Source organism: Harpia harpyja, chromosome 15 (genome assembly GCF_026419915.1).
Source record: "Harpia harpyja isolate bHarHar1 chromosome 15, bHarHar1 primary haplotype, whole genome shotgun sequence".
Taxonomy (NCBI): domain Eukaryota; kingdom Metazoa; phylum Chordata; class Aves; order Accipitriformes; family Accipitridae; genus Harpia; species Harpia harpyja.
Genome location: NC_068954.1, coordinates 30,119,807 through 30,186,993, shown reverse-complemented (window position 1 = coordinate 30,186,993; position 67,187 = coordinate 30,119,807). Strand labels below are relative to the sequence as shown.

The window sequence follows — 67,187 nt, the reverse complement described above, 5'->3', positions numbered from 1 at the left end:
CCCATAGTGCCAGCCCCACCGGGATTGCAGCTTTCCCCCCTCTGTGATCGCAGCCCCAGGATGTGGAGCATCTGAGAAGGATGCTGCTTTCAAGGGAGATTTCCTTGCACAGTGCCAGGGAAGGGCCACAGGGTGAGGGACATCTTGCGTGTGACCAACAGATGGGGGTAACGTGGACAAGCTCAGGACCTGCCACCTCTTCTCTAGGTGTCACGGGGACAGTGCGGTCTGTTCCTCATGGTCTGCACTGCTCGGAGCCCCACAGCAGAGAGGGAAACTGAGGCTCAGGACGAGCAGGCACGGGTGGGAATATGCAGGGTGATGGGGACCCAAGCCATGCCCCTGAGCTGAGACGGGTGTGGGGTGATGAGCTGGTGTCCGGATCCACCAGTGCCTGGGGAATGGAGAGCTGGGGAGGGATATGGAGCGGTGGGAAGGTGATGGGGGGGTGGGATGAGATGTGGGGGACCTGCAGGGGATGGGAGACCTGAGGGGATGACCCTTGAGAGGTGGGAGGGTTAAATGAGGGATGGAGGATGTCTGGGAGGGATGGAAAGACATGGAGGGGGATGAAAGGGCTACGCAGGGGGGCATTGGGGGGGGGACGGACACAAGGAAAGGACACATGGGGGTGGGAGGCTCGTGGGGTGGGCACAGCTTGGGGTTTGGGGATCATCAGCGCGGCCCTGGTTTGCGGGGGGCTGGATGTGGGGCTGAGCCCAGCCGGTAAACGGTAACGCCTGGCTGCGCTTCCCTCCCGTCCACCTCAGAGACCCCCAGCACCCACCTGGGATGACACCTCCACCCCAGCCACAGCCCCCCCATCCTCTGCCCACCCAGGTCCCCATCCCGGCTTTGCGGTGCCCACCCCAGAGCTGGCGACGGAGGCGGGAACGGGAAGGTTGAACATCTTGCGAGAGCGGTCCCGGGGGGCCAGAACCGCCCGTAACCCCAACAGATGCAAAACCCCCCGCACAATGGGATTAGCGAGCGGCACGTGGCCGGGCGCTGAAAAGCGGCGAGGCCGGCAGACAATACACCCGCCATCGCCCCGCTCGCTCCCGGGGGTCATTCCTGCTCCCGGCATCTGAGGGCCACCGCCAACCCCGGGGGAGGCTTCGTCGTGTCTTCCCCCCCCCTCCTTCGGGCACCCACTGGCCTCTTTGTGCGGGTGCCCGGACCTGTTGGAGCCATCTGTCAGGGAGGGGACGAAGCCGTCGCCGAGCCGGGCAGTGTGGCAACAGGCAGATTTATTGGCCGCAATCTGTTCCTGCCTGCCCTGCCCGTCCCAGCCTGGCGGTGGGAAGTAAGCCATGAATCCACTAATGAATTAATTAGTATTCCCTGTAATCCCAGGCTGCCAAAGACATGATTGCAAGCGCTCTAAATTAATGTGAAGGGTCCTGCGGGCTGGCGCGTGCGGGGAGGCTCCCACGCAGCGATGCTGAGCTCTGGGATCAGAGTCCGGGCAGGGATGGAGTGCGGGGGGGGGGATATGACTTTTGGGGTGCCACCGCTGTCCCCCGCTTCCAGCCCCGCTGCTGCAGAGGGTCCCAGCCCAGCCCCTTCCCCAGGCCGGGGGGCAGAGCATGGCAACCCGTAACGCCCGTCCATTAATTAACGGGGGGGTCTTTTTCCGTCGCCCCCTCTCATCGGCCGGGGGCTGTGGAGCCTGGGGCCCCTTCTCTTGTCTGAGCGGCAGAGAGCTCAGCTGGGCCCCTTCTGGCCCTACCAGCCACTAATTACTCCCCCTCGCACTCTCATTACAGCTGGGAGGGAGCTGCGGCCCCCGCACCCACCCCCAGCACCTGGGCCGGAGCCAGCATCGCCCAGGGCCTGGCCCCCCCCGGCTCTCCCCGGCACCGGCATCGCCACGGCAGTGCGTGGCCAAGGGGGGTGGTGGGTGATGACACCCGAGTCTGAGACCCCAGCAGCCCTGTCTCACTGTCACATCATGCTTGGCTGTGCCCTGTCGGATGGGGACCCCCTGGGGGACTCCCCCCGTGGAGGGAGCTGTGTTGGCAGGGTCTGTCCTGGTGCTGGGCAAGCTGGGGTGCTCAGCCAGGGGTGCCCATCCATGGGTGCTCATCTAGAGATGCCCATCTTAAGGTGTTCATCCCAGGGTGCTCATCCAAGGGTGCTGGTCCAGGGATGCTGATCCACGGATGCTCACCCAAGGGTGCCCATCTAGGGGTGCCCATCAAGGGGCATCCATCCAGAGGCACCCATCTAGGAGTGTCCATCCAGGGGTGCCCATTGGGGGGTGCTCACTGAGGGTGGTCATCTAGGGATGCCCATCCTAGGGTGCTCATGCAAGGGTGCTGATCCAGGGAGACTCACCCAGGGGTGCTCATCTAGGGATGCCCATCCTAGGGTGTTCATCCAAGGGTGCTCATCCAAGGGTGCTGGTCCAGGGATGCTGATCCAGGGATGCTGATCCAGGGATGCTCACCCAAGGGTGCCCAGCCAGGGGTGCCCATCTAGGAGTGTCCATCCAGGGGTGCTCATCTAGAGATGCCCATCCTAGGGTGTTCATCCCAGGGTGCTCATCCAAGGGTGCTGGTCCAGGGATGCTCGTCCAGGGATGCTGATCCAGGGATTCTCACCCAAGGGTGCTGATCCAGGGGACCCTGGCCAGCATACCCACTCAAGGATGCTTGTCTAGGGACACCCATCCAAGGGTGCCCAGGGACCGGGGGTGCCCACCGGGGGGGGGGGGGGACGGACACCCATCCAGGGGTGCCCGGGGTTGCCGTCGGGGCCCCGGTGGGGTGGCGGGAGGAGCCGGGCTCGGCCACCTCCCCCCCGTGGGAGGAGCCACGCGTGGTCCGTGACCGGGCAGGAGCCGCCGGCAGAGCGGAGCTCTCAAAACCGGCCGACAGCGGAGCTGCCCGCTCCCGGTGCCGCTCCCGGTGCCGCTCCCGGTGCCGCTCCCGGTACCGCCGCCGCGGGAGCTGCCCGCGTCCCCGGGGCTGGGGCACCATGCGTCCGGGCAAGTGACAACGGGGACTCGCTCCGGTACCCAGGTAAGGGCGAACGGGGACCCCCAGGGGTGCTGGGGACCCGAAGGGACGTGTCGACGCCTTCGACGGGGCTCCCGGTTCCCCCGGCCACCCTCCGGGACGGTGGAGGGGAGGGGGTCTGTCCCGACAGCGGAGCAGTGGGACCCCGTCCCGGGGGGACTCTGCGCCTTTTGAGGGGTGCAGGGCGAAGGGTGGGATGGAGCCGGTGGTCCTGAGCTCCAGCCGCCCTCCCCGCCCCGGTTCCCCGCAGCCGTCGGGGATGGAGCCGTAGCCCCCGGGCCGGGGGGGGACGGGACACCCCGGTGCTGTGGGGGGGTCTTCCCTGCCTCGGAACTGGGCACTGGCTGGCAGCGGGGCCGGCCACCCTTGGCCACGTCGGGGCTAGGTTTTTGCTGGGGCTGGAGGTGATGAAGGTGAAGGGGGTGATGAAGGAGCTGCCCCAACCGCCGGCTTTTGTTAATCTGCTCCTGGGGGGGGGCAGCCCGGGGAGGGGAGCCCGGTCAGGGTACCCGGTGGTCTGCAAGCGCAGCCCCTTCCCCAGCTAGTCCTGCCCGGGGCTGGGACCCCAGCAGGGAGGAAAGCAGCATCCCTCACCTTCCTCCTCCTTTTCCAGGTCTGTGTGGTTGCTGCAGGACTGCCCTTCAGCAGATTCCCCCCATCCGAAAAAATGTCAGCCCATCCTCTCTCCCCTGCCCCAGTTGGCTGAGGGTGGGACTGGGACCATTAGTGGGACTGGGAGCTCTGGGCAGCCCCTGGTTCGGGACTCAGCCGACACCGGTGTCCCCAAAGCCACCTCGTTGGCCGTGCTGGAGCTGATGGAGCAGCTGTAGGGTTTTAATCCGCCCTGCAGCCAGAGCCCACCGGGTCCATGTACAGCTGGGCCACATCCTGCTGCGTTCCCAGGCAGGATACGGTGCAGAGGTCTCAAGTAAATCCTAATTTTCATGGTCTGCTTGGGGGTGTCTTGATCCGCTTGCCCCTCTCCATGATGAATTCCCAGCCCCAGCTGCCCATTTTGACCCTGGCTCTCATGCCAGCACCTTTTCTGCATCCCCATCCCCAGCCCTCTGTGTTTCTTTGGCTTTGGGTGGCCCTGTCTGGGGTCAGGGTCTACGTGCCAGGGGCTGTGCAGGGCTGGAGTTGATGAGTCTTTGTCCTGAACCAACTGTCCTACTCTGGGGGATCGAGTCCACTGGAAGGAAACCAGTGGAGGGCTGAAACCAAGTTCCTGGTCCTACAGGAAAGGAGAGGGAATTGAACCCACTTGTTTCGGGATGGGAGCTCGGTGCCTGGTGACACAAAGGGAGAGAGAGCATCTCCCTCTGCTCTGAGCTGAGCCATCCCTACTTGAAAATTAAATTTTCAAGCCTGCTACAGCAAGTTTTTTCCTGCAATGGGGTTTTTGTGGTTCTTTTAGACAATGTGGGCTGGAGATGTTTGAAAATGAAAGGTATCCAAAATAATGGGCTGGACAAACTTCCCATTCCACAGTGGGTTCCCACTGTCTCCTTACTTGGGAAACTGGGAAACTACCAGAGTGACTTCATCAGGCAATTCCCCCTCTGTCTACTTCCCCCCCCCCCCGCCCCTTTTAAAATATCAGTATTCTGGAGAAAGAGAGCAAAATCCCTAAAAATTCAAACTGGATTTTCAAAAAGACAACCTCCGGAAACATTTCCATGGGAATACTGTGCCACGAAGTGCAGGGAAGGGGGGAAGACGCTGGGCTTGCTTCTTGAGCAGAGCCCCAAACCTGGTGATTTTCTTCTGGGATGGATTCTGGTGGACAGGACCAGCGAGGGACGGGAGCTGCAGGCAGGGATGCTGCATTTGGGACAGGTCCCCAAGGGTGGAGTGAAAGTAACCCTCAGACTGCAGCCTGGAGGGGTTTTGGAGCAGATCTGAAGCCGTTTCTGGGCTGCTCTCAGCACACAAGGTGGGTGCAGCCCTGTGGTCCCACCAGAATGCTGGCAGAAAGTATTTGGACCCGCTCCATCCTCGCTTAGCCAAACCCATCCATTCGTCCCAAAGATGGTCCTTCACCACCTTCGCCCACCAGATTTCCCAGCATCTGACAGACCCCTATTACTCTGCCGAAGAGCTAATTGGGGCCACATGGTCCTCTGGGGATACAATGGCTGTGCGCAGCAATTAACACCCTAATCCAGCCCTCAAGCCCCATCACGCATATTAAAAGTGGGATTTTCCAATGGGGTGGACAGGGGCAGTGGAGCCAGGGCTTGGGCAGCACACTTTCAGCAAAGCTGCTTAGATGCTAAGCTTTATTAAATGAGTCAGGCACGATGACAGGATTTGGGGAGCTGATTAACATGAAACCTAGGCTGGTTTGTGCGGTGTGACTGCATTCGTTATGGCAGAGGGAAACGAAGGTTCAAGCCAATGTGCTCGGGTTAGAAGAGCTCAGGCAGGAAAATCTCCAGAGGCAGCTCAGCAGAGGACCTTTACTTTCAGGCTCCCTTTTGCAACCCACAACGTGACAATCAAGGTTGAAGCCATGAGGGGAGGGACTCATGAGTGGGAATAACCCTAAAATTGAATTGCTGGAAGCCTTGAAAAGGAATTGCTGGAAGCCCTGGAAAAGAGCTGATGGACCCCAGGGAGAGGCTTCAGTGGCTCCCCCCAAAATTCAGCAGAAATTATTGTAGATAGCTAAATAGATAGATGATGGATAAATAGATTCTGTAGGTACCACTGGTGGACAGAAAGCAGTTGATGCTTCTGGAAGATGATTTTGACCTCAGTTCTTAATGCCCTCAACATGTTGAGCAACTTTCCTGCTGGAATTCGTTAACGTCTCCTTGTCCCTTTGTTGCAGAGATCAGAGATGACCAAGACGTATGCCAAGCCCAAAGAGATGGCGGAGCTTGTGAGCACCCAAGCCTGGATGGACGAAACGTTGAGCTCCAAAGATGAGCCGAAGGAAGAGGACAGCAGGCAAGGTCCTTTTGGATTGATGTCTGGCTTGAATGAAGAGCATGACAGCATCGAGGAAGAAGAGGAGGAAGAGGATGATGGGGAAAAGCCGAAGAGAAGAGGACCAAAGAAGAAGAAAATGACCAAGGCGAGGCTGGAGCGGTTCAGGGCCCGGCGGGTGAAAGCCAATGCCCGGGAGCGCACGCGAATGCACGGTCTGAATGATGCTCTTGACAACCTGAGGAGGGTGATGCCCTGCTACTCCAAGACTCAGAAATTGTCCAAGATTGAGACACTGAGGCTTGCAAGGAACTACATCTGGGCTCTGTCTGAGGTGCTCGAAACGGGGCAGACTCCTGAAGGGAAGAGCTTTGTGGAGATGCTCTGCAAGGGCTTGTCCCAGCCCACCAGCAACCTGGTGGCTGGCTGTCTGCAGCTGGGACCGCAGACCTTGTTCCTGGAGAAGCATGAAGAAAAGTCCCCGGTGTGTGAAACGGCCATATCCAGCCACTCCTTCACCTACCAGTCCCCGGGGCTCCCAAGCCCACCCTATGGGACCATGGAAACGCATCTGCTGCATTTAAAGCCTCCCACCTTCAAGAGCTTGGTGGATGCTTCCTTTGGAAACCATCCCTCTGACTGCACCACTCCCCCCTATGAGGGTCCCCTGACGCCGCCCCTGAGCATCAGCGGGAACTTCTCCTTGAAGCAAGATGGGTCTCCAGACCTGGATAAATCCTACACCTTCATGGCCCACTATCCCTCAGTCAGCCTGGCTGGAGCACATGGACATGCCTCTCACTTCCAAAACACAGTGCCCCGCTACGAGATCCCCATAGACATGAGCTATGAGTCCTACCCACACCACGTGGCCGGGCCTCAGCTCAACGCCATCTTCAACGAATAGCAAAGCAGAGTTAGACCCAAATTCTTGATGCAGAGAGAAGTTCAGCTGCATTGTGGAACTGTTTCTAGAACGGACACAACTGGAGTGAGGATATCGCCACTACGGGGTAAGAGACTTCTGAGCATCTCTGCAGGACATCGCTGTGGAAGGTTCAGCTGGCCCTCCTGTCCTCTCCCAACAAGTCTGCACTGGTGCCACCTTGCTGATTTCCGAGCTGTCCCCAGGAGCCACGTGAACCCTTCCCGACAGCTGAACTCTGAGCAGCCACCGCTGAAAGCTGAGCCGTTGCCTCCCGCTCGCTCTCCCCCAGAGATGCTCATGAAGGTGGCTTCACCCTGCAGGACTTTCTGCCCGAACGCACTCCAGCACTTGGGATCCGCCGTTGCCAAGACGTTACGGCTTCTTTTCCTCCCTCCTTGGGGTGGTGGGGCACGGGCACACCACTGTCTCGCATCAGGTGGAGACAAGTCCCTCCTGCCCCTCGGGATGACCGGTTCTCCTTCCACACGCTCTGGTGGGGTCATGGTTTTCCCAGTCCAGCCATGCCCAGGCAGGCTGACAGAGGTGGGAATGATCGCTCGCAGAAGACCAACACGGTTGCTCCTCCTTGAAGCTTCCCACCCAACGGAGAACCTTATCCTTGCTGCCACCGTATCATCCAGGGATGGCATGGTCCAGCCAGGCTCAGAGCTTCTCCGTGATGATCCCTCCACCGCTCTGCTCCTGTGCTGAGCCCTGCTGCCCGTCCTCTCCTGAGCCTCACACCTTGCCTGTGCCCTACAGCCAGCACGAGATTATCAGCACACGGATCTTGAAACCTCGTTAAGGGACTGTTGATCTTTCAGAGCGCAAATATCCCGGCTGGAAGAGGAGCTCTCAGCTGAACCCTTGCCCCCAACTAGGGCCACATCTTCTTACGGTTTGTAGTGTTATTTATCATGATCTGTGTCCTGAAGACATCCTGCCAAAGGAAGTGTGTCTTAATTTCCTGTTTTATTTATTATTTACTGTGTGTGGGGGGGGTCTAATTTATTTCCTTCCATTTTACATGAAATGTGGAATGTGCTAAATAACCTCCTCATTTTCCAATTGACTTCCAAGTGCTTAGTTGGAGTTAGCTTTGTGGAGACGTGTGGTTTTTGCAGTGCTGTTGCTCCAGGATTATTTATTAGCCATTATTTATTTAATTTATTTTCTTCCTGCCCTTATGATCTATTTTCTGGTGATGAAACCAAGTATTTAACCAAGGGGTTACATATTTAATGTTGAGCTACATATTTAACATGGCGATTTCTTGGATTTCGGAGGCTGATTGTGCCCAGCAGCTCCCAACTCATCCCTTGTATTTCTATATAAGCAATAACTTTTAAAGGCTATGCAACTATTTTTGTTTTCAAGAAAATCCAGGCAACTATTTTTGATGTCCCACTGGCCTTGCGAGCCCGGCTGGCCAAACCTCCCTGTTTTGCAGAGGTGTTTTGTATAGAGTTGGGAATTTGGAGATGACTTGAGCTCCGGGGGTCCCTCCCAGCCCCTGGGTCCTGGGGCTTCTTCCCTTTTGTACTGAGAGCAAATGTTTATCCTTTTGTAAAGAAAGCAGAATTGGGTTTTTAGCTCAAATAAAGTTGTGGTCTTGTTTCAAGCAGCATCACCCCAGGGCTGTTGTCTCCTTTTCTGTGGTCTTGAGCATGGTGGTGGTGGTGAGGGGTTGCTTGGGGGGAAGCAGATGACCCGTGCTGGGATCCCTGACCCCAGGGCTTGGCTGCTGGTGGCTAGTGCTGGCCATGGGACCAGCACTGGCCAATGGGACTCCCTGGGAAGGGACCCCCTGGGAAGGGACCCATCTCCAGAGGCATGGGGGGTGATGGGTGGTGGTGGGCTCAGCTGCGGGGCGAGGGTGGGTGCGTTTTAACATGGAGCTACTGCTGGCTCTGCCCCGGGGCTCTGCCTGTCTGGCCCCGGCGTTCATGGGATGCACGTCAAGAACATATGCTCACACAGGCATAGACACACACGCAAACACGCGCCGTCACACACACGTGCTGCCCCAGCCACGCACACACATGTGCACCTGCATGGATGTGCCCATACGGGCACGCACGAACGTGACACACACACGCGTGCAGGCAACCGTTTGCACGTGCGCGCGCTGACGCACCGCGCACGTACGTGCCGATGCGTTGTCCTGTGCAGGTCTGCGTGTGCGCACGCTCTTGTGAGCAATCCCTAAATGCGCACGTGGAGACGTGCGTGTGCAAGCACACGCGCACGTGGGTCGGCTCCGCACCGGGACGTGTCCCGCCTGCTCCGTGAGGGTGAGGCACAGGGGACGTGGGCGTCCTGACTTCACCCCCCTCTACGCCATCGCCCCGACCGAGAGCGGGGTGTGCGTGCCCCTGCCCCAACAGCCCCCACGAGTCCTCATTTCCCAGCTGCGCTAAAAACCCAAAACAGCTTCTGGCTGCCACCGAAGCCTCTCCTCCCCGCGGCCCCTCGCACGGGGACCCCCACGCTCCACGTGTCCTCGCACAGCTCAGTGCCTCTCCGTCCCCCCAGCCTCGCACGCCGGCTGCTGCCGGGAGTCCGGTGGGAACTGCCGAGTGCCTCGTCCCCGCAAGCTGTGCCCGGCACGTGGCTGGCCCGTGCGGGGCGAGGGGCTCTCTGGGGGGGCCCGCAGCTGCAGCCGTGCTGCAAAGGGCTGGGGGAGATGCTGCGGCTCCGAGCTGGGACAGGGTTGAGCCGCACGGGAGGTGTGAGCCGGGCAGGGGGCTGGCGAGGAAAGGAGATCTCGTATATTTTGGATATTAGGAAAAATTTGGGGATATTAGGAAAAATTTCTTTACAGAGAGGGTTGTCAGGCATTGGAACAGGCTGCCCAGGGAAGTGGTTGAGTCACCGTCCCTGGAGGTATTCAAAAAGCGCATAGACGGGGTACTCCAGAACACGGTTTAGTGGGCATGGATGATGGTTGGACTCGATGATCTTGAAGGTCTTTTCCAACCTAAATGATTCTATGATTCTATGTGTGTGTCCCCCAGCAAGCGGGGAGTGGGCTGGAGATGCACCTAGCCGGGGATGGGTCTTATCCTGCCCTGGTCTGTGCCGTGGGCTGGGGGTTATTGCAGCCTGTGGAAGCGGGGAGACCCTTGCCAGCATGTACGCACAACATATATATGCACACGCACATTCAAAACACTCCAACGCTTACACACGTATGCGCGCAGGGACGGCTGCACGCACAAATAAATGAGTACAACATCTGTGCGGGCACACACGGCCTCACGACCCTCCTGCACGGCGCTGTGCTGGATACCTACGGCCGTGCACAAACGCGCGCGCGTGTGCAAACCCACACCCCGGACACCTCCGGCCACGCACGTGTGTGCGCGCACCCACAGACACATCCCCGATGGCAGCGTGACCCTTACACCGATGCTCTGGGAGCAGCGGGATAAGGACAGCGGCTGGCTGCCCGCTGGTGCCAGGGTCCAGCTGTGCCCCCGGCCCCCCCCTTCCCAGTCCCCCCGCCCTGGCCCTTTGCTTGCTGGCCAGTGGCCAAGCCCTGCTCTGTGCCAGGTCCCCCAGGCGCGTGTGTGCCCGACAGCAGGGGAATCGCCCCTTCCAGCAGCCCCAGCCTGTGCCAAGAGGGCAGGGAATCGTGCCAGGCTGGGGCAAACGCTGCCCCGCTCCTGCTCTGCCCCCCCCCGGGGGGGTTGCGTGTGTGCACGGGCGTGCGAAAGCACAGCTGGCCCCCCCGGTACGTGTGCGGGGGGCGAGGGAATACCCCAGTGTGTGTGCACGCAGGGTGAGCAGTCCATGAGGAGCCCCGGGGTTGTGGCTCCGCTGGCTGGCACTTGGGCTTGTTTAAATCCCCCGTGTCTCTGCAGGACGGGGGGGGCTTGGCACTGGTGAGGCTGCTGGGATGGTGTGGAGCTGAGAACTGACGTGCTCGCTGCACCACACGCTCCCCACCACTGGCATAGCCTGGGAGCCGATGGAGCAGGTCCCTCTTGTCCCTTGGGTGGCCCAGGTGAGGTCCCTCTCCACCCCATGCCTTGGTGGGTCCCTGCAGCTCCCACCACCCCCGCCATCCTCCCAGTGTGGGGGGGAGGCTGGGAGAGGTCCCACAGCTGGGGCAGGATTAGAGGATGCTCTTTCTCCTGGAAGAAGGACCGGGGAGGCTGGAGCAGCTATCGGGAACCTCTGATGGTCCATCGTCTTCTCATGCTCCAGCTCCTGCATCTCCAATAGCTGGGTGAGCATTGGTTTTGGATGCAGAGCAGACAGCTCCGGACACCTCTTGGACTTCTAAAGCTTTGCTTTAACTCCACCAAGGTCTCCATCTGGGTCCATGTGGAGGTTGGCTTGGATGGCAGAGCCAGACCCTCTCTGGCACCCCAGCAGCCAGTCCCATCTTTGGGGGACCTGGCCGAAAACCAGGACTCTTTTTTTTTAAGGATACTGGAAGGAGAAAGCCATCTGGGGAACGTGCAAGGTGAAGGATGACCATCAGATCTGAAAAGGCCAGCTGGGAACAACCTCCTACACCGTCCTTCCCTTGGCAGGTGGAGAAGACCCCAAGGGAGGGATGCTTCATCCCCCGACCCACATGAGCTATTGCCATGGCAGCGGTTGGGGCATCCAGCACCAGTTGGACACGTGGCTTGGTCAACAGTGGTGGTGTCCATGGAATGGGTCTCCCCACCTCTGGGCAAACCACAGTTGGGAGCAACACTTTGCTCCGAGGGTCCTGACTCCAAGTCGCCCTGGTTTCCACAGTGGGGTGGGAGTGCCCAGAGCTCTATAATTGCTAAGTCTTTTTAAACCCCAGATTTAAAAGCTGTAATTCTGATATTGTTTGTAATCTGATAACACTGTGAGCCACTGAGCTCCTAATGTGCCCAGCTTGGGAAACCACAAGGATTTTCCCACTAAGCCGAAATATCAGACTGTTGATTCTTGAGTTAATCATCTTTTCCCCCTTGGGGACATCAGATTTTGGCAACTAACTTTCTTGCTGATTAGTGTGGGACGGTGGGAGAGAAGCCGTGCGTGGCCCCAAGAGGATCAACGTGGTGGCACCACGCTTGACCCTGGGGAAAATGGGATGTGCCAGGACACAGCTTGTCTGCACCCAGCAGGCATCGAGGGTTAAATTGGGCTTGTGCAAAGCCGTGACCCTCAGGCTCACGCTGTGTGTTGGAAACCAACCCGTCATTTACACGTTTGCAGCCTTCAGGACCAGTCTCTTCTTTCCATGAGTCCAAGCTGTTGCTCCTGGACATGGTTGCGCAGGTGGGTAACTCCTGTGCATGGGCTGTCCCCATCCCTGCAGCATCCAGCATCCTCCAGTCCATCCTCCCAGCATCCCACCAAGCCCTGGAGCGGTATGCTTGCAGCTCCGGCCACCCTGGTCCTTGGAGCATGGGACCAGGCAATGCCACAGCACAGGAGATTGATCCCCTTGGATGTGCTGTGGGGATGGATGCCTGGGAGAAGAGCCTGGCCAGCCTTAGCTGCAGTGCAGCACATCCCAGGCTGTGGTGTCCTGTGAGCTTTCCAAGGTTGCACCTCACCCATCTAACAGGGGATCCGTGGCTGCTCCACCACCCTGCTACACCCCCCGCACCCTACCCGGGCCAGGGGACCCAGGGGAGGGCAAGGTCCCCTTCCCACATCCAGCCTGGTGGAGATGGGACCAGTCTCCCCATCCTGCCGGCTCCTCCGGAGCCTCCCACCAGTGCGGGGCGGGTAATTCGCACAAATCCTGGCGCTGGCTCCGCCGAGCCCCTAAGCTCTTTGCTGCGCTCCAGATCAGCCGCGGTTCAATCTGTTTGCAAAGCTGTACAGAGTGTTTACGCAGCGGGGACCGGTCCAGGGGATTAGGGGAAACGCTCCCCGGCATCTGCTCGGTCCAGCCGCGGCCAGTGCCGGAGCATCCCTTGCCTGGGGGAGCCATCCCGGCTCTCCCAGCCTTCCCCATCCCCACCCTGCCATGGGATCCAGGGAGCGTGCTGGCTCCAAAGGTGCTGCGTGTCCTCCTGGCACCCAAAGGGATTTTGCTGCTGGCAAAGGGTCCTGCTCGTAGTGGAGGACATCGTGGTCTTACCCCAGGGCTGGCATAGGTCCTGGTGGGCTGGCTGACCCCGAGGGAAGCTCAGGGTGATAAAGAGGGATTGTCATGCAGCTGGGAGAGGTGTCACCCCTTCCTCTGGACTCTGGGGAGTCTCAGGACATCCCTGACTGATGAACCCATGGGTACCTGGGCAATACTAACCCTGTGCCAGCTTCCAGCAGCAGAAGGACCCTCTCGCAGAGTCCTCTCCTTCCTGAGCCCCTCTTCGGTGTCCAGAGCAGAACCAGAGTGCCGTGACCATGCAGAGAGAAGGGGATGCAGATGTCACCATGAACTGAGTCTTACCCCGGCTGGGCTCGCAGGGAGCGGTGGCCAGGATGAGGGAGGACCACGAGGTCCGTTCAGAGGATGCCACACGCGGCACTTCAATCTTCTCCCCCCTCTCCCACCGTCTGCTCTGGTCTGGAAGCTTCAGAGATCGTGTTTGAGGGGTGTTCCTGGGGTGTCACTTGGACCTGAGCCCTGATGCTCCAGCAGAGGGGATAGAAAACCCTGGCCCACCAGAAGAGCTCGTGGGAACGCGGCTGCTCATCCCGGAGCTGTGCCAGCCCACAGCCATCCCCCAGCCCGTTCTGCTGAGGGCTGCGGTCACCGGCCGGGCTGCCGTTGGGGTGGTAAATCATGTCCTGCAAGACCGGAGCACATCGTTGTCCTGCCCAAAAGGATCTGGGCTCCCGGCAAGGGCTGGCAGCCTGGAACATCCCAAAGTCAGCCTGCGGGATGGGACCAGGGCTGCATGCCCCGTCCCAGTGGCTGAGCAGCTCCGTCGGGACTGGCAGCGCAGGCAGGGACAGGCAGGGACAGGCAGCCCTGGGCAATCCCCGGAGCCCGCGCTGGCATCTGGGGGGCACCGGGCGTTTCATTCAGCCCCTTCCCTGGCCGAGACGTGGGAGATGGCAGCTGTCATGCACTGGCCAGCACACACACACACAGGGTTGGGTTTTTTTTTTTTAATATTATAATACAAGTTCAGGAACCTCCCAGCTTAATCCCCACCAGATAAACTAACAGCGGAGAGATTTGGAGTTATTGACGAAGTCTTGCTGCTCGGGCGAGATTAGAGCTCGGCTTAATCTTGTAGCAGGAGGGTTTGGGGACGGTTTAATCAGAATTTGTACAGGAATAATCCCGTCTTTAAACTCGTCCCTGGCCCAATCCCTCCCAAGTTGTAATCAGGCAGGAGCCTCTCAGATGAAGAGGCCTCAGGGGGTATTTCCAGCCCAAATGATGCAGGGGGAGTCCCAGAGATGTGAGCCAAGGGCAAGCAGGTGCCGAAGACCTCACACGCACCCCCCCCAGGGCACTGCCACCTTCTCCAGCCCTTCCCGGAGGGGAAACTGAGGCAAGGACCCCAGTGAGCCCTGAGGCTCCGATTCTTGCTGTCCTCCTGTGTGGTGACTCGAGACCAGTTTCTGCAAAGGATTAAGCTTGCTGGATTTGGCCACGTGCCCACAAGATGCCCAAGCCAGCATCAGCCCTGGAGGTACCTGGAGGCTGGGGGACACTGAGATGTCACCTGGCCAGAAAATCTTGAATTTCCAGCCCCCCAGGCCAGAGGATAGGCACTGAAAGGCAGGTGGCACCAGGACCATCCCAGCCCTGAGAACTAACCCAAAGCTCGGGGGCTCATCCTGCTGCCCACAGCCCCCCCAGATGAAGCCCTGAGCAAGCAGCCAGGCTGGGCTATTCAAAGGAGGTCTCCCGTGCAAGCAGCCCTGCACAAAACCCACTTAACTCACAAAGAAAAAATTAAATCACCTGCAAATGAGGTTACAACCAGCATCGAGAGAGCTGGCTGCACGCTTTTGCCCTCCAACCCCTGCCCTGCGTGCCATAAGCTGCTCCCTTAACCGTGGCGTGCCTCAGTTTCCCCCGCAGGGCTGCCGGACTCGCCGGACCCTGATGCAGCGCCAGCGCCCGGCGGGGACGCGGCCGCTTTTGTGCCACGCCAGCTCTTTCAGGGAGCACAAAGACGGGACACGGCGGCACAGATGGACCCTTTCAGAGGGGAGCGGGCTCCTTTCTCCGTCTGCCGCCGGGCTTTGCCTTCCGTCGCAATCCCCCTTAATTGAATCCGCACTTTCATAGCTCATTACCCCCCTGATGGATTGGATTAGCCCGAGCTGCAGCCCGCCAGCCTCTGCGGGGAACAGTTGGCTGCTCGGCGTCCCTGCGGGGAGCAAAGAGAAAGGTGTGGAGGGGGCCCAGCAGGCTCCCGGCCGTTAGCCGAAGCTCAGGGGCAACGGACGTGACCTCGGCTTGCCTCTCCAACGGCCGGACCCAGCTGTGGTCCGGCAGCACAGGCATCCCTGCCCGCTCGCCGTGCCGTGGCCAGGGTGGACGGCCAGTCCTCAACCGTGCTCCCACCCTCTGTGCTGTGTGGGGTTTTGGACCCCCTGGGTGACATGCTGTGGTCCTGGTTTTCCCCGGTGGTATTTATTTGATCATAGGAAGAGCATCCCTGGGATGGGAGGGATGCAGGAGGGATGCAGGAGGGATGCAGGAGGGATGGGGGGGGACCAGCTCCGGCTTGGGGCATCAATGACCTAACCCTGCATCTCGCGTGACTTGTGGCAGCGCAAGAGGAGAGGGGGGCCCCGCCACCCCAAACGCGGGGCAGGACGCCGGCACGTGCCGATCCCCCCCCTGCTGCCGCTGGCGTGTCCATATGGGCTAACGGCCGCTGCCGCGGCGGCTCCCGGCCCCACTCGCTCATTAACCTCTGCTCCGGGGGTGGACCCCCAGCCCAGCTGCCAGCGATGCTCCGTGCCCCCTCCCCGGCTGCTCGGGGGGGGTCAGGGGGGCCTCTGCTCTCCCCTACCCCTTTCGTCCTCAGGATGAATCAGTGTAAAAGGAGGATTTACCATACCTAAACCCTGGCTGGCCTCTTACGCCAACCATGGCAGGATTTGACCCCTCTCCACTGCATTCCCTGTGGGCTGGGGGAGAATGGGGATGCTGCCCAGGGGTCCCTTCCAGCCGGTTGCTCACAGACCCTGCCGTGCACGCAAGGGCTGGGTTGGTTTGGGTCATTTTCTCAGTTAACTTGTGGTGAAGGCTGGGACAGAGGGTTTCTGGGCCACCTTGGAGTTTCCCATATGCAGGACAGCATCTCCATCACCATACAGCTGAGCATCACAGCTGCGTGCCAAGCTGTGCCGGGGATGGGGCAGAGCATGGGGCTCATCGGTGGGGGGCATTTCTGCCCCCCCTGAAGATGCTGAGCCCTGGAAAAGGGAGGTGGCCGCATCCACACCGGGCTTTTTGCAGGAGTACCCCAGCGGTGCTTCCCCAGCGGCAGCAAGGAGGGATGCTGCCCGGGCTGCGGGAGCAAGCCGAGGGCTGGGGCCATACATCCAGATGGAGATCTTGTCCTGCCAGCTCAGACATCTGATCGCAGTGGATAAAAAAGTGCCCGCGGCATAAATGGTTTAGCATATTCCCCTCTGCATCCTCATCCTCTTAGCAAAAGGTATAGCCGGGCACTCCCGACAGGCTCTCCTACCAGATGCGGCCAGAGTCCCATCGGGGTAGTTAGTGCCGTATCGTTTACGGGAGGGGATTAGAGAGCCTCCACTTAGAGTCACGGTCCCCAAGGCCTCTCGGATTAGGATATAATGCAGCAAGCTTTGCCTTACGGGGGCTCAGATGGAGCTGTAACCCTCTTCATCCTCACTTTGCAAAAGCTCTAATGGCCTGGAGCTGGTGGGGGTACCCAGGGCTGCGGCTGTCCAGAGCCCTCAGTTGTAACGCCTGGGCTGCCATGGTCCTTGCCAGGATAAATCCTGGAGGGATCTCTTCAGAAAGCTCAGCTATTTCCAAGGGTGAGACCCAGCAGATGAGCTGGGGCAAGGACCTGTGGGTGATAGAGCATCCCTCTGCTCAGGACCCCAAATTTTCAGCATCTTTCCTTCAAAACATGAGGGACATCTCCCGCCTCCCCCCAGGGCAGTTCACCTTGCCCAGGGGTAGGGGAATGATTTGGGAACACACACACAGATGTCCTGGGAGATGCTCGGGGTGTCCCGCCTGGCCTCCAGCAGCCTGGCACTGCAAGCCCTGTGGATGCCTCCCAGCACCCCGGGCATCTCAAATGGAAGCCCTCCTTGCCCTGGTGTCTGCACACCGGCTCATCCAGCTGTGCTTCATCTTGGCTTTGCATAAACCTTGATGTAGGGAGCCCAAACTAGGCTCCAGGGATGGATGGAGCACTGCTGCCCCTGGGTTGGCAGGGCAGGGAAGGGATGCTGCGATGGCCAGCCTCTCATTTCTTCTCCTCCCGGTTCCCTGTGCCCAGCACAGCATGGGAAAACCAAGGAAAATACGGGAAAAACACCCTCCTTGTGCTAGCGGCTCAAAAAATCTCACTTGCAGAGCTGTGCCTGGGGTCCAGCTGTCCTAATATTGGTGTAAGTCAGGAGTGTCTCCACTGCTGGGCCAAAGCGATGCTGCCTGGAGGTTTTTGGTCCCGGCTGGCCCGGATCAGATGAAGGAGCCCAAGCCCTGGCCCTGGTTTGCAGGCGGTCGCTGTACCCACCTCTCCCATGTGCAAGGAGGGGGTACATCTGGCCAGACAGTTTTAAGGGGAGCCAAGGGGATACCCCAATATTCCCTCCACGCAGGGAGCGGGGGGGACATCAGTCACTCAAGCCTTCCCATGAGCTCAGCTGCGGCGAAGGCACCCAGACAGTCCACGAGCCCCATGGAGGGAGGGCCAGCATCCCCCTCCGAAACTCTTCAATGCGGCTGCGCTCAGGTGGGGATGCGACCGCGCGGCGTGTGTGTCGTCCCCCCCCCCCAAGAACGAGCGTTTTCCCCGTCAGGCGCAGAGCTGGGGGGGCTCTGGAGTCCCTGAGCTGGCAACAGATGGCTGGAGGCAGCTTGCTGACACCTGCCCCTCCTCTCCACCCCTCTCCTGGCCTTCCCTTTCTTCTCCGCTCGTTTTGTTTGATTTCCCGACACTTTGGGTGAAGCCGGAGGGTCCTGCCGTGCTGCTCCACTTGGCCATAGGGAGCCTGTCCCAGGAGCTGGACCCGAGGGCAGAAAGATGCGGAGGGATGTGCTGGCCCCGGGGAGGACCAGGAGGTCCTTCGGATGGAGGGTGATGCTGCGGAGGATGCTGTGGTGTCCCTGCCAGCAGCGGGCAGGCAGTTTGGGGTACGGGGAGCCTTGCTGATGGCTAGCTTTCCTCTGCTCTGCCTGACCTGGCTGGCTGGATATGACCTGGAGCCTCCTGCCCTTGGCAGGCTGCTGCCTCACACCCTACAGCATGAAGGGATGCAGGCAGGGGGTCCATCGGACCAGCAGATACCCAGAAAGTGCCCACCTTAGCCCTCCTGGCTCTCCCCACGGCTTGCAGCAACCAAAGATGCAGACAAAGCGCAGAGCAGGTCCCCAGCATCACCTGAGCATCTCCAAGCACTGGCCAGTCCCCCCAACGCTACACCCACCACCACGGCAGCAACCTGGGCCAGGGTGGGCGACCTTTCTCTGTGTGATTTTTGTCTCCAGAACTGGGTGCTGGAAAAGCAGCTTCTGAGCCCTGGGCATGGGGCTGGCAGTGACTGTGGGGCACAGGCGACCTGTGGGCAGGGGCCCAGCACTGTCTGTGATGCCCGGGAGCATCAGAATCTTTCTAGATGGAGAGGTTTAGCATCAAGGAGGCTGGCAGCGATGCAGACAGGTGGGCAGGAATGGGAGAGGGCTGAGAGATGGAGAACCAGGAGGAGAAACTGGGTCCCGTGCCAGTGCAGCCCTGCAGCGAGCAGCAACCACCCGCTGCCTCTTGATAGCTCTGGTGCAAACCTTCAGGACAGGCTCTAGCAAGGATGAAGGTGCCTGGAGCATCCTCATCGCGCAGCCCGGCTGTGCCCTGCCCCGTGCAATCTGCCCCTTGCAAACCGCCTTGCCATGAGACCATCTACCAGCTGGCACAAGCCGCCTTGGCCAGGGCCCGGAGCTGCCCCACAGCATTTGAACCCACAGCTTAACCCCCCCATGGCTCCTGCAATCAAACCCTGCTGCGCCCCGGCTCCCGGGCATGGGAGAAGAGCGATGCCCACGCTGCCGAGAAGGGAGCTGACCTGCACCCATCCCAGGTCCTCCCGAACTGCCTCTTCCCCAGTTTCCCAGTGCATTTCTATAAATCAAGCTCTGGCATGCCCCCCTCCCCTGCGGCGGGGTTTGGGGGGTCACCTGTGACCCCTGGCAGATGGTGCGGGGACTCCCACCCCTTCCCCAGGAACTGTTGCAGCCGGCCATCTGTCAGGCAGCTCAAATCTCCCCGGTCCTGCCTGGGAGCTGCCGCGCAGCATCTTCACCCTGGGACCCCGGCTGCTGCCCGCTCTGCCAATACAGGGGGTACAAGCAGGATTGGGGGGGGCTGGGGGGCAAGCAACAGCCCGGAGCTGGTGACTGTCCTGCCTGCTGCCTACCCAAATCATGCCTGAGCATTGGGGGGGGGCTGATGGGCTCCCAGTGCCTCAGGGAGCTCTTGGGTAGGGCTGGCATCGTCAGGCAGCGATGGGGTTGGCAGGGGTCTTCTCCCGAGCGTGGGGCATCGTTTGCCTGGACCAGCCTGGGAGGCGGTGAATGGAGTGACGGTGGGGGTCATTCTGGGGGTCCTGCCGCCAAGCTGTCTGTCCCGCTGCCCAAGGGGGCTCTGGATTTGTCCCCCAGAGCGCGGTGCTGGGAAAAGCACCTGGAGCCCTGAGCAGCCCCAGCTTGGGGTGCGGGGTTGGGGGGGTCTCTGGGGACCCGCAGCCCCCAGAGAGAGCACAGCTGGGCGAGGATGGAGGATGCACCTACCACAAACCCTAATTTCCTTGTGATGGTCCCCAGGGAAAGGCTACCTCTGGGACAGAGACCCGGGGGCCCAGCAGCCCAGCCATCTCCTCGGTCCCCGAATGGGACAATTCCTTGGGGCAGGACCCACGAGCAGCACCCCAGGGCTCAGAGGCAGCAGGGAGTGAGGCCGAGCCTGCGGCACCTGGACAAGCTGGGTGCAGGGGTGGATAAAGGAAGGTAGGGGACAAATTTTGGGTGCCACACTGGAGGAGTAAGTGGCACGGATGTTGGCACTGACCCTGGCTGGCAGGACCTCGCTTTGCCCACCCCTCCAATGTCCCACACCAGCAGACCCACAGCAATGAGGGGCTGCTCCCTGGAAGCAGTGGAGATAAATGAGGATGAGGGTCCTGTCTGTTAATGTGCCTGGTCCTGGGGAGTCTCAGCCATCCCCTGTCCCCGGGATTCCCAAAAAAGCCAGCTCCCCAGTGGGGTGCCCTCCTGTCAGGCAGGCTGCAGTGCCGCTGCAAGCTGCAAGCACGACCTTGTGGCTGCAGGACCAGCTGCCTGCAGGGAATGGGGGGATTGCAGCCCTGCAGCCCCCCCACCCGCTCCCCCCACCCCAGGCAGGACTCCTGGAGGGGTGGGGGGATCATCACCGCAAGCACAGGCTTTGCTACATGTCCCTCGCTGAACCAGTCTTACTGGGGAGCGCTGGAGGCTGCAGCAAGAGGGGAAGGTCGTGCAGCCCATCCTGCTACGCTCCATGGGCTGGATGCGGCCCTGGAAGCACCCAGGGGTCCCAACACCCACCCTGGGTCAGTACCTGTCCTGTCCCTGGCACAGAAGTGGTGGGGAGGGAGAGCTTCTGATGGGGCAGAGGGCAGGCTGCACGGTGAGCCACAGCTCCTGCAGCGAGGAATTAAACACTTCTCCATCCAGGGTCAGTATTTATTTCGCTCGGGTGTGCTACTTTCCACTGCAGGTCCCTCCCTTCTCCCTGTTCTTCTGCTGCGACTGGGGAACACGACGTCTGATGGGACTGGGGGGTGCTGAGGCTGCTGCCTCCATCCCCTCGCTGCCTCCATGCAGGGCACGGCCACCGCCATCCTGCCCTGCTCCCTCCGGTACCCTGCACTGGTCCTGCAGCGTGGCCATCCACCTCCCACAGCAGCACCAGTCCTGACCAGTGCCACGGGCCCCTGGCGTGGGGCAGCCCAGGGCCCCAGAGCGGGGCTGCAGTCACCCCTCGCCTCCCAGCCTCAGGGCGAGATCACATAGGCGGTGGCGATGTACTTCTTGCCGTTGCCGTAGGTGGTTTTGGTCCAGGGGTAGGTCTGGATGCTGAGGCTGTAGCCCCCCAGGCTCAGGTGACATCTGTGGGGACACAGCCTGTGTCATAGCCTTGCTCCATCCTGGAGCCCCACAATCACATCTTTGGGGAGCTCTCGGTGTCCGCACACCAGTGCTGCTCCATCCCTGAGCCCCACAATCGCATCTCCAAAATGCTCTCAGCATCCCCACACCAGCGCTGCTCCATCCCCAGCCCTCCCCACCCGCAATGCCCCAGAGCTGTGCCGGGCTCAGGGTCTGACCCTGCTGTCGATCGGGATCAGGAGGGCACTGCTGGCTCCGCGGCCAGCGGACAGACAGACGGATGCAGACGGGTACGGTACTTACGCCCTCCCGGGCCGCGCGATGAAGCACAACGTGTAGAGGCCAAATTCAAACTCGGGGCTGCAGCCGATGAAGGCAGAGCCCACCTCCTTGTAAAAGCCATCCCAGCTGAACTGCAGCCCCAGCACATCGGGGTAGGTGTCCCACTAGAGAAAGGGGGTTCAGGGATCAGATCTCCAGTTCCGCTTGGCTCTGGGTGCAGCAGGGCAGGGAATTCAAGGAAAGCCCATCTGCATACAAAGCCAGGCATCCTCGCGCCCTCTCCAGGGACAGATCCAGAGCAGCTTTCAGCTGGTCTGAGGGGCTGCCAGACAGAGCCCCCAGTCTCAAATCTCTCGCTTGTGGTTTGGGAGCCCCTTTTGCCCATTGCATCATCTTTTCTGGACCTTCCCACCCTGCCTCCGTCCCAGGGTCCACACAGGGAGGCAGAGGGGCTGCGGCAGGGTGAGCATCTCTGATGCTACTGATTCGCCCCATTTGGGATGCGGCCGATTTGGGATGCTGCCAGCTGGTGCAGCACCGCCAGCCGCGGACCCCACAGGATCGCTTACCGGCCCGTTGAAGTTGTGGCTGAAGTAGTTGACAATGCCCTGCTTTTCAAGGAGGTAGAAGCGAATCCAGTTGTGAAATCCAGACACTTTCCCTTTTTTTACCTCCCCTAAACAAAAATGAGACCCTGGGGTGAGGCCCCCAGCCCGGCACTGCCCGGCACCCCCCAATCCCACCGGTGCGTGCTCTACCTGAGAAGACGTGCTCGAAGCCGCTGGAGTCCTGCTCGCCATCGCCTCTGGAATAGAGGCCGAACCACATCTCCTTCAAATCGGCGACAAACTCCTGCTCGGAGCCGTAGCGGTCTGCAGGCAAGGCAGTGTGGAAAGGTGGAGAGGTGGGAGCAGCATCCCAGGATGGGAGCATGGGGAGAGGCAGAGCCGGGACTCCCCCCCATCCCTGACCCACTCCTCTCCCTCAGGAACAATTCAGCTTTGCCCTGCTCAATTCTCCCATGTCCTGGCAGCTCTGGTGAGCCCACTCCCGTGCTCCTCCAGTCTGCATCCTCCCAGGTCATCTCCCACCCAGCTGGGGCTTTCCTTTTAGATGCCCAACATCCAGGGACCCCATTCCCCCCTGTCAGCCCTGCCCTGCTCCACACTCACTTTTTTTGTGGAGGAAGGCGAAGAGTTTCTTCATCAGCTCGGTTTTCATCACCTCCTTGAGGAAATTGTCCTGCTCCCTCAGCTCCTCTGCTGTCACATCCTCCTCCCTGCCAGTCACCCTCTGGTAGTTGTCCAGCAGTTTAATGAAGCTTGCGTAGGTGGGTTTGGAGAAGAGCTCCTCATTGACGTATTTGTAGAGCCTAGGAGAGAACGGATCCTGCGCTCAGCGGGGAAGCAGAAGTCCCCTCCAAAAACCAGCCCTGCGCCCTGCCTGGCTGGTTGGTCTCGGCCGTGGTGGCCCTTGGCCACCCCCCGAGGATACTGGTGCACACTCACGGCTGCGGGGAGCGGTCCTCCTGGTCATCCGTCTCATCGGGGGAGGCCTGGTACTGGGGGTTAATGGCGATGTCGGTCGGCCGGGCTTTGTTGTGATCCGCCCTGTAAAGCTGCTCCGAGATGAGCCGGAGGTCCTCGTCGGTGATGGCATCCCGGCTGCTGGAGAAACCCTCTGCAAGGAGAGGCAGGAGGCTGGCAGGAGCAGGCAGCAGCTCCCGGGGCTGCAGGTTAGCTGCCCATGAGAAGTGAGGGTGATGCAGCACCCGATGCTGCATCGATGCACGGGTGTCATGATCCTGGGATGCCGTGAGAGCCGGGTGCTCAGCATGGAGGGTTAAGGGGTGCAGGGGCGGCAGGGGGGTCCCAACCCTCACCAGCCCCATGTCCTGGGGACAAGAGCTGGCCACGGGGCTGCAGGCACAGCAGCCTTTCATTAAGCATGGGGTGAGCTGGGAAGCATTGGTCCCCGTCTCCCAGGCACTCTTTGCAACACGTCCGCTGGGATCAGCACCATCTCCATCTCCCACATTTTAGGTGTGCGGTGACCAGGGGATGCAAAAGCCAGCTTGCCCCTGCCTCTGGCTGCTTTGTGTCTGCCTGCTTCACCTGGCTCTGGTGAAGGGAGATAATGCTGCTGGTAAACAGGCAGGCGATGCTGGGGCTCTCGCTGCACCGTCTGCTCAGCAACGACACGCAGTGGCTTGGACCGGCTGGCGGTGGGGTGGTACAGGCACGGACACGGCCAGAAACCAGCACGACACCCCGATGCCATCGATCCCCAAAGAGCCGCGGGTGGCAGAGGAGCGAGCCGCCCCGAGGTGCGTGGAGTGAAACCGGGGCGGTGGTTTATTGCCCTTGCTCGGCAGCGGAGCTACTCACCGCGGGTGTGAGTTGCTTCCCTCGTCCATTCTCCACCTGCACAGAGTCAAAGGAAAAGGAGCTCAGGGTGATGGAGATGCGGGCTGGGGGCTGCCCAGGACCACACACACAAATCCACATCAACACGGGTGGATGCATGCTTGCAACCAACCCCTTTGCACCCCACAGCTGGGCTCTGGGAGCTTCAGGGGGAGAGCAGCCCCCCCGAACCCCTTCCCGTCACCCAGGGATGCTCACCGGGTTGGCAGTGCCTGTAGTAATCCTCGCAGCAGTTGCGGTACCTCTCGCACTCGGCGTTGCAGTGGCACTCGTCCTCCTCGCTGTAGGGCTCCTCGCAGCGTCCCTCGCAGGAGTCAGGAGCTGTGTACAGGTCTTTGGGAGAGAGAAACAACAGCGTGGTCCTCAGGATGCACCGACCACCCTGCCCTAGCCAGTCTACGACCTGGGAGCATCCTTCCTTCTGCCCTCGTTCCCCTCCTGGGACGGCCCAAAGGAACAAGCTCCTACCCCAGAGCTATTTGGGATCCTTTGTCAGCCTTTAGGGATGGCATCTTGACTGGCTGAATCCTCAGGATGCACATCTCCATAGGTCACTCGTCTTTGGCCGTGGTCATCCACCACATCAGGGCCATTTCACACCAGGAAACATGTTCTTGGCTCCCCACTATTAATTGCTCCTTCTGATTCACCCTTTTAACGCCAGGCTTAGCAGGAGTGCCCCAGGTCCCACTGTCTCTGGGCCAGAGGAGGAGTGCCACATTCCAGACACCCTTATTTGCAACATGACCATCGCTCTTTCTGTAATGCTGGGAAAACTGGGAACTCCTTCCTGAGCTATTTATATGACAAATGTGTCGTCGAGCATGTGCTTTATTACAGATGGTGGCAAGGCTAAAAATAATGCAGCAACTCAAGCTGTGCTTTGAATAGGATGTCTCAGATGGATGATGGACACTTGCCATCAAGCAAAGAAGGGCTGTAGGGGACCAAGATGTTGGGTTTGTACTAAGAGGCAGCATGCTTAGGGAAGGTGCCTTATCCTCTGTGCTGCCCATCAGTTTCTGACGGGAGCAACGGAACAGCAGGCAGCCCGGGCACGGCTTTCTCAGCATCCCTTTGCTCCAGCCAGGAAGGTGACGATCTCCAAGGACGTGCTGAGAAGCCATGTCCCAACCAAGCTGCCAGCCTGCAAAGCGATCCCTGGAGGAAAGGGTGGTGTTTTTCCTTGCAACCCTGCAATCACGCAACGTCTTAAACACCTCTGGGTTGCCTGCCTGGAACTCCAGCAGGCGAAATGTGCCCTCAGGGCAAATCCTGATACAGCAGCAATGAGAGTGACCTCCAAGTGTCATGATTGCTGGCTTCTCTCTGCACCTATGTTGCTCTGTTGTCTGGCATTTCACCCAAATTATTTGTGCTTTTTGGAGCCACGTAATCAAGGTCCCACATGTGCCAATGAGAGAGGAAGAACCTTTTTGCCCCACCAGCCAACCCAGCCCAGGCTGGTTGACAGTGTTGCAAGGGCACACTGCTTGCTCCCATTTGGCTTCTCACCACTAGGTCCTTTTCTGCAAATCCGCTTTATAGCAAGAGGGGAGTTAGTAGGAAGGGGTTGCTCGAGATGCTCCTGGAGGTGACATGCCCGTGGTGCTACTTTATTCCCACCTTTGCTCATACTGATGCAAGGAGAACTGGGAAGGGCTGCAGAGGGAAGGGGCGTCCCATGGTTTGGGTGGTGAGTGATGCTCACGGTGTCCAGACACCCCAGTCTCACCAGTCCACGCAGCAGAGCAGCCAGGTCTGGATCTCTGATGGGCTTGGCAGCTGAGATCCCTGTCCCTAGGACAGCATCCCTCTCACTCCCAAAGTGGCAGTCGGGATAAGTCAGCCTGAATCACGCATCCAGGCTCATTTTCCCGCAGCAGTCCCGGAGGGATTGTGCAAGGCAGAAACTGCTTGCACATAAGTCACCGCTGAGACGTTCCCGGTCCTGGGGCACGTGCTGCCGGAGCGTGTCGCAGCAAAGCACCAATACTGGGGTGTGCAATGACTCAGCCAAAACCCAGAGCCTTGCAGAGTCCTTGGAGGAGCGAGCTCAGCATCGCCCCATTTCCCACAGGGTTCGGCTGCAGGGAGCGTGAGCAGGGCAGGGGGGACGGCTGCAGGAGGGTGTTTGCTCCTCTTCATGCAGGCATGAACCTAAATAGCTGCGGAGCAGTTAGCGACTCGTGATGGTCAAGTTTAGAGGGGCTGCTGGAGCTTTTGGGGAGAGAAGGGCTGCTGGGATTGCTGGCAACACTGCAGCCAAGGGACGGTGGCTGGAGCAGAAGGACATGGCCAGCAGTGCACAGCACAGCGCATCCGCACTCGACTACTCAGTCGGTATTTGGCTGGTCCAGCCAGTAGATATTTTCTGGCTGCAAAAAGCCAGACAAATATTTCTTTCTCATTTTTAGCCCGTCAGCCAGATCCATCCCTCCCTGAGCACAGCATTTTGGACAAGAACAAACTCATTTTCATTTCCGCCAAAAAAGATTTGCTCGAGAAAACGTGGGCTGTTTCCTGAGCAGGTCCATTCACCAAGGTGTAGGGAAATGTCTGAGACATGACGGAGCCCTCCCAGTGGCTCTCAGCTTGGGTTAGTACGTGAACATGACTTACAGCTTGTGTCAGAGCAGCATCCATGAGTCCCTGGCCTCACTCAAGACCTCGCTGCGCTGCGCGAACACAGACCGAAGATCAACCCTGCCTCTAAAAGGGCCCATTTGCAGGACGAATCAACTTGCAACAAAAGAGATATTGGTAGTCTGAGCTCCCCAAATATTTAGTTACATGCTCCTGGCTCCCAAAACCACGTAAAACCCTGGGTGCAAGCTGTCTGTGAGATAATCAGGCAAAATCTCCCACCGCTGTCCCGCCTAGCTGAGGATAAGCAATGGTGGAGGTGTTACAGCTCAGACAGGTCCGTCAGGGTGATGCTCTGATAGCTCTGGTCCGAAGCGTGTGCCCAGCACAGACCATGACACAAGCCAGCAAAGCTGCCCAGCTTCCCAGCCACGGTAAACCCAGTTATTCCTTCAAGCAAGAATAACTTCACACTTGCATTAAACAAGATGAGACCATGGCAAATCCTCCTGCTTTCAGGGCAACCCAAAGGCTGGTTTGCAGCAGCAGAAGCTCCTCTTCTGCAGTGGCCTTGCAAAACTCCTCACCATTAATCCTGAGGGGAGTCAGCTGCTTCTGAAACATCAGATACAGCCTGCTGGCAGCGTCAGAAGTGACGAAACTCCCTTCTTGCAAATAGATCACATTTTGTGCAAGAAGATGGCAATGAAGGCACCTAGTCACATGCAGGATCCTGGTCAACTGGGAGCCAAAGCCTGATGCCCACAAGCCACTCCTTGTTGCAGCATCTGCCTTAAAGACAGAGCTGTTCTTTATCATCTCTCCAAGCCTGTCTCCTCTCATAACAACCACAGAGCCATGAAAAGCAAAATACCTGAGTTCATGTTGCATATTCCAGTGCATCTGACCGGCTCCTCTGCTCACCTCCAGCAGCCACAGAGGGATCGTGGGTAAGGTATTAGAAAAATATTTCCCTTTGTCCTCCCCCAGCGTAGGAGGCTGGAGGAGCCAGAGGAAGGCAGGCTTGCACGATGAAAGCACAGCAAGATGTACCAGGAAGCAACTGGTGGACAAGGATAAAGACTGGGGGAAGTCTCCACCCATCAAAGAGAAGGACAAACCACCCTCGTCACCAGCCGAGTTCCCCAGAGCTCAAGGAAGCCCTCCAGCATGAAAACATCCTTCACCCTTTCCCCTGTGAAGCTCTGCTGGATCCAACCTCGCAAGGAACCAGCTGCCCCAGTACAGCCGAGCTCCTGGCTTACGGCAGCGCCCTCAGCACCGTCTGCTTTCGACCTAGCGCTGGCCCCTTCCCATCGGATGCCCCGGCTGGTTTAGCCCCTCTGCCAAAGCAAAGCTCCATTACTCACTGCCAGACACGCAGCCCAGGGCTATTCCTGCCCCGACAAGGAGGATCCAGGTCTTCATCATCCCGTAGACGGCAGGCTGGGCGTTTCAGAGCGTCCCGGAGAGCAGGTTGGGAATGACGGTGCTCCCTGGCACTCCCTGCTATATGTGGGTTCCCCGGGGGCGCGGAGGGGAGGGAGGAGCGTGATGCCACCGAGGACTTCACGGGCAGGCTGCACCCAAACTTTGCCCAAACTCATTATGTGCACGGCTTAATTATAGGCTGCTCGGAGTGCGAGGAGGGCTGGTAAATCCAGTATCCCAGTATTGCTCCACTCCTCGCTTGCATGACCCCCGGGGGTGATTAAGGAGCACGGGGGAAGCTTCTCGGTGGGGTCTTTGCCCATCCAGAGCCCAGCAGGTCCATCAGAGATGCGAGCTGTGATCAGTGCCACAGCTTGGTCCCTTGATGTGCCACATGCTCCCGTGCAACTGGTGCTAACTGGGGGCAACTTTCTGCTCCCCAGTTAATTGGAGGTAATGATTTCTCCTTCCTCAGCTACTGTCTCTGGAGGCTGTGCCCCACTTACAGCACAGACCAGCCTCGGTTGAAGCCTCCAGGTCTTCCAGCAGCACAAGGAAACCCTCAGACATAACCACAAGCCAAGCTTCAGTGTCGAGGCTGCTCAGGGAGTAGGTTTTGTGGGCTATCCCAGTGTGGTCTCACTCCTAGAGCAAGACCAGAGCTGGGGCATCCCCACCCTGCGTGGGGCTGCCCTTCTCCAGGGAGCCTCCACAGCCGCGGGTAATGCTGAGGAGGAGCTCAGCCCATGCCTGGCAAGGTCATCAACCTCTTTGCTGGCCACAGTGGGGCCAGCCCAGGCTCAATTCAGTGCATCCCAGTGGAAGATGTTCCCAGATGGTGGGTGTTTTGGTGTATCTGGCAGGAGAGACAACTTTCCACGCTACCACAGCCTAGCAGGGGGCCTGGCTCCCACTGGTTCCCAGTCCTAGAGCGTGTCATATGTGCTGACCAGTACACCCAAAGGCATGGGAGTGACCAGACTGGAATAGGTCAGCGCCCATCCTGCCTCCAAGGGCATCTTCACGCTGCCTCTGAACTGTGGCACAGCCTCCCTGTTTTCAAAGGGGCATCGCAATTGTCGCTGAGCCGATCTCCATCCACATCCCCCCACTGCCCAGCTCAGCCACTCACGGATCTGCACTCAAAACCACATCAGGAAAATAATCCAGACCTAACTCACCATCCTTCTGGAGGTTGGTTTAAAAACTGCTGTTTTCCCACTCTGGTTTGGAAAGCAGTGCACCGAGGCAAGCAGGAAGGAACCTCCTCAACCCATTTTGCTGCTGAAGGATGTTGGGGAAGTTCAGCTCTTCCACACATCTCCCCATCTCTTCCCAGCCATGGTGCCTCAAGAGCCGGCATGGGCTGACTTCAACTCATCCATCAGGGAGCACGGTTGTATTGTCCGCAAGCATCGACCTTCCTTGTCTTTCCAGGAAAATAACGAAGAGACCAACAGAATGTGTTGGTGCTGCACCTGAGGGTCCCTCACAGGCACCGGCTGGTTTCCAGCTTCTCCTCACACGATGACATGGTTTCTCAGGAAGCCTTATCACAAGCCTTGCCCAAAGCCCAAATGATTTATAGCAGCCACTTCTCTGCCTCCTCGCCCATGCACTGCAACAGACCCCCAAAGGATGGTCCAATACTGGCTGGTGCCTTGTGGTCCACGTCCCTCTGGTTTGGCCAGGCGCTTGCAATGATGCAAACCCAGGAAGAGTCCCCAGCCGGAGGCTCCTGGAGCTTCTCTAAACGGTCCTGGGCTCTCCTGGGCTACTTGCCACGGCGGCTGCCAGATGGCCACGCTCCCAATGCTTTCATCACCAGAAGCAGCAGGTCCAGGACCAGCTCTCCCCACCAAGGAGGGGTTCACTCCCTGGGCACCTCCACCTCGGCCGGTGATAACTGACCTCCAAAGACCATCTGAGCCAAGGGGAGACAATTTCTAACTTCCATCAGCAAAGCAGGCAGCGGCCGCCTGCAATTCATCCTGCCGACACAGCAGCATTGCAACAGCCTTAATTTCTCGGGGTGCATTAGCTGGCACAGGAGACCAGCATTTGGTGTAATAAGGACCAGGTTTGGCTTCTTTCTCACCCCTCAGTCATTTCCTACTCTCCGCCCTGGGCTGGTGACTCTGCTGACCTGTCCTCCCTGACAGCAGCCTCGTTTTTTCTGACATCTTTGTGTCACCCTGTGCTGAGGCTGCTCTTTGAGTCCATCAGCTGCTTCATGTGCAAGCCAACCTTTCCCCAACTTTGGGCTGTGCCTCAAGCCCTGCTGGGGGTGAGGAGCTCACGTCAGTGGGGTTGGATATTGGATGGATGGCTGCAGCCATCGTGCATCTGTCTTGCATCTCTGAGATGCCCACGAAGAGCAGGAGCTGCGGTGCCTGGAGATGGAGCGAGTCCCGCAGCTCTCGGTGAGGGAGCTGGATGCCCGCCATGGAGGAGGACGGAGGTGGAGCCCGTCTCTTCTTGCAGAAGGTTGCTTTCCCAACCTCACCGTGGAAGATGATGCCTTTTGTCTTGGGCTTAACTGGGAGTGTCAGCTCCACCAGCAAAGACGTGGGAACACCGTGTTTGTCCCTGTTTCTCAGCCACACCTTCCAGAAGCTGGTGGCCTGGTGTGAGCATTCCTCGCCTGCCATCCTTGCATACCCCTGTGGTCCAACACATCTTATTCCCACCTCTACCTTCCAGCAGTGCTGGACCTGCAAACACCAAAGCCCTCCGAGCTTCTGGGGACAACCTGCCTCTCCTCACCCACTCTCAAGGTTTGCAGGTCCAGGAACAAGAGCGGGTAGGTGTGTGCTGGGCCGTGGTCCAGTGTCAGTCACTGGTGACAGAACGACAGCGTTGCCGGCTGTCACGGAACCCCGTGACCCTGTTCAGGGTGCTTGCCCATGAGGTGTCTTGCAGCAGGGCGGTGAGTCAAGCACCCCGGGGCTGGCTTCGTGTTGCTCTTGCATTAGAGCCGAGGAGAGGAGAAGGGAATTGCCCAGACGCAAGCCCTGGACTTGGGGATGCAGGAGTGGAAGCTGGGCAGCCGTGCTTGCTCCTGTGCCCAACAATGCCGTTAGCTCTCGCCCCTTGCATTACACCCTCGTCCAGACCCTGGCTTTACCTTGTTCGAGGAGGCAGGCATCCAGCCTCTTATTTTTGCACAGTCCGGTGTTTCTATGAGCAGGGCTGCCTGACACTGAGCTTCATCCCTATCCCCTCCTGCCATCCTCCTCTCTGCACCCCCCCTTGGCTCGTTGCCCTTTTCCAGAATATCTCTCCAGGTTTTCCCTCACCCTCCAGGACATCACGGGGCTTCTGCAGCTCCGTGGGAATTGCTGGTGGGGCTGGACCTTCGTGCTCGTGCTTCTAGGGAAAACACAGCTTGTGGAGGATACAGGCTTGTGGGTTGTGGACGTGCACGGACCGCGGTGAGCTCCCCAACGGGATGCTCTTCACAGCCTGCACTGGAAAAACCAGACAAGGGTCAACTTTTCCATTCGACTGGAGATTTCTCCAGCCAAGCCAGCTGACCGGGCCAGCATCCCGCCTGCAGCCAAGGAAGGGAAAGCCCCAAGACACATCCATTGACCCAGCCAGCCAACCTGCAGACTGAAAGTAATCTGCAGGCCCAGAAACACCCAGAAAATGTGCAACTCTGGTTTAACCCTTCCTTCCCCATGCATGAGCTCTTTCATTTCAAGGCTCCTTTGGTCCTTCAGGGCAAACATCCTGGGAAAGGTGACTGCGGGAAGTCTGGGCTGCTGGGTCCAGATGCCAAGGAATCGCCATCGCCTCTCTGCTTTGCCCTGGCTTGCCTGGACACGCGTGCTGCTGGGACCATGCATGGGGCTGGAGTTAGAAACCTGGGAGATGCCAGGTGTCAAAACTTGGTCCCCATCGAGCACGGCCACCCACTGCCTTGCAGAGAACCACAAAGCCAGGCTTCGCATTGCGGGGCAACTGGTGGTCCTGGGATGGACGTGGTGCTGGGAGCTGCAAGGAACCTGCATCCCATCTCGTAGCTGGCTGCACGGCTTGAAACATTATTTAGGTATGATGGGGACTTTTATTTTAAGCAACCCATTCATGCGCAAGGCGAGACTGAAAAGAGCAATTAATGCAGCAGTGCTCTGGACCCTCGTAGCCCAGCCGTACTTGGGGCAAGGCTGGGGGGCTTTGGCTTGCGGCTCTGTGCTGTGGCTCCGTGGTGTCCCAGCTGGGGCATGGACCTGCCAGGGGCTGCAAGCCTCCCCCACATTGGTACCCTCCAAACGTGGGAGCTTTTAGGGGCTGCGATCTCCTCTGCACCCCGTAGCTTCATCCAGGCCTGCTCAGAGCGTTGGGAAGGTCGTTGCTAAAACTGTTCTGTGCGCATACAGAGATGCTCTGGGTGGAGGGATGGGGCTCCTCACCCCTGGGGTCTGTCAGCTCTGCCTCCTTCAAGGACATCGCCCCCAAACCCCTGCTCACGGCCCAGCAGCAACTGGGCGTGGGTTGGGAACTGCCAGAGCAGATCACCATCTCCATCACGAGGCCACCACAGCTTCTTCCATGAGGGATGCTGTCCTGCTTCTGCATCACGGCTGTACGTGGCTAGTCCTGCCCCCATCCATGTGGGGAAACTGAGGCACGGAGAAGGTTATGATTAGCCCAAGGTTTGGCAGCATGGGCTGGTTTAAGCCCCCAAAGTCCTGGGAAAGATCAAGATACCTCCCCTGTGGCTGCTGGGGTCATGCAGCTCCCAGAGACCAGGACAGGGGACGCAGCCAGCACCTCCCATGGGACACACAGGACAGACAGAAGGGCAGGTCCCCTCTGGGGCTGCCTGCAGGATCCGTGGGGCAGCATGAGCCAGACCCTGAGCTCAGCCTGGGTGTCTGCACCCCGTTGGAGACAGACGTGGCGTTCCCTGCTCATAGGGATGCTCTGGCTTGCGTCCCTCCAGGAGGAAGGGGCATCTTCCAGCCTGGCACCTCCAGGGTGGGCAGCATCGGGGGGCAGCCAGGGCTCCTTCCTCCCCCTGGGGCCAGTGCAGGGAGTGAATCCAGGCTGCTGCATGGAGAAGAAAAGGGAGTGCAGCCTTGCATACAAAAATACCTCTATTGCTCACTCTGCTGTCCATGGCCCTCGCCTGCCCGCAGCCGACATGGGCTGCCGGCTGCCTTGCGGTGCCAGACCTGGTGCCCGCAGCCGGTGGCACGGCCGAGCAGAGGCTGCTTTTGGCCGGCAACACAGCCCTGTGCCCAGTGCTACTGGGAGCAGAGCCACGGGGCTGCCCCCGCCACCGGCAGACAGGCTGCTGCATCCCTCCTCTGGTCCCCCTCCGGCCCTCCGGCCATCCATCCCAGTCAGGACTCCAGGTCGTGGGAAAGCCGCAGCAGCTCCTTCTGGCTGTCGATGGCTTTCAGGTGCTGCAGGTATGCCCAGGTGGAGACAGGGCTTCGCACGCTCAGGGACTGCTCCGAGCCTGCCAGGGAGAGCTGAGATCAGGGCTGGGCTCCTGCCTCCAGCTGGGCTCACTGATCCCCCTCCATCACCTCCAGCTCAACTTGCCAACCCTCTCCATCACCGCTGGCTCATTTCATGGATCCCCCTTCACTGCCTCTTGCTTGACGCACTGATCCGCTTCCACTGCTGCTGGCTTGGCTCAATCCCCTCCATCACCTCTAGCTCAGCTCATTGAACCTCTCTATCACCTCCAGCTTGGAGGATCCCTCTTTATCGCCTCTTGCTCAGGTCATTGAAATCCCTTCCATCGCCTCTTCCCCAGCTCATGGATCCCCCCCATCACCTCTCCCCTGGCTCACAAATCCCCTTCCATCCCACCTCCGTTGGCTGATGGATCCCCTCCATCCCTTCTCCCTCAGCTCACGGATCCCTTCCCATCACCTCCAGGAACCCACTGGAGCTGAAGGAGCAGGAGCAAGTGGGGACAGACTTGTTCCACGGGGCAAAGCGATGCCCCAGCCTGCTGCCTAACAACTAGAGTGCTTCAGACATGCTGGAAGCACTCCGTGACTCTCTTCAGGACGAGGAGTTGCTGACTGGTGCCTCCAGCCAGCAGCGTGCGACCCACGGGCTTGCACCAACTCAGCAGAGGGAGCTCAGCCTCCATCCCTGGGTACTCCGAGGCATCGACAGCATCTGGGCCAGTTTTCACCCGCTGTAGCCAGGCTGATGCCCTCGGGGTGCCCCCCACAGGCCCCCCCCCCCCCCCAAGGACGGTGGGTGCACGCTCCCCTGGGCTGGCCTCATCCAGCCCCACGTAGCCCCGAGGGGTGGGGGTCTCCCAGCGCAGGAGTGGGGGACGGATGGGCAAACCCCAGACATACATGTGGAGATCCTGACGGCCTTGGGGTCCTCTGGCCGGTGCGGGGAGCGATTTCGCAGCGGGGAGAGCGGAGCTGGGTGCAGACAGAGAGCAGGAGCTCAGCCCCATCCCAAAGGAGCGCTGGTGCCCAGCCCCATCCTTGCCCCCACCCGGGAACACTCACCATGTGCGTGGCCCCGGCAGCGTTGCAGGACACGCACGGTCTTTGCCATCATGTGCTGTGGGCAATGCACAAAGGTCACTTGCTGTCACCTGGCCCCACTTTGCTCCCAGGCTGGTAAAACACAGTCCCCTCTGGCTTCAGCGGCGGCCGCGGCTGCCCCGTGCCCCCCAGGGATCCTGGCTGCCGGGGGGGTCTGCGCTAATGCCGCGGGGATGCTCTGGATCTGCATCCCAGGGGATGGGGGGACAGCAGGTCCCCTAAGGTGGGGGTCCGTGGGGAGCCAACCCGCCCCACTCACCATCTTCTCAAAGTTGATGAGGTTCTCGGCCAGCGTGCGATTGCCCTCGTGGATGAACGTCATGTCTGTGGAGGGGGATTTAGGGATCAGATTTGGTTTCCTGCTCCCTGGGGAGGACTGGATGTATCCAAAGGGGTGCCCCCCACCCCAGCCCAACCCATTCCCACCGGCACCCCCAGCAAAGGCCCGCCAGCTTCCAAGCTGAGGTACCCACCTTTGAGGAGAAGGGGCACGAAGGGGATGATGGGGGGGCTCAGCTTGGCGACGGCCAGGCGATAGACCCTGTGGTTCCACGATGGGTCCTGGGGATGGAGCGGGACCTCAGCGCGGGGCAGGCAGGGGACACAGCCCTGGCTGCTGCCTGCCACGGGTGCAGGGGAAAAATTGGGGGGGGGGACAGCGCTTCCACGGCACCCCTGTGACTTTGCAACTTTTGGGAAGCAGGGGCAAACCCTGCCGGGAAGGGGGATGTGGAGAGGGAAGGGGCTGCGCTCACCAGCATCCGCTCCAGTGCCGAATGCAGCTTTCGGATCTTGTGGGGCAACCTCTGCGCAGAGAGAGGGTCGCTGGCGCTGGCACCCCGGCTTTCCCACCCCCAGAGACCCCCCCAGCTCTCCCAGAACGTCCTGCTCTCCACCCGCCTCGTTCCACCTCCGTGGGCTCTGCAACACCGCCTGCTCCGGGTGCTCGTGAGCAACATGTTCGGAGCCCTTTGCCGTTCCAGTACGGGGTATTTCGGCCCCTGGCTGGGTCTAACCAGACCCAGGGGCTGATCCTGGCCCCCTGCCCGGTGGGAAATGCGCTCCCTGCCCTTAGCAGCTCCCTTGCTCAGAGCTTACGGGTGCAGGCTCTGCCTGGACCCCAGCACCCGGGCCACCCTTGCCCGCTGCCCAAGCCAGGGGACCCCGATCCATCACTGCAGACCGCGGGGAACCTCGCAGGGCTGGCAGCAGCCCGAAGGCGGTTACCTCCCAGGTCTTGGCCAGGCGGCTGACGGCCGTGTTGCTCACACCAAACATCACCGCGAAGAAGGAATTCAGGTTCTTCTGCTCCTTGAGGCTGCAGGCGGGGACAGAGTCGGGCGAGAAGGTCACCACCGGCTCCGTCCTCGCAGGACCGGGATGCGGGCGGTGAGGCACTCACTGTGCAGCCAGCTTGATGAACTTGCGGAGGAGCTGGGCTCGCCTGCCCACCTCGGGGCAGAGGCACAGCTCCGTGGCCACCCAGTACTGCAGCTCATTGAAGCGCCGCATGACCCGCTCCAGGTTGGCCGTGGTCACGTCGTGAAACTTCTGCGGCCCGACGATGTAGTGGATCATTTCCACCTGCGAAGCCCAAGGCGGCAGCTGAGGGGTATCCCGAAAGCCACCCCGGAGGTGTCTCCCGCTGCAGTCTGGGCGCTGGCCCTACCTGGTGGATGCTCTTGAAGAGGTTCCAGTCGTAGTCGGTGAGGTGGCTGGCCAGGTCCTTGGAGCTGATGAGGTCCAGGGTCTCTGAGGAGCCGACGTGGGGTCCCAGCTGCTCGGGGTGGGGGGTCTGTGCGCAGGAGAGGACGCCTGACCCCTCCTGCCGATAGCCACCGCAGCAGGGAGGGCAACGCCAGCCCCTTCCCCGGGGGGCAGAGGAGCAGGGAGGGATGGACACCCCCAACCCTGAGCTGCTATGGAAGCACTGCAGCCCCAAACCCCGCTCAGGGGGCCAGCCTGGTGCTGCCCATCCTGGGGACCCCCCCACCTGGTGCTCACCAGGCTGCCCAGCTCCTCCATGCTCACGGCGAAGAGCCTCTCATTGAGCCCCAGCGCTGTGAACACCCCCACGGCATCCAGCTGCAGCCCCACTTTATCTGCGGGAGAGAGGACGGTCGGTGCCGGGATGGAGAAGGGGCCAGATCCTGGCTGGGCACGGGGCAACTGTCACCATGGCGCAGTGGCAGCCCATGCGTGGTGGCATCCCTGGGACAGCCCGCTCACCTCCGGCCGAATTCACCTTCACCAGGACGTGCTCCCCATCCCGGCCGAGCCGGGGGGCGAGGGACCGCAAGACGTCCCGCACCGAGGCGTTGACGGGCAGCACCGTGATCAGGCACGAATGGTCCGGTCTGTAGATCTCGTAGGGCACTACGGTGGGGGGGGAGAGGGCTTTAGTGTCCCAGCCGCCGGGGAGGGGACAGTCCCCACCGTGAGCGGCCGTACCTTTGTCCTGGGCTCTTAAGGCACAGCTGCTGTTCAAAATTGCCTCCTCCTGGCTTGTGAGCCAGTTCCCCGAGCTCCGAGCCTGCAGCCAAGGTGGAAGAGAGCAGGGAGGATCCCCAGAGGGCAGGGGTGACCCAGCTTTCCACTACCCCCCCCCCCCCAACCCTGGCACCCCCCCAGGGCCACCCCTACCTTGGGCTGGGGAGAAACGCTGCCGTCTCCGTTCTCCAGCCTGCAGAGAGAGGAGCAAGGCAGTGTTAGAGCCCCACAGCCCACATCTGTGCTGGAGACAGAACTGGGTCCTGCAGCCCCCAAGCCCCCCCCCCGACCATCCCTGCCCCACAGGGGAGTCCTGGCAGCGTTTGACACCCTCCCTGTGGCTGGGAAAATCCCATGCTGGGGACAAGGTGGCCTGAGAGCTGCTGGCATCCCCCCAGTCTTAGCAATCATTGCTTTGTTGGCTGAAAGCTCAGCTCCATGAAAAGTACAACCCCCCCGCCCCCGGGTACGAGGGGTGCAGGACCCAGGGACATGGGCATCAGCAGTGGCATGGGGGGACAGAGCCAGGCTCCGTTTCGGATGGGGACATCCCTCCTTCCCTGGGGGACTCACGCTCGGGGCCGCCGGCGGTCCTGTGCTTGCTCCTGGACCAGTCCACCCAGGCGAGGGTCCCGGCTCGCCAGGTCCGCGAGGTTCTGCGGGAGAAAGATGCCCAGCGGTCAGCGTGGGGTGGTCACAGCCAGACCCCTCTGGGGACATTTCCCCCCCCCATCTCTGCCCCACTCCTGGTACCTGCAGCAGAGCCGTGGTGCTGCGGTCGCCCTGCAGCAGCCGCCCGTAGAGCAGCACCCACTGGCTCACCAGCCTCAGGATCTTCCGCCGCTTGTGCAGGGAGTAGGTGGCCTTCTCCTGCTCCGAGCCCTCCAGAGGCTCCGCACGGAAACTGGGACCAGTCAAGGGCACCAACGCGGTTGGTGGGGAGCAGGCGGGGCCCCCCGTATGTGTGCAGCCAGGATAGGATGGGAGATAGGGATATGCACTGTGCCCAAGAGCCTGAGGGATTTGGGGGTCCCCTGGCCAACCCCCGAGGTCCCACCAGGGTGACGGGGACCAAGCTGAAGGTTCTGGTCCCTGGCAGGGGGGGATGCATCGCGTAGGATGGAGCCCGGTCCCCCCCCAAATCCAGCCGCAGAAGGATATTGGTGCAGCAGAGCTCTGCAGAGCTGCGAGGTCGGCATGAACACGGTGTAAGTCAGCAGAAAATCCCCCAGCAGTGTATCTGCAAGAGATCAGGCCACCATCATTCACCCTCCGTGGTGTCCAGCAGGTTGGGGACATGGTGATCACAGCCAGGCAGTGCGGCTGACCGGGAAAGGGTCACCCGTGTCCTGCGTGGGGTTGGCCTGTGGTCTCCCCCACCACGGTGACCATGCTCATTGCAGGTAATTTTTTGCTCCTAAACACCACAGAGAGGGCTGGCGAGGTTGCAGGCTTTGGAGGATGAAAGAAAATTAAATCACTTTTAGTGCAGCCCTCGCAATGAGTTAACTCCAACGCAGCCGGAGATGAGGGCAGCACGGCAGCTCTGATTTTTTACCCACTGGGGACATCTCCTGGTTCCCGTCTCACCCGGTTTTGCTCCTCTCCAAAGGCAGAGGGAGATGGCGGGATGTGGGAGAGGAGACGCTCTCAGCCCTGGAGCTGCCTCCCTCTCCCAGTCGCAACGGGGGATTTTAGGCTGAGAGGAGAAGCTTTTTGGGGTTGAACACTGGGAATAAGGTAGCCCCACTCGGTGCTGGTCCCTCCACCGGCACCCTGTCCGCAGCCCCCTGCCCATCTCAGAGTGGCTCTGGGACATGGTCCCCAAAGCTGGGAGGAGATCCCCCACCTACCCACGGGGTCATAGAGCGTGGCATCGAGCCTCATGAACTCCAGCAGATGCTCCAGGATTTTCTCCGGCGTCCCAGCCATCACAAAGTACCTGGTGGGCAGAGCACCGGGCACATCAGGGAAGCGGCACCCCAGCTCTGGGCTTGGCCACCATGCCGGGCCACCCAACACAAGTGGTCAGCATGGCCTGGCATCCCCGTTCCCCCTCCAGGGACACGGTCGTCCCAGTAGACTCCTCCAAGGGAAGCCAGAAAGCAGCAGAGGAGGCAGGGGGACAGGCAGCATCGGCTGGCAGCGCTGCCGGCATGGCTGCACGGAGGGATGGGGACAGGCTGCTGTCACCTGCTGCTCCGCGCCGTGGCGGACTGGCTGCTGCCACCCTGCAGGTTCTTCTGCAGGACGAGCACCACCTTCCCGTGCTCCTTCAGGCGCATGGTGTTGGCCTCCACATCCTAGAGAGAAAAACCAGCCATCAGCCCAGCTCGGATCCATCACGCAACGCCTAGCTGGCCGGTTGCACCCCAAAACCCCATATCGGCATGCAGAAAAGCATCCTCCCCTCCAAACACCACGGAGAGGGTGCGTGGTGCGTCCCGGCTCGGACCGTGTGAGCCCCCTGCTCGCCTTGAGGATGTGGTTGAAGTCCTGCTTGTCCACGCGGAGGAAATGGCAGTTGTCCTCTCGCAGGATGATGGTGGCCGCGCGGGGCGCGTCGTTCACCAGCGCCAGCTGCCCAAAGTCATCCCCCTCGTGCAGGGTGGCCACCAAACCCTGGGTCGGGGGGGAGCAAGGATGGTAAGGGATGGGGTGGGACCCCCCCGTCCCTGCTGGGGGACAGTGACGTGGGGTGGCTGGAGACCCTCGCTGTGCAGGGACGCACCTACCTTGCCATGGGTGACCACGTTCACCGAGCCCTTCCAGATGATGTACCACGATGTGCCTTTGTCTCCTTGGCTGAACACTGCAGGGGAAACGGCGGCATCCAGCAGTTGAAGAGGGGGAGCCCCAAGCATCCCTCTTCAGCCCCCCCCCATCCTGAGCTCCCAGCCCAGGCGAACGCGGCGAGTGCTCCGGTCCCCTCCATCCCTAGTCCACGAAGAGACATCAGGAGCATCCGCACTGATGGCAAAGGCTCCAGCCATCCTCCCCGGGCTGGGGACCTTTTTCTGGGGGACCGGCCAGCCCTGCACGGCTCCTGGGGCACGCGATACTCACACACGGTGCCTGCTCGCTGGTGCGACTCGAACATCAGCACGGACGCCAGCTCCCGCTTCACCTGCGGCAAGAGGGTCACCTGCCATTAGGGTCACCCCAGCCCGGAGCTGAGAGAGGAGGGGACACGCATGGGCACGGGGGACAAGGTGGGAAGGGGGCCCAGGGATGCTCAGAGAGGGCCAGGAGAGGATGCCCAGATGAGAAGCGATGGGATGCAGGAGGATTTTGGGACCAGGAGCAGGTTAGGGAGGACATACACGCTGTGGGGGAAGCAGGGCACAGCCACACTCACCGAGTTGGAGAGATGAGCCACAGCTTTGATGTGGAGGAGCTCCTCAAATATGAGCTCCAGCTCATCCTCTGTGCGCTGGGCAGGCCTGGGAGGGGAGCGGGGGGTGAGCAGCCATCTGTACCCCCTCTGCCCACCCCGTCCCGGGGCACAGACACCCCTCTCCAGGCATGGACACCCCTGCCCTGGCTGGGCAGCCTCTTTCTCCACCCCATATGACAGTCGTGGAAGAGATGCTCAGGTCACCCCATCCACAGCAGCCCCTTTGGTGCTCCAGACCCTCACGGAGCGGGGTCGAAATGAGCCCCATGTTCCCCCCCGGCCCCTGGGGAGCACCCAGTCACTCACGGCTTGCGCAGGGCCATGGTGAGCAGCGCGTCGGGACCCAGCTGGGCCAGGAAGGCCAGTGCTTCCAGCAGCTCCTCCGCATCCCGAAGCCCAGCGCTGGGCTCGGGGCTCAGCTCCAGCTCGGCAAAACGGTAAAACTGGGTGTCCTTGTCCTGAAAATGCCACTCCTGCTTCACTGCGGGGAGGGGAGAGCGCCATGAGCTCGGCCGTGCACCCACGGGAGACCCATGGGGTACCACGTGCACCCATGGGAGACCCCAGCATCCCCCCAGCGCACCCATCTCGCCTTGCGAGACCCCGCCGCCGCGCAGGGGGCTGCCACCGCCCACCCTCACCGTGTGTCAGGACACCTCCATCCACCAGCACCTGGCAGATGCCGACGGCTTGGCTGCGCGTCTGGACGGCGAGCCCGGCGCTCAGCAGCCAGTCCACCAGCTCTTTCCCGGAGCAGCACTGCCTGCAAGGGGAGAGGGTGTGAAAATCGCCCCCGAAACGGAGCTGCGGCACCCGGCACCCCGGGTGAACCCCTCCCTGGGATGGGCAGGAGAAGTCCTGCTGTCCTCGGAGGGCTGCCGGGGTCCTCGGCAGCCCGCGGTGTCCCCAGGGGTGCTGGCCGTCCCACCTGTGATGCCGCAGGTGATGCTTGTGGTCCCGGATGAGGCCAGGGCGGGTGCTGGTGAGGTGGATGAAGAGGAGTTTCCCGGCTCGCCAGATCTTCTCCGAGGATGCCTGGGGATGGAAAGGGATTATACGGCTTGCAGGGGAAGCGGGGAGGGCGCGGGTGGCATACCTCGCACCGTCAACTGTGCCCCCAACACCTTGCCAAGGTGCGATACACCCGCACGCCCACCCCAGCACCCCGGGATCTCCATCACCCACCCCTGGGAACCACTGAGCCCAAGGGAGAGAGCAGCCCAGAGCCGAGCCGAGGACTCCATGGAATGGGGGTGCTCTGGCCCCCCACCCCTCACAGCCTTCAAGGCATGTTTCTCCACCCCCCACCCTCCCCAAACTCATGTCCTTGTGGGTTTTCCCAGCCCACCCACCTGGGTAAGGCTGTGTCCGTAGTCCAGGGTGGATTCAGTGTCCAAAAGTGGGGTCTGGAAAACCAAAAAGAAGGGGGTTGGTGGCCGGGTGGGCTCTGCCATGCCCCCCCCCTCACCCCACACACCCCAGGGGAGCTCCTGCCTCCCCCAAGGCACAGTTCATCCTCAGCTCTTTACCAGGCGAGGAGGCAAGCATCCCTGCATGCTCACCAGCACCGATCTCCTAAAACCATGGCAAAGCCTCTACTCTGCCCCATCCTTGCTGAAAACACACGTGTGTACCGGGGACCGAACCCCCAGCAACCCCCCGCGGTTATGTTTAACTTCAGAAAGGGGAGTGCATTCAAATAAGGGAGCCGGGAGATAAAAGAAGGAAGTGAAAAGTAAAATCTTTGCAAACAGGGATCAAAGACATCGTATTTGAGACATGGAGCTTGCCACTGGAGGAGAAGGACTTCAGAAAGACCTGGGGAAGCTGGCACAGCCTCAGGGGAGGGAGAGATGTCCAAAGCCTGGGAGTTTTCCTCCAGCTTTGAAGCTGGGACCAAACAAAGAGGACAGAAAAGATCCCAAACTCCGTCAGGTTACAGGAACGACCCAAGAAAGCCTTGGAGAGCTGGAGGATCAGCTTGCAGAGGACACCAAGGACAGGACCCATGGCCAGCCTGTCCCACCGCAGACGATGGGGAGCAAGAGTTCTTGCAGAGGACGAGGGTAGCAGAGAGCCGAGGAGCAGGTGCCCAAACCCTTCCCTGCAGGCAATGTGTCCGGGGACTGGTCTCAAATCACAGCACGGCCAGAAAAACTTATGCAATAAATCCTGAAAAATCAGCTGTAAGAAACCACCGGGACGTGAGGTCCCTGGTGCCCAGAGGAGCACGGCAGCGAAAGAGCTGAATTGCTATGGGTGATGTGTAACCTCGTGCTTCCCTTGGTACTAAAGGGCTGGTGAATATGAAGCTGTTTTTCCAAAGGATTTTAGGGGAGATCCTGGAAACAATGGATCAGCAAGGCAAAAAGTCACTGAGCACATGCTGGGTATGGGGAAACAGCAGCGGGTAAAATTCAATAGAGACATGCCTAAAATAAAGCGTATTAGAAGAAAACAAGCCCAAATTTCCCTTGCTTGTGGTCAGAGGCTCTGAGCTCAAGCAGGAGCCTGTGGCGGCGACTGAAAATGTGAACTCAGGCCTCGACAGCTGTAAAAAAATGCAAATAGTGGGATGGGTGTCAGTAGGAAGAGAGCAAAATAGGAAACCTCACTGATCCACAGCACAGCTGGTTCACCGGCAATTCAGTACTCCCTTAGCCTAAAGTACAAAACCACTCCCTTTGGGGATGGAAAACCCCCATCACCCACTGAGTTTTTGCTCTATTTAACGTAAATCCGCACGTGGTGAGTTGATCCAATGCTGTTTTCTAAACCGGCTCCTCTTTAATGTCTTCACTGTTTACCGATCCTAAAATAGCATCCCCCTTTTTGGCTCAGGGACTCCCTCCCGGGGCGATCCGTCATTAGAGCATCAGGAATAGCTGGGGACCGTCTCCATCAGCAGCACACGCTGCGGTCTGAGCCGCGGCCCCGCAGCGGGTCCCCGCTCTCCGGGATGGACCGGCAGCCAACAACCACGGCACAACCCGGCATCAAGTTCAGCTCCGCCGGGAGCGATGCCGATCCCTGCCGGGCTACGCTTGAGTCCTCAGCTTCTCCATGACCACGCATCCCTTTGGATATTCCCCATCAGCAGGTGCTTTTTAGTCCTTGTGTTCATTTTTTCTCCCAGGTTTTTCCCCTCGGGGAGGGGTTGCTCCAGGGAAAAGCAGAGCAACGAAGGGATGAGCCATTACCCACCCCAGTTGCAGCCCTAATCCCGGTGCAAAGCCGGCCGCGCTCCCATCCAGGTGCTGCCCAGAGGGATGAGGGCTTCCGCATGGCCATGGCCCTGAATAAACAACCTTTCATCTCGGCTTCTCTGCTGCATAAATCATGGGCTGGGGGAAGCTGAGAGCACTCGTCAGACCTGTTCTCCACGCGCGCTGCCCTGGCCGAGGCAGTTAATGCACTTTGAGCATTAACCCCGAGACAGGGTGAGGGCCATCCTTCCTTGGGGTGTCTTCACCTGCACGGGGGTCATCTTGAAGGGAAGTTTTTGTGGTCCCCCCTGTTTATTTCTGGCTGTAAGGGGTCTGCAGCACTCCGAGCTGGCCGTGGAGGTGGTGGGCACGCGAAACACGGTGTCTTCTGGGCCAGATCCTCCTCAGATCTGCTGGCTCTGGGCTGGCTGGGAAGGTTTGAGCAACCCCAGCAAGAGGGACGGTCCGGATGAAAGCCTCAATTAAGGAAGCCAAGGGGAGGAGTAATTAGCTGCAAAAACCTTCCTTGCAAATAAATTCAAGGACAAACCCACCTACCAGGAGCTGAGGGCAAACCAAAGAGCCCTGGCACCTCCTGGCCCAGGCAGGAGGGTGATGGAGGTGGACACCCGGTGGGTGCTCAGGTGGGTGCTCTGCCCTGCACTGCCTGCTTGCCTGTCCCAAACCCTGCCTGCTTACACCCTGCCCGGTTCAGGCTTGCTCCCTCATTTCTTCCAGCCCTTTCCATACCCCCAGGGCTTCCCCATCCTCCTCCGGCCAGCCCGGATAGCTCGAGCAACAAACCTGCGCCCAGCAGTTTGCAACTGGCGTAGGAGAGATTTGGGGAGCGGACGGAAAACAAGCGGCTCGCCGAACGCAGCAGGTCCCTGGGGACGCTCCCGACTTGGCCACGCTGCCGCTGAGGCTGGGACACCGTGACTTATTCATTCTGCAAACTTTCCTGAGCCTCGTGACCGCCCCGTGGAACAGGAAACGCACCGGCAATTGCAGAGCAAATGTTTGCAAATAGGAGCCAGGCTGTGGCCAGAGCGTGGAGCTACCTCCCGTGGGACCTGGAGGTCCATGTCACCCCCTTGGGTGCAAGCAAAATCTGCTGCGGTCCCCAAACAGCCTTTTCAGTCATCCTGTAAGTGAGGTCTGTCCTTGAGGCAGGGAGCCAGGACGTGCCATGGTCCTGCTCCAAGCTGCGCTCACAAGGACACTGAAGGAGACTGAGAAAAACCCTGCCCAAGGATGAGTGCTCGGAGCGATTTCTCCCTCCTGGGGTTTTCTCATTGCCAGACCAGGTCTGAACCACATGCAAAAATCTCATGGCTGGCCCCCAAAAGCCCTTCCTGAAGCATCCTTGCTCCCCAGCTCCTGGGTCCAGACCCACAGGATGCCCTCCCCACCCTCACCCCTTGCCTAATTGTCACAGCAACACGGCTGCCATCTCCAAACAGCTTCCTAAGGAGTTGCCTCTTTCCATCTTCCTGCTTATGGGACACGCGGCTGCTGAGATCCTGCCTGTCTCCAGAAATCCGGCAGCGGCGGGCGGCAGGCCAAGGTCGGCAGCGACCGTTCCGCGCTCGCGCGCCGCTTTTGTTTGGAATCCCAAGGAAAACAACAGGAGTTATTTCAGGCTTTACGGCTCCGGAGAAAGTCCTCGCCCATCCGCAGCCTCAAAAGACACGGCAGCCAGCCAGGGGCTTGCTGTCCCCCCGGGAGCCTCGTCGGGGAGGGGGGCTTGGGGGACCCGCTCTGTCCCATCCGTCCTCTCCAGGGACGCAGTGACAGCCGGCACGATGGCACTTGTACTGTGGGAAGGGTGAAGGACGGAGCTGCTTGGGGACACCGGGCTGCGATGTCCCACTGATGCCAGCGAACGGGAGCCTGGGCTGGAGCCTCGTAGCAAGGAGCAGAGCTGGAAGGGATTTGCTGGCACTGGGATCAGGCAAACAGGTCCCCAGGAGGGATGAGATGGAGCCAGGATGCGAGGAGGAGTTTCCAGGAGCCGTAGGCTTGCAGCGACGGGGACAAGGGACAATATTGCTGCTCCAAGGCACAGCCAGATGGTTCCCTGCCATTCACCTCTCCCATACGTGCCCCGAGGAATGGGTGTGCTGGGAGTACCTGCAAAAAGTGGGGAAAACACCCCCTTTCCCTGCAAAGATCACATCCATTCCCCTCAAATGGCCCGTGGTTGTCCCCATGCACAGGGGAGCTACCTGGGGAGGGGACACCCCTGCCACATTGCACGTGCCACTGCGCTGCCAGATTTTGCCAGATTTATCCTAGTCTGGCAGTTTAGCACAGTAATGCTCCAGCCTGCTGCTTTCCCGAGTTCCCTGGCTTTTTGCCGCTTAAAAAACCCTCCCAAAAATTAAGTTCCTAAAAGTACTGGGGAGAAAAAATCAGGAAAAAGGGAAAAAGAGAGGAAAGCTTTCTTATTTGTGAAGGAGCTTGCATGCTGCATAGAAATGCTGAAAGGGGGGTTGTTGCCTTTAAGTAATTTCACTTTTTTCCTTAAAAATGTTTGTTTCGGATCAAGCAGTGTGGGAAGGGGAAACTCACGAAGCTCAGCTGGGGCAGGTGAACAGGCTCCAGGGTCATCTCCCAGCCCAAAGGGGACAGAGAAGAGACCCAGAGCGGGGACCGGGTGCCTTTTGCACCCCAGGGACCCCCAAGAGACCAGCAGCTCCTGGCCAGGGGACAGCACGGACCCAGGGAGGGAGGACGTGATGCCGAGCATCGTCCCGCTGCCAAGCGATAAGTTTCTCTTGTCGAAACACCGTGACCTGGCAGGGAGGGAACGTTTTGAACCCCGTGTGTTGCAGGGCCGCAGGGAAGAACTTTCCCGTTCACACGCTCGGGGTTGGGGTGCGCTGCCCGACCGCCGTGTGCCGGAGCACAATAGCACCGGGCTCATTTCATGCCTGGTTGCCAGCTCTGCCTAGAGAAGGGGTTAGGGCAGGCGGCTGCAAAAATATGCTCCCTGCACGCCTCGCCTCGCTCCCTGCACGCTTCGCCTCGCAGGCAGCAAACGCGAGGGGGGAGCGGGGTTCGGGTCACAGATCACAACCCGCTGCCAGGCCAGCTGGGAAAGCAGGGAAGGGCCCAGCCCTGCCCTGCAAAGTCCTGCTTAGGAAACGGGGCTGGAGGCAGCGATAAACCCGGGGGACCCCGCTTGGCCCTTGCAGCGGCTTTCACCGAACCCCCCCCCCGCCGTCCCCCGAAACCCTGCGGCCGGCTAAGCGCAGACCCCCGGTGCAAGGAGGGATGCGGAGAGGGGCGGAGGGGACAGCTGGCTGTAAAGGGGGTTCCTCGGCTTGGGGACCGTCCCCCGGGGGCTCTCGGGGTTGGGGGGGTTCCGTCGCCCTCCCGCCCAGCCCTCACTCACCCAGCGGATGCCCTGGATGCGGGGCAGGCTGCTCCCCTCGCCCTCCAGCCGGATCTCGTAGCTTGAGCTCCGGAATAAGTGCATCTTCTTGAGGAGCACCGAAAGCCGGTTACCGTCGGTCCCGGGTCCCCCGGGGGGCGGCGGTGACGAAGGCGGGGGGGGACGAGAGGACGAAGGCGGAGGGGAACGAACGGCACCGGTCCCCGGCTCCAGCCCGGTTCGTCGTGTTCTTTGCCGGCTCCGGGCTACCGGCACCAAGCCCGGGCCCCTCCTCGCCGTCTCCCCGCCCGCTCCGGTTCCGCGCACCTTCATGCGGCGGCGGCGGCGGCGAGGGGGGGCGAAGCCATCGCGGCCGCAGCCCGGTGCTGCTCCGGCTGCGGCGGAGGCTCCGCGGGGGCCGTTCGGAACGGGACGGGACGGGACGGGACGGGACGGGACGAGCCGGGACGGGCTCGGTGCCGCCGCCGCCGCCGCCGCGCCGGGCTGGGCGCGCCCCGCCCCCGAGCGGGCTGGGACCGGGAACGGGGCCGGGGCACAGGGCGCACCCCGCCCGCAACCCCTCCCCGGGGTCCCACGGTCCGACACCCCCCCACCCCCGGCCTCCGGATCGGGCCCCTCTGTCCTTTTGGGGACACCCACCCCCCGGATCGGGACCCTCTGTCCTTTTGGGGACACCCCCCCTACCCCCCCCGCCCTCTGGATCGGGACCCTCTGTCCTTTTGGGGACACCCCCCCTACCCCCCCCGCCCTCTGGATCGGGACCCTCTGTCCTTTTGGGGACACCTTGCCCTCCAGATTGGGACCCACTGTCCTTTTGGGGACACCCACCCCCCGGATCGGGACCCTCTGTCCTTTTGGGGACACCCCCCCTACCCCCCCCCGCCCTCTGGATCGGGCCCCTCTGTCCTTTTGGGGACACCCACCCCCCGGATCGGGACCCTCTGTCCTTTTGGGGACACCCCCCCTACCCCCCCCCGCCCTCTGGATCGGGACCCTCTGTCCTTTTGGGGACACCTTGCCCTCCAGATTGGGACCCACTGTCCTTTTGGGGACACCCACCCCCCGGGTCGGGACCCTCTGTCCTTTTGGGGACACCCCCCCTACCCCCCCCGCCCTCTGGATCGGGACCCTCTGTCCTTTTGGGGACACCTTGCCCTCCGGATCGGGCCCCTCTGTCCTTTTGGGGACACCCACCCCCCGGATCGGGACCCTCTGTCCTTTTGGGGACACCCCCCCTACCCCCCCCGCCCTCTGGATCGGGACCCACTGTCCTTTTGGGGACACCCACCCCCCGGATCGGGACCCTCTGTCCTTTTGGGGACACCCCCCCTACCCCCCCCCGCCCTCTGGATCGGGACCCTCTGTCCTTTTGGGGACACCCTGCCCTCCGGATCGGGACCCTCTGTCCTTTTGGGGACACCCTCCCCACCCACCCCCCCCCCAGGATTGGGACCCTCTGTCCTTTTGGGGACACCCACCCCCCGGATCGGGACCCTCTGTCCTTTTGGGGACACCCCCCCTCTGGATCAGGACTCTGTCCTTTTGGAGACACCACCACCCACTCCCCCACCCTCCAGATTGAGATCTTCTGTGCTTTTGGGGACACCCTGTGCTCCGGATTGGGACCCTCTGTCCTTTTGGGGACACCCCGCCCTCCAGATTGGGACCCTCTGTCCTTCTGGGGACACCCCCCCAGCCCCCGCCCCCCAGATCGGGACCCTCTGTCCATTTGGGGACACCCCCCCTCCGGATCAGGACTCTCTGTCCTTTTGGGGACACCACCACCCACTCCGCCACCCTCCAGATTGAGATCTTCTGTCCTTTTGGGGACACCCTGTGCTCCGGATTGGGACACTCTGTCCTTTTGGGGACACTCTGCCTCCAGATTGGGACCCTCTGTCCTTTTGGGAACACCCCCCCCAACCCCCCGCCCCCAGGATGGGGACCCTCTGTCCATTTGGGGACACCCCCCCTCCAGATCAGGACTCTCTGTCCTTTTGGGGACACCACCACCAACCCCCCACCCTGTGGATCAGGACCCACTGTCCTTTTGGGGACACTCCACCCTCTGTATCGGGACTCTCTGTCCTTTTGGGGACACCACCACCCCCCCGCCCTCTGGATTGGGACCCTCTGTCCTTTTGGGGACACCCTGCTCTCTGGATCAGGACCCTCTGTCCTTTTGGGGACACCCCCCCCACCCCCGCCTTGACCCTCTGTCCTTTTGGGGACACCCCCCTCCTCCCCATCCTGACCATCTTTGGGGGGGGACAGCCCAGATGCCCACCCGTGGGAGCCCCCATCCAGCCTGAGCCCTGCATGTCCCCCTGGGACCCCAGACCCTGGGCATCAAGGGTGCCTCCAGGAGCCCCTGCCCTTCCCCTGAGCACCCCAACGAGACCCCAGGGATTGGGGAATCACAGGGAACCCCCTGCTCTGGCCAGTCCTGCAGGACCCAGCCTGGTGGGGGGAGAACGGGGCACAGAGGTGCTGGAAAGTGGGAGGCGTTTTGTACTGGGGAGGTGGCCCCAAGCCTCGGACCAGGGAGGACAGAGGAGCGGACCTGGAGCGTGGCCCAGCGGTCCTGGGAGGGCTTTTGGCTAAAAAGAAAGGGTTTTCTGCCAAAAGGAGCTTTTACTTTTGAAATAAATCCTATTTTTTGAATTTTAAAAAAAAGATTTAAAAATGTATATATTTAAATAAGCCCCCACCCCAACCAGCAAAATGATGAGAAATGTCAGCTGGATACAAGTAGTTTGGATAGGCATCCCTGATGCACCCCTGCTTCCTTTCTTGATCAGGCACCCCAGGGACTTTGGGGGTCACACCAGGCTCCCCAGGACTGTCACTCCTCAGGGCCACCCCACGTGGGCCTGGGGAGATAGGATCTCTCAGCGTGGCCTTGGGCAAATCCTTGAGCAGCCGTGCAGGCCGGGGACAGCAATCCTTCCTCCCACCGTCTGCTTCGCCCACGAGCACTCGGAGGCAGAAAAAGCATTTTCCTGGAGACCTTGAGGCTTTGGGCTCTGCCGCAGCCGGGGATCACAACAACCACCCACGCACAATTACGGCGCTGAAGAGTCTCCCGCCGAGATCTGTCACCACTTCCACCGTGCCCGGAGTCTGCTCTCGTGTATGGTTATTCCGTCCAGGATCTCCACGCCAAAGCAGGGGAGCTGCTGCATAACCATCCTCTGTGCAAATCCCTCCCAGGATCTTGCTAAAAGTCTCCCAGCCCCTTTCACTGGTAACCCAGTATGGCCACTGGTCCCAGCTGGGCAGGGAGAGACGGAGCAATGCAGGGGCTGGATGAGGCTGGGCACTGCCTGGAAAACACTTCAACGAGTGGCATTTAAAACTCACTGTGGAGGAGCTCCCCATCCTGTAGCGCTGCTGGTCCAGTTTCCCAGCTGAGGCCCCACAGACAAAGCTAGTCGTGGGTGGGTTGGATGGAGGCGGCATGACCTAGGGACTTGGGACGCTGTAGAAACGGGCGCAAAAGTTCCCCTTTGATTATTCTGCCGCAAAAGATGCATCTTCTGCACCCCTGTCTTGAAGCCTGGCACGGTGGGGTGCATGCGCAGAACGTGCCCGGGAGGTGCAGGCTCCTCCTGGCCCTTCTCACGGGGTGTTTTCTGTATTTACACCATTAAATATATTCCCCTTTCCCAGGAAACCACCAGTGCCAAAAGCTTTTCCCCTCTCAGCCCTGGACCGAGCCCCGTGCTGCAGGCACAGACGGTAGAGGGGACGTGATGTAGAGGTGGTGGGACGGGGTCACCCCAAAATACGGCTGCGAGTGCTGTGCCAGCGCCTTGTCCCAGCGAGCCGGGGCTTCTCGCTTCGAGTCCCAGCTTGTCCTTTGGAGTTTTGTGCGCAGCTCCGCTGCCTGCGTGTGCATCTGCCTGCGTGTGCATCTCCTCCACCCACGTGTGCATCTCTCCTGGGCTGCACCGAGGGCCCTGGGAGGGCTCCCAGGCTGTCATTTCCCAGGCATCCATCCGCTCTGGGTGGCATTGGGTTTGCGACATGCACAAACTTTACACTAAATGAAACTGGGCTCCCAGCGCGGTGTTTTGCAGCCCCTCCCAACCCCTGCAGCCCATTATAAAGGAAACCTCCCCGGCCGCAGCCAGCTCCTGCCGCAGCCCGAAGGGGGTCATGGAAAGAGAGTTTCACACCGGCAAAGGCAGCTCGGAGTTCAAGCAAACTCCCTCCTGCTCAGCTGCCTGTCGCTGGCTGGCAAAGCCGATCTGGGATCGAGTCTTGAGAGCTGCTCCTGCTCTCAAGGAGCTGGTGCTGTGCTAGAAACGCTCCCGGGGCAGCGGGCCAGGATACGGCCTCGCCGCCGCGCCGAGGGAGGATGCTGGCTCGGCCGCTGCAGGGAGGAACCTTTGGAAAGTTCCCCGGTCTGATGGAAAGTGCTCTGGGCTGCCTTGCGCTTTGCACATCAAGGATTCGCTCACCTTTGACAGGCCCCTGGATCTCTGCTGACATGGGCGAGGGATCCCTGCCTTGCACAGACATGCCCCCCCCATGCAAATTAGAGCCAATTAAGAGAAGGAGGAAGAGGTCTGAGGAAGGCAGGAGGCTCTTGGGGCGGCGTTTGCCCAGGGGAGCCGCACCCGAGCGGCTGCGTGCGGATGCAGCACAACACGCCAAGGACGTGACACCTGCCTTGGCCCCACCAAGGACCGCAGGTGGTTCCTCTCCCTCTCCCTGCATCTTGGCTGATGCTTCCACCACGCCAGTCCCCCCCCATCCCACCCCACCCCATCCCATCCTACCCCATCCCACCCCATCCTACCCCATCCCATCCCACCCCATCCCAGTTTAGACCCAGAGATGAAGGGTGCCCCGTCACCCTCGCCAAAGAGCTCTGCCTGCCCCTTTGCCGCCGTCTCCTCGCTTCCTCCCACCCTGCATTCCTGGGAACGGCTCCCAGCCCTGGCAGAGTTTAGAAAACTTTCCAAGATCGTGGCTGGTGCAGCTGTTCTGGGAGGGAATGGTGCGGAGCGGCCCCGCTCGCTCGGCAAGCAGGATGGTGCATGAGGAGCCGGGGTGGCAATCCTCCTCACGGACCCCACAGCCGCTGTGTGCTGTGGGTGTTGCTGGAGGTCTGAATCCCCCGGGAAATCGGGCGTTAGCATCCCACCACGGGCCAGCGCGTGGTCCAGCATCTCCAGGGATGGCAGCTCTGGAAACCCTGAACTGGCTCCATCCAGCTCAGTGTCCTCTCTGTACTGGCCCAGTAAGATGCTTTAGGGATGGGGCGTGAGAGCATCACGCAGCAGCGCTGTATAATATAGCCCACCGGAGCCAGCGACGTACGGCACAGGGGTATCGCTGAGCTATGCGGGATGTCACTCATCCGACGGCAGAGCTCTCCGGACCAGTGATGACCAGCGTGGGATCCCAATTGTGGAGAAACCCAGCATCCAACAACCCCGGCTGCTGCTGCACCCGTGCACTTCCCCTGCAGCTTTTCCAGGTTCAAACTAGGCGCAGGAATGCCGGAGGATTGCTGCCGTGCAGCAACCGCGCGCCCAGCCAGCGTGCCGGGTCACCGGCTCCGGCCGCAGGGACACGTTTCCAACAGGCTGCACCAGCTGCCCGAGTCTGGTTAGCTCTGAGCAGAGAGCTCCTGCCTTGCCATAAAATGCAAACAGAGCAGCTCTGCTTTATCTAACTCTTTATCGCTGTATTTAACTTGCTCATTTTATCTGCACTTGAATAATAATTAATCTCCCGGAGCAGGCAGGCCTGGCCCCGTGGAAATGCGCCTTCCGTGCGGAGCGTGTTCGGCTTATGGGACCTGCTGGAGCCAGGTGACTTTGCTAAGGGAGAGTTTTCAGCTGCTGCTCCCAGATCTTTCCCAGTGAGACTGGTAGTGCTGGCGTCAGTGCAAATGGCTGTTTGACCCCTCAAATCTCATCAGTGCTCAGGTCTTCGGTGGCATGGGCTGGGAGCGATGCACGCCCCTTAACAAAATCCTCCAGGCTTTGATCTATGTGTTTCAGGACTCAGATAATTCATAAGAACAGCTGTTATCGCCCATGTTTTGGCCAAAAAAAAAAAAAAAAATTCCCATTTTCACGGGGAGTTCAAGGCACAAATGATTTAGTGTTGCTTTGTCACCTCCCGTCTCCCCGTGATTTACTGCCCGGCAGTGGTGCCCCCAGCGCGGGTACCTCAGCCCTGACGGGCAGGCTGAGTCCCCCCTCGCAATGCTGGAGCCAAGGGCTCGCGGCTGCCGGTCGCCTCCCCATTGTTCATTAGCACAAATCACTAATTTCAAGGCTGCTCTGACACGCACCCGCCTCCCCCCATCACCAAGGGACCGCCGTGGCAGCTATCCGGAGCCAAGTCTCCGGCAAGATGTGTTTGTTCCCTGGGAGATGAGAAGCTCTCCGAGGTCTGGGAGTTTGCGGACAGCATTCCCGCTCGGCATCTCTACAATAAACCCCATCAGCGGGATTGGGAAACCTTTCCTGGCCCCTTCCCAGGGGCTGTAAATCAGAGCAGGGCTTGCAAGGTGACGGACGGGGCTGGCGTTTGCTCCCCGGGGCTCGCTGCAGCCCCGGTTACCCATCTCCGGGCCCACGGCAAAGCTCCCTCCCTTCGGTGGCGGAATCGGCAGCGGGGCTGGAGGCAGCGGCCGTATTTTGTGGTCGTTTCCCTGGTTGAGGGACTCGGCATTCCCAGGGCGAGTGCCCAGACGTTGCCTACAGCTTGAAGCTTTAAATAGCTGAGTATAAATAAAGGTGGCAGCAGAAATAGGCTGTCCTGGGGCGATGCTGAGGACTGGGTGAAAGTAATGGGCGGGGGGTAAAATCGGGGTGGTGGGGGGGGTGCTGCCGTGGGGCTGGGGTGCAGCTCTGCCAAGGGGAAGGGTCCCCGCTGAGCCCCCAACAGTGCCCGCACCGGGAGCTGCTGCTTCGGTGGGGACCGCTGGCTGCTCGGACCCCTCAAGCCCACCCCAAAAACCTCGCCAGGCGTTTTCTGGGGCGTTTTCCCAGCTTTTCCCCTCTGCCTGCAAGATCTCTGAAGCCAATTGAAAGCCCCCTCCATCTCCAGGCTCCTCTCGGGCTCTTTCGTAAATCAAATTGGGGATAAAATAGCATTCCAGGAACGCAGCGGGCCAGCCCCGGCTTTCTGTGGGAAAAGCAGCAAATGCACAGTGTCAGCACTGAATAAAGCTCGTGAGATGTCAGGCTAATGCTCTTTATAGCTCCAGGGCTGGCCTTTCCCACCGAGGACCGGGTACCCACGCCGGCCGGCAGCTCCCGGGGGGACTCCCCCGGCGTGCGGTGGAACCGTGCCAGCCCGGCACCGCGGTGGGCGGCTGTCGGGGTTCAGGTGTTCGCAGGACCGGGGCGACGGGTTTGCACGTGCAAACGTGTGACAGCGTGGGCAGAAAGCCGCACGCAGGGCTGTGTTGCAACCTCCATGGGCAGGTGCCGTGGCTTTGGGTCGACCGGTCAACTTTGCCGCCTTGTCGGCCGTGCAAGCATGGGGTTTATTTCCCCTGGATGAAAAAATGGTCACGGGTTTAGGTTAGATTTCCTGACTGTGCTGCACGGCTCCTCCATCTCCGTATCCCGCACCGTCCCCTGCCCAGCCATGGGACGAGGACCCGTCGAGGTCCCTCCTGCTGTCCCCAAGCACATACGGATGGCAGGACCCTGTGTCCTCACCTTTTGGACACAGCTTTGTGCTGGCTGACAAACAGAAGTTAATTCTGCAGCAATTAAGGGCTAAGCTACAGACCCAGAATTGCTTATTAAATTACAGATGGTGATGCTCGTCCCAAGACTATTTGATTGCAAGCGGTTTAGTGATGTTCTCGCAAACCAGGGTCACATCTCATTAACAACGCTCTCATCTCTCACTCGCCCCGAAACGATGGGCACAGGTTTGCAGAGCTGCTATTTCAGCCTCTTTGCAAACTCAGGGCATTCGGTTGCCTCCGTGCCCGGCATGCCGGGCTGTCGCTGCAGCAAACCGGAGCCTGGCATTAAAACCCGAAGGGGCTTCGGCAGATGAGATAAGGAGCTGCGAGCGTCGGGTTGTTTAAGGAAACGCCCGACGGAGCTCGGAAATGCTGAATCGCAGCATCGGCAGAGATGGCGAGATGCGTCGGGGCTGTTAATAACCCCGGGGCCGTCCTAAAGAGGAACCGCAGATACACGGGGCAGCAAAATGCTGAAACCTGCTTCCCCTGCTGTGACTGGTCCCCAAAGGCAGAAAGAGTTAAGTGCTGATATTTCCATTATACCGCCTATTTTGGCATCGTTTCATAAAGATTAGTGCTAGGGTCTAGTGCATTTGCACAGAAGAAACTCAAGAAGAAATGGCTGAACTCTTTGTATTACTGATGAGTGTATTTGCTGGCAGATGGTTATAGAAGAAATCTTTTATATTTATCATCTCTTTGGCTTACCAGGACAAGATAACAAATCAGTGTTGAAAATACGATTCTAGGGAAAATGGCTCTAAATTACTGCACTCTAAGCATGTTGTTTTATTCTTTAATGTAGCTACTTTATGTATTTCTTTTCCTCAAACTATATATATTTCCTTTTTATTGGCTAAGCCTTTCCTAATTTATATTTTCATTACTTTGATTAATACTACTTCCACAGTGACATTATTATTCCAACGCAGTTTTGCAAGTGTCTTACTGAAACACTTGGCGTTAAATAATCTTCGGATTTAGTCTGCATGATTTGTAATTTAATAAGCAGTTCCGCTTCTGCATTTTATCTCCTAATTGGTACAGAATTAGCAGCTATTCTGGAATTAACACAAGCTATCGTATGCTTTTTTTTTGTTGAAAGTAAAACAGCTATAGGTATTATTTCAACCATAGTCATTTAGCCATAACTATAGCCATATTAGCCATTTTAGGATCATTGATTGGATTCTAACTTCAGCAGGAATATGCTGTCATGGAAGTGATGCTGCTCTTTTAGGAAGGAAGATTTCAGTTTCCCAGGCAGTTGCATTTGCTACTCCTTTAATTATCATTTGGTGAGCGTGATGCATCTTGTTCTCCCAGTATTTCCATACCCAGTTTGCTTCTTACAATTCTTCCTGAAACATGATTCCCAGATTTGCGTCTCCGAAGAGCTGTAAACACTTCAGATCTGAATCCAGCAAGGGCTTATCATCAGCCCTCCAGAAAAAGATGGCTTTCACCTCCCTTCGCAGACAAAATATCTCTAAATCACGAACAATTAGTGTTACGGTTGCTCTAGAAGTGGCAGATTTCACTTGGGAAAAGCAAGATTAAAGGAAATCCTCGGCTGTGTTGCGTTTTGCAGGCAGGCGGGTGCCGGGGCGATGCTGGGGAGGGCAGGCAGGGGTGCGTGGGCAGCAGTGCCCATCAGGTCTGCAGAGCTGCAAGGTGTGTGTCTGCCTGGCACAGGCGGCAAAGGGGCATTTGCTAATCCAAATCCAGCCCTAAACCCAACCCTAACCCTTCTCCTAGCCCTAAACCTAAACCTAAGCTTAAGCCTAAGCCTAAGCCTAAGCCTAAGCCTAAGCCTAACCCAGTTCATCACATGTGGATGTCAGCACCCCTGCACCAGCGGGTCTCAGTGCACGGGATGGTCCCAGGCAGGTCTAATTTTTGGAAGCAAACCAACCTAAGGAAGAAAACCAGACTCAGGGCCTGTCACAGCTCAGCCTGGCTGAGCTCACGAGACGGCTGCAGCCCCTTGGAAATGTTCAAATTAAGAAGCTTTGCCTTACAAAGTCCTTTAGACCCATGGAGGAGACACCAAAACAGAGACACTGAGTCACCGAGACACCAAATCACCAGGACAGACACTGAATCACCAGGACAGACACCAAATCACTGGGAAACTGAAATTTTTCGGGAGGCTTGGTGGCATCTGAAGGACCATGTCCCCGAGAGCCAGCACCCGCAAATTGAATGACAGACCACTGTGGGTTTCACAGTGACCAGAGTTGGGTGGGAGCCCGTGAGGAACTGGCAGGCACCTGCGGCAGGGGTTTAAGGAAGGATTAATAAGAGGAGAAGGAAAAACAATAGTTTTTTCCCAAAGGGCCATTTTCAGGCAGCATTTGTAACCCTCCCTCGAACCAGGAAGGGCTGGGACCTCCCCATTTCCTTAACTTTTCCTTCTTCCTTTTGCCTTTGAGTCTTTAATATTCACGAGGTCTAAATCATTATTTTTTCCAGTTATTCCCATATGTGAAATGCTTCTTTAAAGGACAAAAAAAAAAAAAAAAAAAAGCCTCAAGGACAAATTCTCAAGAGATGAGCGGGATAAAATACCAGCCCGTTTCCAGCTCTCTGAAAACAAACAGGGCTACCCCCATCTCGAATTATTTTCCTCCTTTTGTTCCCAGATCCAGCCACCATCCAGCTTTCCCACCTACGGCGTGCGGGGCGGAGGGAGGAGGAGGAAGGCAATCCCTCATCCGGTAAATCCGGCTGTTTCCCAGCTGTTGCTGTGACTTTGCAGGCAGGAGCAATAACCAGGAGAAAGACTCTGCTCTGGGCAACCTGGCAACCAGGTGCTGGTAGTGGAGAAAAGGGCCAAGGTCCAAAGCTCTGCAAAATTAAGATACCATCCGGGGTTTCCCGCTGTTGTGGGCAATGCCAAGGAGCCGGGAAGCCCATTTTGGGTCGAGAGGTGAAAAAAATATCATTAGGTTGAGAAATGCAAGCAGGCCAAATTTGAGCTGTTGAACAGGAACATCTGTATTCGCATCTGAGGCGGTTACTCCTCCTTTTCCCCCGCTTGCTCATTTCCATCTTATCCGCCTTCGCTTGCTGGAGGTTTCCACCCCTCGGAGCACGGCCACCCATGGATGCTCAGGGTGGGGGTGTCCCGGGGTGGGGATGTCCCAGAGTGGGCAGCAGCCGCTGCCGTGGGCTCCTGCTAATGCGGAGTGGCCATAAACTGCTCGGGAAAGGTCTCTGCCGGCTGCAGAGGGGCTGGCAGCCATCCCTCCCCGTCTCCAGCTCTCCCTGCGGTCAGCCAGGATGCAAAACTGGGTTTAACTCAGCCTCGGATGGCTCGCAAGGCAAAATGAACAGCTCTGCTGTAAGCTGGGCATTAAAACACCCGGCTGTCCCCTTCTCCGGGGCTATTGTGTCCCTACGTGCCTGGAGGACACAGCTCCCCTCCGGTCCCGTGAGAGCAGGGATTTCCTAATGATGTGATGTGAATCTTGCCCTGAAATATGACCCAGAGCAGCCCATGGGGAAACACGGAGCGAGCGCCGGGCTAGCTGCTCCAGCTCTGGCTCATTGTGTCTGCTCAGTGAATCTTTAATTAGGCCATGCAAATTCCAGCAGCTTCTAATCATCTTAATCCCAGGGCCAGTCTGAGGTTGCTATTGCTTCCAACGTGTGGGTGACTGCCTCCCCCTCTGCTTGGCTGAGGATGTGCCAAACTCTTCTTGTCCAAGAACAGACACAGTCATGGACAAGGGTGATGCAGGGGCTCAGGGAATCATGGAAGCCACATCTCCGCTAGCTTAGCATCCTAAAAAAACCCGGTGGTCAGCCGGACACAGTGCAGGACTCTGGTCCGGTGATCGCATATGTCTCCTGGGCAAGACAGGAGGACCTATAGACTGATCACCCCCGAGCACCTCCATGCACACTCAGCTTCTTGTTACCTCCTGCAGATTTGGGGTTGTTCCGTGGATGGAGAGAATCCCATTTGCTGAGGGAGGGTTGAGGGGGATGCTAATCCACGTAGCACTGCCTTTCCACCTGGGGATCGACGCGCTTTTGCATTGTAACACCAAACTGGTCAAAAAACTGATTGCTGCCCAAACCCAGACTCTGCAGGCATCGAGGCACACGCTCCTGGCAGCTGCCAGACCTGCCTTCTCGGTACTGGCAGGGATTTAAGGTGCAATCGCTTCTTGGGTGCGATTCTCCTGAGCTGGCTGAGATCTTTACCTCGGGACGAGGTGACTCATGCCCCGAAGTGCCTGTTTCTCTCACTGCCTGCTGGTCCGGACACGTACATCTGCACGGCAGCAGCCTTCCGAGGGTGATGTCAACCCCCTCGGGTGCCTATCGCAAACAGCATCGCCGCTCTCATCCCGTTTCTGACAAAGGGATGCACGCACCGCTCTCTTCTTCGTCGGCTTTTGGTGGGTATCGGCTGCAGCCCAACGTATTTCTGCGTGTCGGTTCTGCTCCTGAGTCCTATCACACATCAGAGCTGGTACCTGCACCCTTGAGCCGAGCTCCTCAACGGACCCATCCTCCAAACCTGTCCCGTATCTCAGCAGCTCTCCATGATCTCCTCGTGCCTCCCCGTGCCTGGCAGAGAGCTGGGATGCACCGACAGACTTGGGTGCCTGGGGAGAGCCGGCAGCCGATCTCCCACCAGCTCTTGAGTCTCATGTGGTGGATGGTTACTAATGCAGGAGAGCGTTTCCTTCCCATCAGCAAAGGTGAAGGAGCACAACAGAACGGATTTCTTTAGAAACTAATGTACATTACGTCCACGAGACCACTTTATTCCACTTTCCAAAGCAGCATTTACTCTTTCCCAGTATTTACCCGCGTTGACGTCCTGTTTTCTATGGGAAAAGCCCAAGGTCTCCCGAACCCATCACCCAGCCTGGAGACAGATCTACCCACTTGTGATCTCCAGATCCCTCCTGCAGCCTTTTAAAAGACACATTGACCATCTCTGAGGTTGGTCTAAGTGATAGACCTGCTCCCCAAAACCTGCTCCCCTTATTAGATCTCCCCAAATCCTTCTGGATGATTTTCTGCTGTGGCTTGATCTTCCCTAAATGATCTATTTGAACCTTGATCATCTGAAAAAAAACAGACTTTCTTGTTTCTGATCAAGTCAGAGAGGTTTTCTACCCGTAAAAAAATTATTCCACAAAATCTTTTTGTCTTTGGCACCAGCCGTTCAGGCAGACTCAGCAGAGTTGGCATGACACTATAGAAGTCGTCTCCAAATTTCTGCTGGGTAATTGGCGGAAAGTAGGTGTGAGAAAAGTCTGAGCAGAGAGAATGGAGATGGAGCTGATTTTACCTGTTTTGACACAGAATAGCTGACTGGCGTTTGCTGACGCCGCTTATTGTGCTTTCAGGTATGTGCACGCAGCATCTGAATTCCTGCAGTGGCTGCAGGAGGCATCAGGAAAGAGGGGTTTTTGCAGGTCTCAAGGTTTTTATGCTAAAAAAACACTAACAGCATGTCTTTCCCCCAGCCAAAGGCACCCAGGACAAGCAGATCTTTGCAGCCATCCATGCCAAGGGCACCTGATATTTTATTAATGTCACTGAGTCTTTGAGGACTGTGCTCAGCCCTGGGATGCGTCAGGCTAAGACTCGGCATTGCTGAACCCAAACGAGCTGCAAGATTATCCATGTTTTCACCAGTGACCGTGACCGATGCGCGTTCAGCATCTCAGGCATGAGGTGTGCACAGAATAACATCCCATGGCGCGGTCCGAGAAATGCCGTTTCTCCTCCAAGCCCTGCGGTGAGCTCCCCCGTGAATTTTTCCGATTCTTCAGCCAAGAATGTGATAAGGCTTCACGGGTCGGTCACACTGCATAAACATTTTCTCCGCTCTCAGATCCCATGACCTGCTCTTGAACTGGCAGAGCTGAACCCTCAGCCACATCTCTCGGCCCCAATGAATGTCAACATTTGCAGACCTGCCGTTACTGTCCTCATCATCATGTCCTCCAAAAAATGAGTATCCTCCACATCCTCCCCACGTTCTCCGATGGTTTGTCACTTGTTCCCCTCCACTCAGCACTCGTTGCACCACATCTGGATGCTGTGACCAGTTTTGGTCCACCAGTATGAGATAGATGTCAATGAACTGGAGTGAATTCAATGGATGGCCACCAAGATGGTTGGAGGCTGGAGCATGGTTGGAAGCTGGAGGTTCTCCATGAGGAGAAGCTGAGGAAATGGCGTTTGTTCAACCTAAAGAACAGAAGAGTCTTGGGGTCACATAACAGCAGCCTTGAGCACCTACAAGATGGTTGTTGAGAAGATGGAGCCAGGTTCTCCGTGGTGGTTCACAGCAGGAGGCTGAAGTCAGAGACATTCACATGGGATGTACAGAGAAACTCCATCCTTGGTGGTTTTCAAGACCTCGCTGGATAAAGTGAAAGAGGGAAGGGGAGATGTTGTTTCAGGGATGTCTCAGACTGAAAGGGAAGGAGGCTGCTGCCATCTAGAGCAGGGACTCCTCTGCGTGCGGTCCCAGCAGCCAAGCTGCAATTTCCCAGGCCTGGAAAGATCATCTTGGTAGAGACTAAACACGGAAAATTAAGGAAAAACCATTATGAGCTGGAACAGAGCAGGTAATGGATTCCCAGGCTCTGGGCAGAGCATCCGTCCCTGCCGTCCTTGAGCGGCAGACGATGCACCGTTTACACAAGTGCAATTAATAATTGATTCGAAATAAGTAGAAAAAGCCCATTCTCGTCTCCACCCCCACTGCAAGTTTCTGCCTCCTGGGTTTAAGTGCAGCCAAACCCAGCCGGCAGCTCAGAAAATGAAAAAATGGTTTAAAAAAAAAGGGGGGGGGGAGAAAAAGGGAACGGAAAAGCCCCAAAACTACTTAAGAACTTTTATTAGGTGCCCCCAAAGCCACAATGCCACAACCGAGCAGGATGGTGCTGGCTGAAGAAGGGAAACTGCCCGAGAGAGGAAGCGAAAGCTGCGCAGAGAACGTCCCCAACCCCACGTGCTTCCCCATCTCCCAATGTCCCCGTGTCCTCACGCCTCCTGTGTCCCCCCACCTAACCCCATGCCCCCCCATGATCCCCATGTCCCCTCCCATGCCTCCATGTGCCCGTCTTCCCGTGCTCTCCGTGTCTCCCTCGTGTCCCCCCATGTCCCTGCGTCCCCACCCACCCATGCCTCCATGTCTCCTATGTCCACCTGTGCCCCCCACACCCTCCAGTGTCCCCGTGTCCCCACACCCTCCCTGTCTCTTTTGTGTCCCCCCCATGTCCCCATAGCCCAACCTCCCCATGCCTCCATGTCCCCTGTGTCCTCCTGTGTCCCCCACATCCCCACGCCCCCCCGTGTCCCGACACCCTCATGCACCCCGTGTCCCCCATGTCCCCACCCCTCCATGTCCCCTCCTGTGTCCCCACGCCCCCCCATGCCCCCGCTGTCCCCCCGTGTCCCCACACCCTCATGCACCCCCCGTGTCCCCCATGTCCCCCTGCATGCCCACCCACCCATGCCTCCATGTCCCCTGTGTCCTCCTGTGTCCCCCATGTCCCCACCCCAGTGTCCCCCACCCCCCCACGTCCCCACACCCTCATGCACCCCCCCGTGTGCCCCATGTGCCCCCGTGTCCGTCCCCTCCTCCATGTCCCCTCCCGTGTCCCCCACGTCCCCACGCCCCCCATACCCTCCGCTGTCCCCCCGTGTCCCCCCGTGTCCCCACGACCCCCATACCCTCCGCTGTCCCCCATGTTCCCACGCCTCCCACGTCCACCCCGTGTCCCCCCATGTCCCCACGCCCCCCATACCCTCCGCTGTCCCCCCGTGTCCCCATGCCCCCCACGTCCACCCCGTGTCCCCTCCCGTGTCCCCACGACCCCCACACCCTCTGCTGTACCCCATGTCCCCACGCCCCCCATACCCTCCACTGTCCCCCGTGTCCCCACACCCTCATGCACCCCCCGTGTCCCCCATGTCCCCCTGTGTCCCCCCTCCATGTCCCCTCCTGTGTCCCCCACATCCCCCGTGTCCCCACGTCCCCCACGTCCACCCCGTGTCCCCCCATGTCCCCACGTCCCCCACACCCTCCGCTGTCCCCCCGTGTCCCCACGCCCCCCACGTCCCCCCGTGTCCCCCCGTGTCCCCACGACCCCCCCCGCCCCTCAACCATGTCCCCGCCCCGCGCCTCCCCTCGGTCCTCCCGGCCGCCAGGGGGTGCGCTAGCACGGGGCGGGGCCGGGTGTCGGCGGGGCGGGGCGGGGCGGGGCGGCGGCGCAGCAGTGCTCCGATGGCGGTGAGCCGGGCGCTCGCCATCCGCTTGGCCTACGCGGCGGTCGGTGCCCTCATGGGCTTTTCGGTCTTTTTCACCTGGAGCCTGGCACCGGCCTTCCGACAACCCGCTACGGCGGCGGCGGGGGGGCTCTCGGGTACGAGGTAGCGGGGGGAAGGCGGCGGGGCGGGGCGCTCCTGCCGCCGCCTGAGGGAACTCCCGCAGCGGGGCCCGCCGGTGCGTGCTGAGGGAGGGTGTGAGGGGCGTGGGGGGGTGAAAGGCCGTGGGGTGCCTTCTCTTGGGGGTGAAGGGCAGTGGGGTGCCTTCCCTTGGGGGTGGCAGGCAGTGGGGTGCCTTCCCTTGGGAGTGAAGGGCAGTGGGGTGCCTTCCCTTGGGGGTGGCAGGCAGTGGGGTGCCTTCCCTTGGGAGTGAAGGGCAGTGGGGTGCCTTCCCTTGGGAGTGAAGGGCAGTGGGGTGCCTTCCCTTGGGAGTGAAGGGCAGTGGGGTGCCTTCCCTTGGGGGTGGCAGGCAGTGGGGTGCCTTCCCTTGGGAGTGAAGGGCAGTGGGGTGCCTTCCCTTGGGGGTGAAGGGCCGTGGGGTGCCTTCTCTTGGGGGTGGCAGGCAGTGGGGTGCCTTCCCTTGGGGGTGGCAGGCAGTGGGGTGCCTTCCCTTGGGGGTGAAGGGCCGTGGGGTGCCTTCCCTTGGGGGTGAAGGGCCGTGGGGTGCCTTCCCTTGGGGGTGGCAGGCAGTGGGGTGCCTTCCCTTGGGGGTGGCAGGCAGTGGGGTGCCTTCCCTTGGGGGTGAAGGGCAGTGGGGTGCCTTCCCTTGGGAGTGAAGGGCTGTGGAGTGGGTGCCTTCGCCTCAGTGCTGCTGTGGGTGATCCCTGAGGTGAGGGGAGATGGGGGGGGGGGGGCGAGTAGCGCTTCCCCGGGAGTGCAGACCCCCTCAGGAAGCACCTGTGAGGGTGGGTGAGCCCAGAGCACCCCCATCACCTCATCCCGGGTGCGTGGTCTTACCTGGCCAAAAATGACCAAGCGGCCTGAAAATGGGAGGGAAGCGATAGCTGGTGGTTGGGGATGGCGTTGAGGCCAGGCTGCCGGTGTGTGGCAGCTCCCTTGCCTTCACGATGTGTGCATTGGTTTTCTCGGAGTGTTGGTGGTGAAGGTGGCAAAACTGGGCTTGTGGTGTGTGGGGGGGAAAAAAAGCTCTGTCTGGTGGCTAGAGCAGATGACAACAGGATGTGGTTTTGGGACTTGGGTGGGCTATGCTCTGTTTTGGGAAGCCTGCAGGTGATGCTTTCCCGATTTGCCCAGGAATTCCTGACCTGGAGGGGCTTGTTGTGCCCACAAGGGAGTGACTTTTAATAAAAACTGTTTGCGAGACTTTAGCTCACAGTGTCTGGCTGTATTTCCAACTTGAAATGCAAACCCATGGTTTGTGGGACACGTTAACTGCATCTGTTGATAGTCATCCCTGGGGGAAAAAAAGAAGTTAATTTATGTATTTTATAACCTCTCTGCTGGTGAAGAGGGAATTGTTCTAGTCTTCCCCTTGGTCCCAAGAAGATTTTTGCAATGACATCTAGCAAACTTGCTGCTTGTGGTATAATAGCTTTAGTTAATGATGGTGTACAACTCGCTATGTTGTGGAGAGAAAAATTCTAAAAGTTCGAGGCTTAAGTTGTGTGTGGCCATCAGAGTAGGTATATCCACATCCACAGGCTAGCCAGCATTGTTACAGAAAAGAGGATTTTATTTCAAAATTATAGTTGAAAGCTTTGTTGACTTTCCTAGTAAAATTTTGGTCTGGCAACCTGTGTTTGTGTGCTCTGTATTTTCAGGAAAGAAAAGAAAAACGCCAGCCTCCTGACATTTTTACCCCCTGTAAGCATTTGTGCCAGCTGCTCTGAAACAGGCATTTGGGCTACTTGTCATACAGGCCAGAAGCTGTAAACTGCATCTTAACGTCCACTGGAATCAGTGAGATTCAGATGCCTACATCGGTTGTGGACCTTAGTTAATGATTGGGTTGGAGCAGAACATTGTCCTCTCTTGGTTTGTCAGCTCAGCAGCTCATGGCTTTCTCTGGCTGAGTACCTGGAGGAAGAGTAGAAAGTGAAGTTAAACTTTGTAAAGAATCTGGCTTACTTCTGCTGCGTGAGCAACACCAGTGCTCCTGTGTACCTCTTGGTATTTGCTGTGCTGTCCGCAGCTGTGAGGTGCAGGGTTGTGGTTGTCTCTCTGCTTCCTCTCCCTCCAAAAAGCATGAATTCCAGCTGGAATTGGAATTAAGCAGAGAACTTCCAACACCTCCCTTTACTAGGTGGCACAAGGAAAGTTGGAGTGCTGTATCCCAGAAATGCACAAGAAAATAACAAGTAATATTTTATGCTGCATGCACGTGCTGTCTTTGTGTTCACAGAGGAATTTTGGAAGTCTGCATTCTAGAAGGAGGTTGGTGAGAAAGCAGAGAGAGGAACCATCCTGTACTTTCTGTGCTGAAGTTATTTAGATTATTGTCTGCCAGGAGAAGGAGGTTAGTGTGCTGGTTAATTACCAGGTAATTCAAGCTAGTTGAGGTAATGAGGAGCAAGGCAAGCAAGAAACAAAATTAAAAAAAAAAAAAAAAGTCATTTGTTAGTTTGGACTCTGAATTTGTGTGCTCTCAAACATCTGTTGAAATGTATATAGGTAGAGTCACAGTAGGATCACAAAGCCTGAGAAACAGATTAAGAAATGTATGTTCTGGTGTGAGATAAAGCTGATTTAAGGGGTTGCTGTCATCTTAAATTCATGGCTGCTTTTTCCTGCCCTTCTGCTTCGCTTTTCTACCCTCTCAATGTCTCAATAGGTGAAGTGTGCTCCAGACATTTGAGATGAGACTTTTATTTTAGGCTGCCACCCCTGAACTGAGGATATGTAGTGAGCTGTCTCACAAATGTTGTTATCCCCGCGATGGAGGGGTCAGAAAGGAGTTGGGAATAAAACCACTTGTGTATGGGGAGGACCTTTTACATTCATTCTGCTGCTAGACAAATGTTAAAGTCAAGTTGTGCCCTCGATTCACTCCTAGCCTTTACAAATCGACATTTCATGTCCTGCACATTGGAGCCTGCATGGGTAGAGAGCTAAGTGTTGCTTGTTTAGTTGTGGAGGAGCCAAAAAAAAAAAAAAAAAAAAAAGCCATGTTTTTTTCTGTGCTTCGAAGCTAAGGCTACTTGCTGAAGTAAGATTGTTCTTGGAAAAAAAATCATGGTGTGTAGGTGGTTTGCATTATGCTTAGACACTGTGGATACTTCGGTTTCAGGTAAGCAGGGCGTTCACTTGGTTTGTTTCTGGCATGCTTCATTAAATCACCCGTTTTTTATCGTAACATGCTAACTAGTACTTCTACTGGCAGAGAATGGCAGGAAAGGAAGTGGGCGAGCTTCTGAAATTTTCCGCCGAGTAGACATTTCAAAGTTAATTGTCAGGCATTGTTTTGTGCCCTTCAGTCTACTAATAAACCTGTTGCAACTTTCTGCGTGTTGCACAGGATAACATAATGTGGAAAGATGGCTTCTCCCCCAAAATATGTGACCCAGCTTGAGTGCTGGGGTGCAGCGTGTGCGCTGCTGCGGCTGGTGTCATTGTGAAATCAAACCCCTGTGCTGGAGGTGTGTTTGCTGTGCTGGGTGGGTTTGGTGTCTTTAGCACAAACGGGGTTTTTGGCCCATATGTGCCTTTTTCATTCAGAAGCTTCAAAAAGTGATCTGAGCACCTGCGAGTGAGTTGCAGGTTGGGCTGCTGTGGCTGGGAGCTCTGACATTGTGTGGGGGGGGCAGAAAATTGTTTAGGCTGGTGTATTTGGCAGCTTTGCAGCAGTTCCTCGTTAATATGCCTCTGATTAAGCTGAGGCTTTGCCTGCCAGCCTTCTCTGTGAGTGTGTGTTTGTACATGTTTATCTAGTTTTAACTATCTTTCTGGTTTTCCCATCACCTCCTGTGTGTTTGTCATTGCTTTTCTCTTGCCTGTGTTGGTGAGATGGATTGCAGCCTGCTGCAGCTTTTGTTGATGTGCCGTTGGTTTGTCAGGGACCTGTGTTTTAGGATGTTTATCCATATACTTCCTCTCTGTAAGAAGTCCTACTGATTCCTGTCTCATTAGGAGTCTGTATCTGTCTCTCTGTAATCAGTTTATTTATCTTTTGCTTATCTTCTAGAGAACCTTTCCTGCTACATTTTGCATTGAAATCTGCCCTCCACTGCTGCTTATACTAACTCTCATTTCTCTGATACAT

At 58.9% G+C, this 67,187-nt stretch overlaps 4 protein-coding genes across 10 annotated transcripts in view; 2 read left to right on the top strand and 2 right to left on the bottom strand.

Annotated features, from left to right (window-relative positions):
• The first annotated feature begins 2,860 nt into the window (after window positions 1-2,860).
• On the top strand, window positions 2,861-8,510 carry NEUROD4 (neuronal differentiation 4). Of its 3 annotated transcripts, none has more exons than XM_052810313.1 (2): window positions 2,861-3,026; window positions 5,860-8,510. In XM_052810313.1, exon 2 carries the CDS (start codon window positions 5,869-5,871, stop codon window positions 6,862-6,864), a length of 996 nt encoding a protein of 331 aa, XP_052666273.1. In that variant the 5' UTR covers window positions 2,861-3,026; window positions 5,860-5,868; the 3' UTR covers window positions 6,865-8,510. The 3 variants fall into 3 exon arrangements, with proteins under 3 accessions (XP_052666273.1, XP_052666274.1, XP_052666272.1); XM_052810314.1 differs by lacking the exon at window positions 2,861-3,026 and adding an exon at window positions 5,389-5,413; XM_052810312.1 differs by lacking the exon at window positions 2,861-3,026 and adding an exon at window positions 5,409-5,433.
• A 12,213-nt stretch (window positions 8,511-20,723) lies between these two features.
• On the bottom strand, window positions 20,724-31,203 carry ENDOU (endonuclease, poly(U) specific). 4 transcript variants are annotated; one of them, XM_052809706.1, is made up of 9 exons: window positions 27,828-31,203; window positions 24,070-24,204; window positions 23,833-23,868; window positions 22,954-23,125; window positions 22,618-22,817; window positions 22,204-22,317; window positions 22,015-22,121; window positions 21,467-21,609; window positions 20,724-21,163 (listed from the first exon to the last, which is right to left on the bottom strand). In XM_052809706.1, exons 1-9 carry the CDS (start codon window positions 27,886-27,888, stop codon window positions 21,049-21,051), a joined length of 1,083 nt encoding a protein of 360 aa, XP_052665666.1. In that variant the 5' UTR covers window positions 27,889-31,203; the 3' UTR covers window positions 20,724-21,048. The 4 variants fall into 4 exon arrangements, with proteins under 4 accessions (XP_052665666.1, XP_052665667.1, XP_052665668.1 ...); XM_052809707.1 differs by lacking the exon at window positions 27,828-31,203 and adding an exon at window positions 27,332-27,748; XM_052809708.1 differs by lacking the exon at window positions 27,828-31,203 and adding an exon at window positions 27,045-27,322.
• A 1,772-nt stretch (window positions 31,204-32,975) lies between these two features.
• RAPGEF3 (Rap guanine nucleotide exchange factor 3) lies at window positions 32,976-47,367 on the bottom strand. Of its 2 annotated transcripts, XM_052809702.1 has the most exons (27): window positions 46,921-47,367; window positions 41,667-41,720; window positions 41,243-41,349; window positions 40,956-41,077; window positions 40,621-40,795; window positions 40,276-40,360; window positions 39,984-40,044; window positions 39,653-39,729; window positions 39,393-39,539; window positions 39,111-39,220; window positions 38,771-38,859; window positions 38,079-38,157; window positions 37,671-37,821; window positions 37,491-37,573; window positions 37,071-37,110; window positions 36,879-36,960; window positions 36,657-36,803; window positions 36,432-36,529; window positions 36,097-36,222; window positions 35,830-36,011; window positions 35,655-35,745; window positions 35,183-35,233; window positions 34,901-34,988; window positions 34,687-34,751; window positions 34,389-34,443; window positions 34,227-34,298; window positions 32,976-33,361 (listed from the first exon to the last, which is right to left on the bottom strand). In XM_052809702.1, the coding sequence occupies exons 1-27, from the start codon at window positions 47,230-47,232 to the stop codon at window positions 33,243-33,245; spliced, it is 2,868 nt and encodes a 955-aa protein (XP_052665662.1). In that variant the 5' UTR covers window positions 47,233-47,367; the 3' UTR covers window positions 32,976-33,242. The 2 variants fall into 2 exon arrangements, with proteins under 2 accessions (XP_052665662.1, XP_052665663.1); XM_052809703.1 differs by lacking the exons at window positions 32,976-33,361; window positions 34,227-34,298 and having other exon boundaries at window positions 34,389-34,499.
• A 15,533-nt stretch (window positions 47,368-62,900) lies between these two features.
• SLC48A1 (solute carrier family 48 member 1) overlaps window positions 62,901-67,187 on the top strand; it is a 16,446-nt gene continuing 12,159 nt past the window's right edge. The window contains exon 1 of the mRNA XM_052809536.1: window positions 62,901-63,066. Coding sequence (XP_052665496.1) covers window positions 62,928-63,066 — 139 coding nt within the window. The 5' untranslated portion in view covers window positions 62,901-62,927. The remainder of the gene's footprint in view (window positions 63,067-67,187) is intronic.

Excerpts from the sequence above, each read along its gene's own strand:
- ENDOU (XM_052809708.1), bottom strand. The coding sequence starts at position 27,300 with ATGAGAGGAGACAGGCTTGGAGAGATGATAAAGAACAGCTCTGTCTTT. Across the intron at positions 23,126-23,832 it reads GGAAGCAACTCACACCCGCG|AGGGTTTCTCCAGCAGCCGG; the intron begins GTGAGTAGCTCC and ends CTCTCCTTGCAG. Across the intron at positions 22,818-22,953 it reads GAGGACCGCTCCCCGCAGCC|GCTCTACAAATACGTCAATG; the intron begins GTGAGTGTGCAC and ends GTTCTCTCCTAG.
- RAPGEF3 (XM_052809702.1), bottom strand. The coding sequence starts at position 47,232 with ATGAAGGTGCGCGGAACCGGAGCGGGCGGGGAGACGGCGAGGAGGGGC. Across the intron at positions 41,078-41,242 it reads CATCACCTGCGGCATCACAG|GCAGTGCTGCTCCGGGAAAG; the intron begins GTGGGACGGCCA and ends CTCCCCTTGCAG. Across the intron at positions 33,362-34,226 it reads GGCCGTCAGGATCTCCACAT|GCTCGGAGCAGTCCCTGAGC; the intron begins GTATGTCTGGGG and ends TCTCCCTGGCAG.
- NEUROD4 (XM_052810313.1), top strand. The coding sequence starts at position 5,869 with ATGACCAAGACGTATGCCAAGCCCAAAGAGATGGCGGAGCTTGTGAGC.